The 70,859-nt window shown below is 54.2% G+C and overlaps 2 protein-coding genes across 7 annotated transcripts; both read left to right on the top strand.

Moving 5' to 3' along the window:
* The first annotated feature begins 8,093 nt into the window (after window positions 1-8,093).
* SLC16A6 (solute carrier family 16 member 6) lies at window positions 8,094-28,278 on the top strand. 5 transcript variants are annotated; one of them, XM_078599988.1, is made up of 6 exons: window positions 8,098-8,400; window positions 19,910-20,241; window positions 21,316-21,459; window positions 21,857-21,985; window positions 22,826-23,704; window positions 24,109-28,278. In XM_078599988.1, exons 2-6 carry the CDS (start codon window positions 20,007-20,009, stop codon window positions 24,381-24,383), a joined length of 1,662 nt encoding a protein of 553 aa, XP_078456114.1. In that variant the 5' UTR covers window positions 8,098-8,400; window positions 19,910-20,006; the 3' UTR covers window positions 24,384-28,278. The 5 variants fall into 5 exon arrangements, with proteins under 5 accessions (XP_078456106.1, XP_078456088.1, XP_078456078.1 ...); XM_078599980.1 differs by having other exon boundaries at window positions 8,094-8,289; window positions 22,826-24,136; XM_078599962.1 differs by having other exon boundaries at window positions 8,094-8,289; window positions 19,907-20,241; window positions 22,826-24,136.
* Window positions 28,279-35,297: 7,019 nt separating this feature from the next.
* Window positions 35,298-64,523, top strand: BRAT1 (BRCA1 associated ATM activator 1). Of its 2 annotated transcripts, none has more exons than XM_078599938.1 (15): window positions 35,298-35,831; window positions 36,679-36,796; window positions 38,712-38,882; window positions 40,924-41,084; window positions 42,025-42,172; window positions 44,183-44,362; window positions 45,382-45,694; window positions 46,752-46,868; window positions 47,852-48,086; window positions 51,385-51,574; window positions 56,992-57,065; window positions 58,537-58,621; window positions 61,196-61,297; window positions 62,398-62,591; window positions 63,357-64,523. In XM_078599938.1, exons 2-15 carry the CDS (start codon window positions 36,787-36,789, stop codon window positions 63,960-63,962), a joined length of 2,586 nt encoding a protein of 861 aa, XP_078456064.1. In that variant the 5' UTR covers window positions 35,298-35,831; window positions 36,679-36,786; the 3' UTR covers window positions 63,963-64,523. The 2 variants fall into 2 exon arrangements, with proteins under 2 accessions (XP_078456064.1, XP_078456055.1); XM_078599929.1 differs by having other exon boundaries at window positions 35,299-35,831; window positions 62,395-62,591.
* Window positions 64,524-70,859: the final 6,336 nt, after the last annotated feature.

Genomic DNA, 70,859 nt, shown 5'->3' with positions numbered 1-70,859 from the left:
TTGGAAATAAGAGGAATAGGATCGCACATTAACGGATAAATGAGAGGTGAGGGTCAAGAGAGGTGAGGATTGGGAGGAAGAGAAGGCCGGGATGGACGGCTCGAGATGAGTAGCAGGAAGAGAGGATGAGGAGTCCCGGGACAGCGAGGGGAGGATGAGGTAGAGAAGGAATGACCGGGCGACGTGGTGATGATGATGATGATGAGAGGAGAGGGAAGAGACAGAGGAGCGGCGGCGGCTGTTTTCACAGTGGGCGGTGAGGAGATGGGGAGGCGTTCAGAGTTGGGGGGGGGGCATATACAGGTCACGTGGTTTAGGGGAGGCTTGAGCTGATTTAGAGATGGACGTGAAACGACTTCTTATAAGCTTCGAGATGTCATGACGCGCGTTAAAATTGCAAATAAGGGTGCTGATAGATTATGCATTTTTTATATTATTGGTTCTTTCGGTAAAGTCATGTAAATAGAAAATAAAAAATAATAAAATTAAATAAAAAATTAAGATAATAAAAGGGGTTGATGCTTTTATTATTTTCAAATTTTTATTTTCATTTTATTCAAATTTTTTATCTACGTGACTTTACCGATAGAACCAAAATATGAATTCCTGCAGTCACGACATTTTAAAGTCAAAATTATGCATTTTGTTCACGTAAATACATACGTTACATAAATATTACACATATACCTACTAGCACGCATGCATACATAACTCAAAACACACATCGCTTCACAAAGACAAAGATCCCCAACCCCGTGGAGACTACACTGGCTGTTGGGTAAAGTGTTGACGATCCCGGCGACCCGCGTTCGATTCTCGCTCACGGTCAACACCATCGACGATTATCTGAACCGGTCCTGGGACCTGCGTCAGCTCGACGCAGCCTCAATGGAGCACTTCGGTGCGATGTGTGAACATCGCCACTGGGGATGCAAAGGCGGCCGGGCGCGGTGCTCGCCACTCCCCCCCCTCGTGTGCCGTGTCGGCCGTCATGGGTGCTACTCGCTGACAGCACTTGGCCCAGCAATCTGCGTAGGCTACATGGGGGGGTCTTTAGCATTGGATCTTAGCCAAGACGTCGAGACAGCTTGCTCGCGTTATCAATGAGCGTTGGTGTACGGTGCTTTGTCTGGAGGATTTTGCTGTTTGCGCTTAGTCACTTTGAGACGTTTTCTTGTTCATGTTTTTGTTTTTTGTTTGTTGCGGTTGCACCCGATTCAAGAGCCGAATGCCTCACAGGGCTATACTAAAAGATCAGCATCGATATAATCAGCAGCAGCATCATCCACATGGCATCCACGCGTGCTCAGTGTGACGCCTGCGTTCGGCGTGAGGCCGAGACGCATCCGATTAGCGCGGTTTGGCCATGTACGGTGCGAAAGAAGTCCAACAATCGTACGCACGCACGAGCTCTTACGCAGCCGACGCATGAGACGGGCGTGGTCGAGTCTGTGCGCAACAACGGCAATGCCTATGCAGCGCGGCGTCACGTGGAGGTCATTACCCGAAACGTCTAGCCTTCCCCCCCACCCACCCCTCCTCGTCAGGACAAGGGTGTTAATTGCGCTCGTGAAGTGGAGCCAACGCAGCACCAGCAACAGCTATTGATTTGTACGTGTAGCATGGGCAAAGGTGGACTTACACTATTAATGAGACCGGCCAACGTTGAGTTTTGGAGTGGGGAGAAAACAGTGTCACGAGTTAAAGGTGCAGCCCCTGCAGCTTCCTGCTCATACACACTGCTGGCGGCGCCCGGGTAGAAGGGCTTTGCCAAGTCACAGCGCCACAGACAATGCAGTTGTTATGACAGTAGTCATACAGCAAACCTGTCAACCCATTATCAGTGCCCTACCTTATACTGGTAGGAACCTCCTGGTTACACCAGCCCACAGGGAATTATTGTGTCCGTCCGTCCGTCGTGCAGGGAGCGGCTGGGTGGGGAGGGAGGGGCTGGGTGGGGTGGGGAGGGTGGGGAGGGGCTGGTTGGGGAGGGTGGGGAGGGGCTGGGTGGGGAGGGTGGGGCTGGGTGGGGGGTGGGAGGGGTGGGGCTGGGTGAGGATGGGCTGGTCACCCCGTGGTGCCCTTATAAAACTCAACGTTTAACCTACTCACGCTGGCTTGTGCCCGCCCTCACAGTCGGGCATATTTGCGGAATACACCACGCCGCCGTTGACCCTGGCCATTGACCGAGCAACCCAACGTTCCTATCATATCCCTCCGCAGGAATGTGTTTACTATAAACCAATTCAGACCTTATTGGTCACCCCGTGTCCTTTCTAAATCTCAACATTCAATCCCACAAAGTCCCATCACAAGGGAGAAACACAAACAGACATTTTTTTTTACCCATTTTGAAACGGCCACAATACCGGGCAAACCGTGTGCGTTGGCAGCTGTGGTACAGTAATACCCCGATTTACGTCGTTCCGCAAATACGTTGTCGTCACTTCATAATTACTGTCCAACGACCTGATTTGCGTCGCCTCGAACCCCACACTCACGTCGCTGACCAGCAGCGTCCATCCTGTCTCGTGATCCGTCGCCTCTCAGCCTTCGCCTCCACCCGCGCTGCAATTGGCTTTTGATTTACGTCGTTTCGATATTCGTCGCGCATTTCCAGGAACGCATCCCCGACGTAAATCGGGGTATGACTACACGAGTACTTTCTCTCTCGAGAACGAGAGAGAGAGAGCGCGTCTTTTGCATGCTCTCCAAGCCGGCGAGATGTTTTAAAAGAGGTGGGAATACGCACACATTTTTCCTTTTAACCTAGCAGTCTTTGTGGCATGGATACAAATAACGTGGAGCAGCCAGTCTAGATTCAGTGACATTCTCCAGCGCTAATGGATACAAATGCAGTGGTACAAGAGACGTGAGTTGTGTGTACGCCGCGTACAGCATTAATAATGTACAACCCTTTGCCAATGCATTTTGCCTGATGAAGGGAAATTAACGTTTTATAAGGTGGATGGTTGATATCACAGCGGGGGAGTCTGCTCGTGCAGCCGTGGGCAACTACCCCAAGCACTCCTCGCCTGATGATGCTGGTTGCAACCACCAGCGAAAGGTCCGTTCCCGATTGTAAACTGTCTGTGTGGATCGCTCCCCAGCACGAACACCGGTGGTGGCTGCTGAATCAGTAAATAGATGGGCCACGTTTGTTCGACACGTGACAAACTTTGTTAATTGGCTGTGTCGGGTGGAGCAGGGTGCACGACACACATTTTACTCACACGGCGATCTAACCCAACATTCAATTGTGGGGTATATTATTCTCTTACAGTGGCACGATTTTTTTTAATTCTACGCATGGTGTTGGCCATACTTCACCAGTGAAGCGAAGTACACCCAAGCTCGGTTCAAATACCACACGGTAGGGAGTCGAACTCAGGTGGCCAGATGGATAGTGGAGTGCGCGAACGGACGGGACAATGTAATGGCTACGGTATCTACCAAACATTGAATAAGTTGCGCAGAGAAGCGTGGAGAGAGAAACGTCCTTGGAGTGAGATCTGGAGACGGAAAGATGAACACGCGGATTAGAGAACACGCGCAGGGTAGCGTCACCATTCCCACACGTCGCCCTCAAAGGGAGCACGCCCCTCCGAAGAGATGGAGCGACGGAATAACCTCGCGAGTGCAGGAGCCAAGGTGGATTGTTTGTAGGAGCCATGTAGTGATAATTCCTAATTAAAACATTACTAAAATATAGGCGTGTTGTTTATTTTAAAGAAAAAAAAGATGTTGTAAAAGGAAATTATTGTTATACATGAGGTTGCTGGTGTATATGCCAGTGTAACTCCAGCGTAGCTATTCAGATATTTAGAATTGCAACTAATACCCGTTTTTACCGTAAAGAAACGTTAGATAGTTTGCTCTGAACGACAGTAACCTGAGTAAAAGTACATCGGACGTATAATTCCGTTTCTGGGACATTTACTTTATGAGATCCGCGTCAATGATATTGGAACGACGGCGGCCCCAGGAGCCGTCGTGGCTGCATTGTTTGCGAAGACGGTGGTCGCCCCCTACGGCGCTTGGGGAGGGCCTTCATCCAGCAGTGGATTGACCATGCCTGCTGCTGCTGATCACGATGGTGTGCGTGTGTGTCCACCGGTAGGTACCCTGTATATACCTACAAGAGTTAGCGCACTGCACTACGAACCTGCTACCAGAGTTAGATTCCCGCTCACGACTCAATAACAGTGACGAATATTTGAACCCGTCCTGGGCCTCCCATAGGTAGACTCAGCCGTAAACGAGCACTCGGTGCAACATTCGCGTTTGGGATACAAAGGCAGCCGGGCGTGGTGTTGGTCATCACCCCCCCCTCTCTCCCCCATTTGCCGTACCGAGGTGGTGTTCGCTAACAGCACTTGCCCTAACAGTCTGTTAAAGGCTATACGGGCGGGGGGGGGGAGGGCTTTGTCTTTGTAAATACCTGCAGAGCCTCCATTGCCAGTAGACACGCAGCGCGATCATCATCAACATAGGGGTGGAAAGATGCCTGGGCAGTAGCGGGTGAGCACGCGCGCCTGGCGAGGGGACGCATAACTCTAAGAGTCATCAGAAAATCAAGATACGTTCCTGTTTCGCACGCAACGCTAAAACATACCGTGAAAGTTTTAAGATTGTGACAAGTCGCTCAGCGACGGTATGCTGTGTGAGCTTTGGTAGAAACCAAGAACGGACTGGCACCTGTACTGATGAGTCCCAGTGAGGACGAAACAGGTCTGCAGTCACGTCCTCGTGTCGCATGCTGCCTGCTGCTGAGATGGCTGCAAGTTTTCAACTCTCTTGAGTGGTTCTAAGCCACTAAATGGCCTCACACGTTCAGTGCTGTTGAGCTGGTAGTCTAGACAAGGCTGACAGCTATTTTTGCACTTGTTGTACATGTTGGTCCAGATGTCCTCTGACCCCGATTTAATTATCTAAAACATAATATTGTTCAAAGTAAGGTTTATTTCAAACATAACTTAATATTAAAAGGGCAAAACAATGTCTGGGGTCAATTAATTGCGAGTCACAAGACATCCGAACCACCATGTACAACGCTGCACAGTACATTTTGCGTGTTGTTAATTCGAGTCAGAGGTGGGAACACGACCGAGAGGGAGGACCACCATAAATCACGGGGACACAGGAGCACGAAGGCACTCAGGTCGTGCTGAGTCTCATCGGTGCAGCAATCCACACGCAGCAACCTGCATAGCAAGCAGGCGCTGTGTGTGCATCGTTACATCGCAAGAGACGCTGAATAGCTTGAGTGGGGGGGGGGGTCCATCCAGCAGTGGATTGATCAGGATTGATGATGACCGATTACATATATACAAAATTCAACAGCACGAAGGAGCGTTTCCCGGAACGTCGCCGATTGTTGTTGACGAGTATGTTGAATTTATCTTCTTGGTTCTTTCGGTAAAGTCACGTAGAAGGGAAAAAATAAAATAATAAAAATAAAACATAATAAAATACAATTCTTACGACGTTTCGGCCACAACGCAAGCAGCCGTCCTCAGGTGAAGAACAGGGCTGTCGGAAAGACAGCGTGAAACCAATTGTAAATGTTGTGGTTTCACGCTTCAACACACTGGTGGGCTAAAGCAGTGAACTATTTGTCTTTTGTCAACGTGACACTTTTTTGCTTATTGGCCGTGTCGGGTGGTGGAGGGTTACGACACATTTATAAATAACGCGATCTAAACCCAAAAACGTTGATTATGAACCTGTTGCTGCTGCTGCTGCTGCTGCATACGGAGGGAAATAGTTGACGTCGCCAATTTTGGAGAGGTCACCTCCATGTTCGCCAACGCAAAAGACATGGGAATGGGGCTGTCACGTAATGATAGAGGAGTGGTCGTCGTCCTGCTTGTGACGAGTTAGTAATATACTGCACTGTAGTTCTGTTGATGAAACGTAACAAGCGTAGGCATGTTGTAAAGTGAAATGCTCGGGACGAGCGTTTCAGTTGAAAGCATTTGTAGGAGCCATGCGGTGATAATTCCTAATTAAAACATTCCTAAAGGATAGGCGTGTTGTTTATTTTAAAGAAAAAAAAGACGTTGTAAAAGGAAATTATTGTTATACATGAGGTTGCTGGTGTATATGCCAGTGTAACTCCAGCGTAGCTATTCAGATATTTAGTATTGGAACTAATACCCTTTTTACCGTAAAGAAACGTTAGATAGTTGGCTCTGATCGACAGTAACTTGAGTAAAAGTACATCGGACGTATAATTAAGTTTCTGGGACATTTACTTAATGAGATTCGGGTCAATGATATTGCAACGACGGCGGCCCCAGGAGCCGTCGTGGCTGCATTGTTTGCAAAGACGGTGGCTGCCCCCTACGGCGTTAAATCTTCAAGACCGTCAGCGTAGCGACGATGTCGATTAATAGTCCAGGTGCGATCGTGCGAGATAAATAAACTGTGAGCCCCACCTGTCCAATTGCAGCACCCCCTGAGCTGATGATGTCGCCACGACGCCACTGTATGTATATAGCGTTCACCGATAAGGTTAAGGTGCCGTCCATAAATGACGTCACACACCTGGGGGGGGGGGGGGGAGTCAGACATTTGTGATGATGTGTGACAATACGTTATACTTAATTAAATATACTTTTTAATAAATGTTTTCTCCGACAACATCGGAGTGCAGCGCCACATTAAATACGCACTACAATGACAATAGTTTAAAGCGATTTGAAGCATGTTTTATTTTTTTTGGGAGGGGGGAGGGCAGAGCTTTGGGACGTCATATTTGAGGGGGGGGGGGGTCAAAATCCAGTTGTACTGCTCAAATTTTCTGCATATGGCAACAACAGATGGCTCATTTGTCCTGTTCACATATTATAGGGTTTCTATGTAGGGTTCACGTGTATATATTAAAGATACGGTCCACTAGTACCGTTCATACAAAACAGTGTCAATGTTTATTGTTCATATCCTGTACGGTCCTTACTCTTCAGTTCTTTCTGTAAAGTTACGTAGGTGAAAATAAAACAAATCATGACGTTTCGGGCGCAACACAAGCGTCCATCATCAAGTGACTTTACCGAAAGAACCAAACAGTATAGATTCCTGCAGTCACGAAAGCTTCAAATCAAGATCTGTACGGTCCTGTATCGTGTTCCTTAGTCCTGCTTATGCATGAGGCCCTCTGTGTATTGCTCATATGTACGAGTATTTATGTTCATGCACACAGACAGCATAAGTCAAATATGTAGGGGGTGTTCTCGATTTGAAGTTTTCTTGACTGCACGGATCCATACTTTTTGGTTCTTTCGGTAAAGTCACGTAGGTGAAAATAAAATAAAATTAACTGTATCACGACGTTTCGGAGGCAACACAAGCCTCCGTCATCAGGTGGAACAACCCCAGCAAAAAATAATAGAAAATCGCTTGTCACATGCATCTCTCTCTGCCCACTACAGTAGACATTTTTTTGCTGGGGTTGTTCCACCTGATGACGGAAGCTTGTGTTGCCTCCGAAACGTCGTGATTTTTTTACTTGTATTTTTATTTAATTTTATTTTTATTTTATTTTCACCTACGTGACTTTACCGAAAGAACCAAACAGTATGTAAGGGTTGGTGGTGGTGTGGAGGCAGGGGCTGCGAGCAGTTTGGCCTCAGCCTGCAGTGGCCACCGAACGGCCGCTAGAGGGCGGAGGCGGCCGCGGTCATCTCCGCCGCCGCCGCCTGCGGCACCCCCCGCGCGCGTGCGCGAACGGAGCCTCGGAGAGCCGCACCGGGCGGACAGAACCGGAGAAAACCGGCGTCGGGAGCCCGGGCAATCCCCTTCACCCGCCCCCACCCCACGCCACCACACACGTACACACACACACCACGCATTGCACAACTCACGCCTGCATCTCCCTCCCTCCCTCCCTGCTCCTCCTCCCTCCACCTTCCTCTCCCGCTTTACTCATTCAGCCGCTCGCCCCGGCAAGCCGGTTGCCCCTCTCGCTTCCTCTCGCTCCACGCCACGCAATCACTAAACTTCACCCCCCCCACTACCCCCCACTACCTCCCACACTACCGCCCCCCCAACTACCCCCACCCACCCACCCCGAACCGTCGGTGCCGCGCTAACCAGCGCCGGTTTATTTAAAAGCCGGCCGCGCACCGAGACCGAACGCTGCTTCGTCTCGGTCACGGCGTGGCGCGCGGTGGACAGAGACCGGCAGCCGACCGGGCAGTCGGTCGGTCGTGGTGTGGGGTGGGGGTGGTGGTGGTGGTGTCTGGTCCGGGCCCCACCGGTCACTTAACCCGAGCTACCGGCCACCAGGTGAGACCTCCCCCCTCTCCGCCACCCACACCGGGGGGGCTACGGACTCCTCCGCACGCCGGCCCGGCTTGGCTGCGTGCGTCGGGCGGATCTGCCGGCATCGTTGCGAGCGTACGTCGCTACTACCACCACAGTCCATTTTGTCAGTCCACTGCTGGATGAGTGCTGGTGGTGGGGTTGGATGTGGGGGGGGGGGTCTTAGCCACGGTCGCCGTAGATCGAGGCGGTTATGTGACACATACTTCACCACGCACGGGCTCGGCACCACCCAGCCCTCTGTTGTTAATCCACTGCTGGATGAAGGCAATATCCGCCCGTCGACTCGTTCTTCGGGGTTTGTTCGACCATACTTCACCACGTTGGTCGGTGCCGGTTCGTGAAGATTTGTGGCGGGTGGGGGTGCTGTGCTGTCACTCGCCACTGGTGTTAGCCGTGGCTGGGAATTGAAAGCTTTGCTACTGTAGACGGCCACGCTAATCGTAGCGAAGTGCGCTAACCGCTGCGCCACCGCTCCACCCTATATATAATAGCGGCTTGTATCACGTACGGCCACAGGAATAGCCGTCTCGTGTTGACGTGATGTGTACTCGTCAGCCATGATCACTCCACTGCTGGATGAAGGCGATGTTGACGTCTCCGGATAGGTTTGGGTTACTCTCCTATGTATGTTGGCTTTGTGTGCGGGGAGGGTAGCGGTTAGCGCGCTGCGCACCGAACCCGGCGATCCGAGTTCGATTCTCGCTCATGGCCAAGTCTGAACCGGTCCTGGGCGTCCTCTAGGTCGACTCGGACTCAAATGAGGAACCTGGTGCGGTGTGTGAACATGGCCACCGGGGAGACAAAGGCGGTCGGGCGTGGCGCTGGCCACCCATCCCCCTCCGTGTGCCGTGCCGGCCATCGTAGGTGCTACTCGCTAACAGCACTTGCCCCCAAGAGTCTGTTAAGGCTGTACGGGGGATCTTTATCTTGTGTGTGTGTGTACGGCAGTGGGTACACGGCGTTTCCTCCCAACAGTCTATACAACAGTTTATATAACAGTCTATACTGGAGTGACGCAGTGTGTGTGGTTAGCGCACTGCGGAACACGGCCGCACGAGTTCGATTCCTGCCCGCGCGGTTCAACGTCGGCGATTGTGATCTGAAAACGTTAATGCGGACACGGCGTTCAGAACACGAGCGCCGGGTGCGGTGCGCATCAAACATCGGCACCGAGGAGACAAAGGCGGCCGGGCGTGGGTTGTACATTTATGCCATCTCGACAAATATCCCGCGTGAGAGAGGCGGGCGGGGGGGGGTGGTTGTCCGCTGCGTCAAGCCACGTGTCATTTGCTACATTTTAGTCCGCGCGCTCGAACGAGTTAAAAGGCGATGCCAAATATAGATTCTGGGGGTGGGGGTGGGATGTTGGGAGCGGGTGGATCTTGACAGGTGGTCCACATCACACACGGCACACGTGTGTGAGATACCGCGATGTTCTTGCGCCGTGCGGGGTTGGAGATTTGTGCTACGGATTGGCAAGGAGCGCGTGGAGTGTGCGGTGGGGAGGCTCGTGGAGGAGGCTGCCGCTTGCCGCTGCTGCTGCTGGGCAGTTGGAGGCAGTCGCCCTCCAGCAACAACGACGGAGGGCAGAGGAGCGGCGCTCACAACAACGAGCGGAGCGCCGGGTGGATAAAACGCAGCAAGTTGGCACGGTGGGGGTGGGGGGGCACAGGTGATGCATTGGGCAGTCATCTCAGCCGATCCATGGCGTACCTGGGTCTGTCTCGTGATCTAATGCCAGGTGGCGTTCGACACTTCACTTGGCCTCGGAGTGAACCTAGCCTGGCACAAGCGCTTTTGCGACCCCGCTTTGTTGAGAATGGCGGCTGTTGTGTTTTTCAATTCTCGTTCACGGGCAACACCAGTGACAAATGATAAAGCCACATTTTTGAGCTATCATTTGTGGCCAGGTCGCTTTTGAACAAATAAGTTAATACCTCGGTGGGCTTTGTCTGGTAGGATGGGGATGGTTTCGTTTTATTTGTGTTTTGGTGCTTTGTTTACCTGGTATTGACACTCTTATCGTGTTGTTGTACTGTTTGTTGTTGTAAAGTTCTTACTCGCCTCGACTGGATATCTGTGAATAAGATCTTTATAGTTCATCAGATTCCTCCAGTCTAAATACACATTCTGATTCTGAATGATCTGAACCAGTTCTGGGCCTCCCCTGGGTCGACTCGGCCTCGAATGAGGGCGGTGTGTAAACATCGCCATTGGGGAGACAAAGGCGGCCGGGCGTGGTGCTGGCCACCCACCCCCTCGTGTGCCGGTGCCGGCCTTGAGAGGTCCGCTCGCGAACAGAATTTGCCCCAACAGTCGTGTTCAGGCAATACGGGTTGGTGGTGGTGGTGTATCTTTGTTCTCTCACCATGTGAGTCGTGTGTGTGTGTGTGCGTGCTACGTCACTGTTGTCGTGCTATTGACGACTAAGTTGGGATCGTGGCGGGTCGTGCCCCCCCTCCTGGATGGGGTGACGCAATAGCTCACCAAAATAACAAGTACGAGCCATTGTGGCTGTTTGTTTTTGTAACAAATTCCGAATTCGGTACACGAAGCCCGATTTTTCCTCGAGCCTGCAATGCAACGTGGGAACATCACCGTGACATTACGTTGTTGCGTGACACCGAAGAGCCGCGGGCTTGCCAACCGACACCCCCCCCGCCCCCCCCCGCTCCCCGGCAATAGTAGTGGCACTTGTAGAGGGCAGGTGTAAGATTGTGGGGGGAGTGGGCGGAGGTATGACCCCCCCCGTGGTGGGGGGGTCGTGACCCCCCGCCCCCCGTGGTGGGGGGTGTGACCCGCCCCCCCCCTGGGGTGGGGGTGGGGTGTGACCCGCCCCCCCCTGGGGTGGGGGGGGGTAACCCCCCCCCCCCCTGGGGTGGGGGTCAAGAATAATTATTCGACGGGGGTGGAGGGGGGTGTAATTATGATTAATTATAGGATGGTGTTTTAATCATTAAAGGGGGGGAGTTTAAATTAATTTTGGGGGGGGGGATAGTAAATAGATTAGGAGGGGGGCTGTGGGGGGGGCTGCATCTAATGATTATAGGGGGCACTCTCTCGTGGGAGGCAACGGTGAGTGATGTTGTGGTTGGGGGTGGTCGTATTGGTGGGGCGGGGGAGATAATAGAATCGTCATCGCCACCATCACCATCGTTGTTCATTATTTATACCGCTTTGCTTCGCGTTGATGCACCTCGAGGTGCCAGAACACGGCGAGGGGCGATAATGGGGGGGGGGGGGGGGGATTTGAGATGATCACTCGGCGAGGAGGAAGTGATTGGAGATGAAAAAAATGTAACGGAGATGATTTGGTGACGCTGCTACTGCTGATGGTTGCGGTGCGCGAGCACGAACAACAAACAAAAGCTCTCGACTGGCTCGTCAACAACACCGTGGCCTGAAGAGGACCCAAATAATTCGAATATAATCGGCGACGTTTCGAGCAATGGCCCTTCTTCATAGCACACGACCACATCTGACCAGCTAAAACAGTCGAGTACAGTCTAGGCCAGGGGTCGGCAACCAAAATAACAAGAAGAGCCATTTTTTTCCAATTCGGTACAAAATTCAATATTTCAAGAGCCGCAATGCAATTATGTACATACTGTACATACGTACATATTGTCAAGAAGCAGCCCGTAAAGAGCCGCATGCGGCTCCGGAGCCGTAGGTTGCCGACCCCACTCTAGGCAAGACTGCACCGCGCAGCGGTTAGCGGCAGCTGGTGGTGGTGAGTTGGCAATTGTGAGTGTTGGTGTTTGAGTGGCGATTATGTCGGGCGTTGATGGTGGCGGGGGGAGGGGATGGGGGGGGTATAGGGTGGGATGGGGGGGGGGTAGTGTGGGATGGGGGGGGATGGGGAGGTATAGGGGGGGAATGGGGGGGTATAGTGTGGGATGGGGGGGGGTGTGGGATGGGGGGGGGGGATGGGGGGGTATAGGGTGGGATGGGGGGGGGTAGTGTGGGATGGGGGGTTAGTGTAGAATGGGGGGGGGGGTAGTGTGGGATGGGGGGGGTGTGGGATGGGGGGGTGGGATGGGGGGGGTATAGGGTGGGATGGGGGGGGGTGTGGGATGGGGGGGGGGTGTGGGATGGGGGGGGGGGTGTGGGATGGGGGGGGTGTGGGATGGGGGTGGTGTGGGATGGGGGGGGGTGTAGGATGGGGGGGTATAGGGTGGGATGGGGGGGTGTGGGATGGGGGGGTATAGTCTGGAATGGGGGGGGGGGGGTAGTGTGGGATGGGGGGGGGTAGTCTGGAATGGGGGGGGTAGTCTGGAATGGGGGGGGGTATAGTGTGGGATGGGGGGGTATAGTGTGGGATGGGGGGGGGTATAGTGTGGGATGGGGGGGTGTGGGATGGGGGGGGTGGGATGGGGGGGGGTATAGTGTGGGATGGGGGGGGGGTATAGTGTGGGATGGGGGGGGGGTATAGTGTGGGATGGGGGGGGTATAGTGTGGGATGGGGGGGGGGTGCTGACTCATGGTTCCCATTCATCGCCGTTCGCGATGCCGGGAACTCCTCGCACGCACCATCGGCGCCGCGGTTGATGCGACAAATTCGCCGGTGCCTCTTCTGAGTGACATCACCGGGGTCCGGATAGTCGGGGGGGCGGGGGGGCTTTGTGGGGGGGGTGGGGGTAGGGGTGTTCCCTCGTTACCCGCAGTCACCATTGTTCTCCAATACCCCCCCCACCCACCGCGGTGCGACGCCTCCGCGTGACGTAACTCTGGGCTCAGCTGCAGGGGCAGATGACGCAAGAGCTGGTGACGTCACCGTGTCGTTGATGTCGGCAGGCGGTGGAGTGACACGCCGAGGTCGGTAACCAAAGGGAACAACCCGAAACCAGATGGTGGCGGAGGCGGCGATGGTGGTGAATGGTGGCGATGAGGCCGATCGTTTCGTGCATTAGCAAGTGCCGACTGTAAGGCAATGGTGAGATCCACACCCAGGGTGATGGTGATGATTCTGCAGGTGACACGGCGGTCGTGCTTTTTTTTCGGATTCGGAAACCCAGCGGCCGCCCTGGTTAATGCTGCAGGTGTGTTCATCGTAAATCAGAGTCGTCAGCTTTACGGTGGTGGCCACCTTTTCCCAGTGGAGACCGAACCCAGACGTCTTTCTCAGTCGGGGACTAGGTCTGTCCTCAAAACTGTGGTGCGCCGTAATAAAGCCCGGCACAATACCGGTAACCAGCAGATTGGTAACACAAGATGCCGTTCCCTCTGGCTGCCCAGGTCACGTGGGGACGCACGGTGACCCCGACAGCGGCCGTGACCTTTTCTGAGAGAGCGGGCTGCTCGTGCCGGCGTCGCGGTCCGAATTTTCGCAAATTTGAAAAATTGCTCAAATGGACGCTTCAAACTGGCACGGCAACATCATCTCCCTGCCCGCTGTGAAACTAACCACAGACTATACCCGTCTGTGAAGCACAGGGCCTTCGTGATGATCGCCTTGGCCAATCGGGATCGCACGATTACCGCACGCTCTCATCACTTAATTTGTCAGCGTAAGAGCGGGCCCCCCTTGAAAGGCGCGTCAACCCCATAATCGGTAAGGGGTCGAATCCCACATGTTGGGAGGTCGGGGGCATCGACCGCGCAGCTACTGCGAAGTCTGGCAGTGGGGGAGGGCAGCGGTGTTGACGGGTTGACCTCTTGACCTTGACCTTTTGCGGCGCCCGCTGACTCGGCGTGCGTTGCGGTGCCGTGTGGGTTCAGCGCTGGCAGGCACAGAGATGGGGCAACCGCATCAGGAAAAAACTGGTCACTTATTACCCCATTAGGGCCGGGCATACCACGCATTACAAGCCATTAGCACGGTGGGGGGGGGGGGGTTGGCGGGGGAGGGGGGGGCCTGGTTGGACGGTGTCGCTATTTGGATTTCACTTTGTGAGAGGTTTGAAAGAGAAACACCGCGGAGATTAAGTAACAAGACGCGGGCCGATGACATCATGCGCGGGTACTGCAGGTGGATCGTGACGTCGTAAGATCGTGAGAGGTTGGGGAGGCCTTCATCCAGCAGTGGAATGACCACTGCCGATGATGATAATGATTACTATGTCTGTCTAACGGTGTCCCATAGTTTATACGGAGTGCTCTTGCCCAGAAGATCTGGTAACCCGGCAACATCTAATAGTAGGTTTTTACCCTTTAAACCAGGGGTCGGCAACCTGCGGCTCCGGAGCCGCATGCGGCTCTTTTGAACCTTGACCGCGGCTCCGGGGCGGATGCTAGCGAGGGGAGGAGGCGCACTGTGACACCTGCTCTGGCGTTGCCGCTGCTGACAGGTTGCCGCTCCGCTCCACACTGCCCGCCCGGTGACAGGCAATAACGTTGCCGTTGCTTTGTCACATGTTTGGAAGAAGTAAAAACCTTCCTGGGCAGCAAAGAGCTCACCTTTGCTGAGCTGGAACAGCCAGAGTGGCTGGAAAAATTACATTTTATGGTAGACATGACAGCACATCTAAACACGCTAAATACAACCCTTCAGGGGAAAGGAGGCACAGCCCTGCACATGCTGGAGGAGGTTTTGGCATTCGAGCGCAAGTTGACAGTGTTTGTCAAAGATTTACAGAGAGGTACACTGTCTCACTTTCCCTCTTTGAGAGAGTTCAAACAAAGTCATGATACGATAAATTTGGAATATTTCAAGTCTGCAATCACCACAATGCAAAGTTCGTTTGGGAAACGATTCTGTGAGTTCAGAGAGGAAAAAACGACATTATCCTTCCCTGTCACTCCCCTGGCGATCGATCCATCCCTATTGAATATGACTGCATTTGCAGGTGTAAGTCAACCTGATCTTGAGATGGAACTGGCCGATATAGCCGACAAAGATATATGGGTGTCCAAGTTCAAATGCTTGACCGCTACTCTTGAGGATGTTGCCCGTCAGAAGGCCATTCTGGCTCAGAATCATAAATGGAGTGATATTGAAAACCTTCCCAAACAGGACAAACTTGTATTCGAAACATGGAATGCCATCCCCAACACTTATATAAACATGAAAAAGTATGCATTTGGAGTCCTGTCGATCTTCGGCTCCACATATGTATGTGAGCAGGTCTTCTCCAACATGAACTATATTAAAAACAAACATCGATCACGCCTCACAGATGACAGCTTGCAAGCCTGTGTGAAAATGAAGGTGACGTCTTACAGCCCTGATGTGCAGACACTGTGCACTGAGGTTCAGGAGCAAAAATCCCATTAACCAGGTAATTTAGCTATTAATTTGCAAAAATATATTTTACATTGTTAAGTGAAAAAGTCCTTTTTTTATTCAGATTGACAGCTGACTGCACGATCCTGTATATAGCAATAAGGTAAGAAACAATATATGCAGTGTTATATTTGTTTTAAATGTTGCAATGGTTTTGCGGCTCCCAGTTTATTTTTTCCTTCGGAAACGGGTCCAAGTGGCTCTTTATGTCTTAAAGGTTGCAGACCCCTGCTTTAAACTGATACAAAACTGACACCTTTATATAAGGCATCATGTTTGCAATAACCACAACACAACTAGTCAAAATGCAAACAAAAATAAACAACTCTGATGATGATAATGATATGCACTGTCTTTGAAGTTGATTGGTCCACACCCGAGACAGCTTTCCTTAGAGCCTAGTCTCCATTGGTAAAAACCTACTATTATATTTTGCCACTGGTAAAGGGGGTCTCATAGTGTAAATCCGGCAGCATCTGTTGAACAAGCCTAACGCTTTGCTCTCGAGACACGCAAGGTTGGTAACCCAGCAGCATTTGTTTAACAAGCCGAACGCTTTGCTCTTGAGACACGTAAGGTTGAAACTGTTACCGAGTTTGCTTGCTTAAAATGCTTCATTCTTGGCGATGAGAGTAATGCGCATCATGGACTGCCAATAGGTAGGATGACGGAGTAAAAATACATTTTGTTTATTTATGAAGGGCTGCAGCAGAGAGCGGAGTTTCCATGGATATAAGTAAACAATTGTGCCGGCAATCACCGCACGTCCGCCGTCCAATGTCCCAGCCGGAGTCGCTGAGCCCTACAGATTCTGTGTGGGGGGGGAGGGTGGGCCACGTGGCCCAAACTCATGGCGCGACGGATGATCAACGGAGGCCGTAAAACCCAAGTCTGCTTTTTACGTTCGTAAAGACGAGATAAAAGACAAAAGTTGCGTCGTCTGCAATTGCAAGCTCCACGTCACCGCTAGAGAGCAATCGGGAATTCTGGGCCTGCTCTCTCACGCTGGGCAAGACGTGTCCGTCGGTGGAATTTGAAAAAACAACCTTTTCTTACAGACAGCTCCAACTCGTTATTTATTTATTCGAGGTTATTTTTCGACACAAAGTGCCCTTTGGATTTGCGGGACACTATTCCTGTGCTTACCACGTGCCGAGTCAGCTTCCCGCCCCCGCAGCCCCCACCCCCCACCCCTCCCCCGTGGTGCACACGACACCACCGTGTCCATCGCGTGATGTCCGCGCCCGTGCCCTGTCCCAGGGGGTAACTTTCTCGCTGTGTGTGCTGGGGTAGTTGGCACGTGGCAAGGAGAGGCCACAGCCGATCTGGATACAACCTGGCTGAAATTAAGCCTTGAGTTAGGATTAGTATAAGGTTTTGAGGTTTATATTTGGCTTTAGGGTTTGGGGTTGTGCTCATAGTTGGTGTTCATGTTCGTATTGCGGTTAAAGCTTGGGGTTGGGGGTAGGGGTAGAATTATGGATTTAAGGTTTGGAGTTCAGATTTGGGGTTAGGGCTATGGCTGGCGTTCAAGTTCGTATTGGTGCTAGTTTAACTGTTGGGGTTGGTCGCTGAACTGGTGCGATCGTTCAAAGCTGTGGGACAGAGTCCACTGCGCTCGTGGTTTCTTGGCGAGCCCTTCTCCGTTGGTTCACTCAACCGCAGGGCAAACATTTGACAGCAGGGCAGTGACCGGCGACCGGGTTCTGAACACCCGGCAATCGATCGTTTATTTTCACCGCCGCGACGGTTCCTCCTGTGGCCGTGCCGCGAGGCCGTCCATCTTGGGGCCGCCGCGTGGTGTCCGACGTTTCGCTCCGCGCGCTGGAAGCTCCTTCAGGAAACTCAAAGAGTCTAGCACCTCAATTCCGTTCCTAACCATTGGCATTCCGATTCAAAAAGTGGTCATCAAAAAATATGTTTGAAATGTGATTCCCATCTGACCTTTCCCCCACCCCTCCCTCCCCATGGTGTCAAGTTCAGTCTACAATTCCTATTATCCAGTCCATCTCTCTGGCCTTTCTATTTGTGCGATATGAGAAGGGCATTTGCCTAACTTGTCGCCTAATATATATATTTTTATTTTGAAGCCCGCACACGGGTTTTTTTTTTTTTAAACCAACGTGTCGAGTTTACTTTCGTTGTTTGTGCCTGTGCACCTCTGCCAAATAATTATGGGCGAACAATAACATTTTTTTCTTACACAAACGTTTCTATAGGGTGAGGCACAACCCAGAATGAGGAAGTCCTCCTCTCCTTCTGGTGCCGGAAGGGTAGCGCATGACGGTGTCGGCACGTCCACCGACGTCAGACTTTTTGGCGCGGGTGGAACAACGTAACGTCGCACCATCCCGATGGTGGTGCTATAGGGATGGGGCATGGGTGGTAGAGCGGTAGTGCAGGGCGCTATGAGGGCGGCACGAACGATCGCACGAAGCCGTTATGTTGGCCGCACGTACGGATATCCACGCGCGTTCAGCGGCAGACAATAACGCTGTCCAGACCCCCCCCCCACCCCCTCCTCGATGGGAGGAGTGCGATAGAACGATGACCCTAGTGGGAGGGGAGCTGAGGTGCCAAGCCCTGTGAAAGCTGTCCTCACCGCCTCCCTAGAGAGGGGGTGGCTCTGTTTCTCTCCGGTTTCACTCCGGGTTGAGTCTGGTTTCACTCTCGCGCGATTAGTCGCGTTCCGCAATAGGAGATGAACTCGGTGCCGGTGCTAGCCAGCGGCCTGCGGGCGGCACCGTGGAGCGAAACGTTGTACTTCGTATCGAACGACACAAGCGGCACAAGCGGCACAACCGCGAAGCGCGTCGGGAGAGAGCCACGCCACGCAGCGCGACCGCCGAATCCCGCGGCGGCAGCAACAGCGGCCAGAGTAGCGACACACTGGCGTTGGCACGCTCGTGTTTCTCCCGTCTCACGCCGCTGTTCTTGGCCGGGGCGCGGATCGCGAGGTCACGGCAGACGTGGAGGGCAGTCCGTGGTTAGACCCGGCCTTGCTGTTGGGAGTTGCAAGGCGGGCCAAGAGCCCCCACTCCTCATCGTTCTGATGGCACGCTCGGCCAGTGCGGTACAATGAAATGGGGCTTTGATTACCCGCTCGCTCGGTATTTTCCGAAAGGCCGTTCGGCCGTTTTTGAGCCAAGGTTCTATCTATAACAATCATAATAATCGGTGTTATTGTACACCACCCCGTATTGCTATATTCATATAACTGTGCTTAATTTACTGCGACAATAATAAAAAGAATAACGCCAAATTCATTCCCCAATTGTTCTAAATTGATCCCAGTGAAATTATTTGGGTTTTAGATATGCATGTGCTGCACAGTCCCGCAGCCACCACCACCACTACCACCACATTGGGGGCCCAGGAATGCATTGCGAAGTGACTTTATCAAATCTCCCCACAATGGAATGTGCCAGCGGCATTCAATGATTTCACTTTTAATATCACATTGGTTTACTTAGTAGCAATACCTTGTGATTATTGAATGGGGCTTGTCTGCTACCCCGGCAGCTACTGCGAGCGTAACTATTCGCATAAAATCATCGTGGTGTAAACAGGTGCAGACTTCAGTGCCTGACTATCCACTCTACCATCTCGGCCTCTATTTGCGTGCGCCTGAAGAAGCGCCATTGCTCGTAACGTCGCTGATTTCATTTTTATATTTTCTTCGAGGCCAACCCTCCAGTGTTGGCGACGATTGCATTTTCTGCGGGCGGTGCGCGTGCGCCGGTGCCAACGCAGCGGCGGCAGCAGCATCGTCAGCGTCGTCGTCGTCCTCGCGGCGTGGCGGAGGCCGTCATCCGGCAGCGGATTGGCGGCGGGGCTGCGCATGGTGGCGCGTTGTGACGGGCACGCCGTGCCGGGAGAGGGGGGAGGGGTTTGATGAATGGGAGATGTGCGCAGCGGGGTGAATGGACGAACATTGTTCGGAGGGGGGCGGATGGAGGGAATGGGGGGGGGTGGGTGGGAAGGAAGTAGGGAGGGAAGGGATCCATTTAGGAGTCGGGGGGTGGGATGTTTAGTACAGGAGGTTCTGTCCCAAGGTGAACGGAGACAATTGTATTGATGTGCGGAGCACGTGCGGGGAGGGGTGGACAGTCGTGCGTGGGTGGCACTATTGCAGTGGTGCTATAGGGGGATGGTGCATGGGTGGCAGACCGGTAGTGTAAAACATCGCCGCTGGGGAGAGACAGACGGCGGCCGGGCATGGTGCTGGCCACCCATCCCCACCGCGTGCCCGTGCCGGTCTCCGTAGGTGCTGCTGCTCGCTTAACAGCACTTGTCCCCCGACATCCTGTTCGAGGCTATACAGGGAACCTGCGCCTCTTGTCGTTTGCTCAGCAGTGTGGGCAGCTGCGGGGTGACCAGGAGGGGAGGACCCAGGGAGGAGCAGGAGGAAGAGGAGAACAAGGAGGCGGCGGAGGAGGCAGAGGAGGAAGCGATGGGCGTGAGGGCGACCGACGGCGGTTGTGGCCGGGCGGTGGGTGCGGCCCGCCCCCCCGACGGCGGTTGGGGCTGGGCGGTGGCGGCTGCCTTCTTCGTGGTGGAGGCGCTGTCGTACGGCACCATCAAGGCGTTCGCCGTCTTCTTCAACGACCTGCTCGCCGAGTTCAGCGCGACGCCGAGCGCCGTCTCCTGGGTCATGTCCATCTGCGTCTTCACCATGACCTTCACCGGTGAGGGCCGGGGTTGAGCCTCTCGGATGGGTTCCATCAGCAGCAGCAGCAGCAGCAGCAGCGTTATCGATCAGCGTTATCGATCATCATCACGATCATCATCATCATCATCATCACGATCATCATCATCATCACGATCATCATCATCATCATCATCACGATCATCATCATCATCACGATCATCATCATCATCATCACGATCATCATCACGATCATCATCATCATCATCACGATCATCATCATCACGATCATCATCACGATCATCATCAACAGCAGTGGCGTTATCATCATCATCATCTGCAGCAGAAACGGCTGTGTCGTCTTTTGGCAGCATCAGCTGAATCGGCATCGGTGTAATACGCAGCAGCAGTATCAACATCATCATCATCATCTTTAGAAATGCTTTTTTGTGTTAAGTTTGCTGTCCTTCGCCGGCACCTCTGACGAGCACGATTGGCTACGTGCGAAAGCAGTTCAACATAAAGCAGCATCCAGAACTGACCAGTCAAACAGCCCCCATGTCTGGCGCGGGGGGGGGGGCGGGGGGGGGGGCCTTCAACTGGCAACAGGAGATTGACCACGGGCGCTGTACATTGTATTTTTTGAGTTGTCAAAAGTGATTTGCTCATCAAATGAGCATTGAGGCAGTGCTCGGTTCCTAATTACAGCCCTGAACCAGTGGTGGAAATTCCACATTCCTATGGCGGGGGGGGGGGGTGTGGTGGCATGCTGGCGGCACGGCGTTGACCACGCGGTGTGCGTGTATGTGCGTGCGCGTATGCGTGTTTGTCGAGCGGTAGTGTAGCGGTTAGCATGCTGTGTTACGAAGCCGGCGGCCCGAGTTCAATTCCAACACAAGTGACGATGATCTGAATCGGTCCTGGGCCTCTCTTAGGTCGACTCGGCCTCAAATGATTACCTGGCACAATGTTTAGACGTCGCTACTAGGGAGACAAAGGTGGCCAGGCGTGGTGCTGGCCAACCCACCCCCCTCGTGTGCCGTGCCGGGCCTTCATAGGCGCTCGCTAACAGCACTTGCCCCAAAAGTTCATCTTTGTCTGTGTGTGCCGCCAGGCCCCGTGTCGACGGTGCTGAGCAACCGCTTCGGCAGCCGCCCCGTGGTGATGCTGGGCGGGCTGCTGTCGTGCGCGGGCTTCGTGGGCGCCTCGTTTGCCCGCTCCATCACGGACATGTACATCTCCATCGGCCTCGTGAGCGGTGAGGACGACGTGCCCCCCCACACCGCCCCCACACACCCCAAATGAGTGAGTATTTACGTGCGGGAGGAAAGCGGGGAGCGCCCATTGAAGATGCGCACGTGCGAAGGGAGGCAACCGCTATCCCGCACAGACAGAGAGGCCGCTATAATTCACGGCAAGAATTGCGAAAACAAAAACATTGATTCTTGAAAATCAACTCGCGAACATTCGATCGTGACGACCCAGAACACGCCGTTGACTCGCCGTTGCCGTGACCCTCGCCCCTCTCTCCCTTGCCCCCCCCATTAATCGAGTGTCTATGTGTTGCCCCCCCTCCCCCCCGCGGCGGGGCGCACGCCTGTCTCCCGCGTGTCCCGGCTGCCCCTTTTAGCCTAACCGTGCGTTGCTCCGCCCAGGGCTGGGCTTCTGCCTCAGCTTCGTGCCGACCGTCACCGCCCTGTCGCTCTACTTTGAGCGCCGGCGCGCCCTCGTCATGGCCGTCGCCTCCACGGGCGAGTGCTTCGCCATGTTCGCCTTCGCGCCAGGTGTGTGGTTATTTGAACCGGTCTCGGGCCTCCCCTAGGTGGACCCGGCCTCGAATGAGTACCTGGTGTGCCCGTGCCGGCCTTCGTAGGTGCTTCGCTAAAAGCACTTGCGCCTACAGTCTTTACAGTAATTTTGTTTCTTGCTGTGGTTGTCCCACCTGATGACGGAAGCTTGTGTTGCTTCCGAAACGTCGTGATTTAATTTAGTTATTTCTATTTTTTTATTTTCACATACGTGACTTTACCGAGTATGGAGCCTTGCAGTCACGAAAACTTCAAATCTAGAATGGCCACAGTCTTGTTCAGTCTATACGGGGGATCTTTGTCTTTGATCTTTGGTGCCTTCTAACGCCTGCGACGGGGCCCGGTCCACCACCAACGCCGCTAGTGCCCCCCACCCTCCCCCCCCCCCCTCCCGACCCGTGTCTGGCTAGAGGTACGCGTGTACACGTACAGCCACTTTTTGTCAATGCACTGCTGGATGATGAGGGCCGTAGATTCATCCCACCCGGTGTTTTTGTATTGTTTGCTGTTGTAACTTACTGACCCGCCCATAATGGACACGTGTGATAAAGAGCTTCGCAGCTCATCGGATTCATCCGGTCTAAATAACAGATTCCGATTAAAATAAAAGATTTTGTGAGCTGTGCCAATTCGCACCGTCGGCCATGGCTGTCAAGGCCCCAGCGCTACCTCTCACGTGGCACTGATTCGTCCGCAACCTGCACGCCCCGCCGACGGCGCACTCCCACCGCCGTAGGTCGCCCGCTTCCCCGACCGCGGCGGCGGCGTCGTCGCTCTCGCTCACGTGCGCTGGCACCGTCTCGCCTCGTCTTCTAGGCTTCCACCTGCTCAAGGAGAGCATGGGCTGGCGCAACGCCATCCTCGTCATCGGCGCCATGCAGCTCAACATCACCGTGTGCGGCGCCCTGCTGCGCCCGCTCCCCGAGCGCTCCCAGCCGGAGCGGCGGCGGGAGGCTACCGATGACGGCGGCGTCGACGGAACCGACCTCTCGGCCGACGACGGCGAGAAGTCGTCGCTGGAGGCTCGCTACAAACTCGAGAACGAGCAGACCGTCAGGTCGGTCGACTCGGGCGACTCGGGCGACTCCGGCATCAATGTCGGTGGCGCCGTCCCGTCGACGGCGCGGGGGAAAAGTGACGATGGCCGGCCCGAGTCACGGCAGAGTCGGAGCGGTTTGGAACTGGCGAAGCCTCTGGGCGGCACGGGCGAGCGAGCGAAGCTGCTGGACTTTGCTCTGCTGCGCGAGCCGCAGTTCGTGTGCTACGCGCTCTTCGGGCTCTTCGCGACGCTCGGCTTCTTCGCGCCGCAGATGTTCCTCGTGCCGCTGTGCGTCAGCCTGGGCCTGGCCGAGCAGCAGGCCGCCTACCTGCTCTCCACCATGGCCGTGGCGGAGGTCGGGGGCCGCGTGACGGCCGGCGCGCTGTTCGGCCGCCGCCCCCTGCCGGCGCTGCACCTGGAGCTGTGCTGCGTGTGCGGCCTGGCGCTGGTGCTGCTGGGCTTCCCGCTGGTGAGCGACTTCTGGGGGCTGGCGGCGTGCAGCGCGCTGTTCGGCCTGGCGTTCGGCATGGTGGCGAGCACGCACATCCCACTCCTGGCCGAGGACGACGTCGTCGGGGTCGCCCGCATGTCCTCCGGCGTGGGGATTTACTTCTTCACGCAGAGCTTCGCCGGGCTCACGGGCCCGCCCATCGCCGGTGAGTGCCGCCAAACCTCGCTTGCCCCCCTCCCGCCCTCTCTCGCGACGCTTGTGCGGGCGTACGGGGCGACCTGCCCGCGCGCGCCGTGCCCATCCATCCACAGCCACCCGTCACCTTCCTCGCCAGCCTCATCCGCTCGCACCTCCTCGACACGATGTCGATTTGTATCGTCTATAGACGCGGGACAGGAAGAGTGGACGTTCGGATTGTGTAGAGGCAGTCGTAGTGACCGCTGTGATTCCGTCGCCACAGTCGAGCCCTCACCCCAGGTAGCTCCGCCCTCTATTCTGGTAGCCCCACCCACTGCCCGTATAAGGAGTTGAGCACAAGGCCAGAAAATGTTCAACCGGGAACAAAATCTGGGGCACTGACCTCCTGACCCTGTGCCCCCGTGTCCCCAGGCTGGCTGGTGGAGGCCACGCAGCGCAACTACGCGATGGCCTTCTACACCTCGGCGGGCGGCGTGGCGCTGGGTGCCGCTTTCCTGGCGCTGGTGCGGCCCTGCCGCTGGAGGAGGAGAAGGTGCCAGGCGCGGGCCGGCCCTGGCGAGGAGGAGCCTGGCGCGTCCCCGGTCGTCGACATCCCGCTCTCCCGCAAGGCCTCCGAAGACGACGATGACGACGCGTTCTGGGAGATGGACTTGCCGGAGAGCGGCGCTCGTTCCGGCGCCGTGTGAGACGCGCGGTGGTCGCCGTCTCTCCGTCCCTGGTTTTTGTTCCGATAATTTGAAATTCACTCTTGTTCTCACGTCGCCGCATGCCTGACGGACTCAACTAAATCACGAGTGCCGGTCTGCCTCGTTATCGACGTAGTCGTGGTCATCGCGGTCCGTCCCGACGGCGATGCCTGCCTCGCGCCGCTACCAAACCGCTCGGAATTCGCACTCGCTTGAAAACCGAGAATCCCCCGCGTCACTTGGGCCGTCGCGGCGCTGCTCTGGACGTCATCGCGTGGTCCGGCCTCGAGGCGCCGGCGTCCGCAAGCGTGTCTGGGCGTCGGCCGGGCCCCTGCGCTTGCACCCTCCTGTGGCTGGGGGCGGCGGCCTTCGTAACCCGCATTCTAGCGGAGGTCGCTGCTGTGCCAGACGTCAGCGCCGGCAGCCGGAGTGAGTTTCCCAGAAACTCGTTGATCCGAAGTCAACTGGGCCCCCCCTGGTCCCCCAACCGCTCTTACTTTCCCGTGGGCTCCCCAATCATTTAAATCCATTTAATAGTTTGGGTCACGTGATTGTTTATGGTCATCTGATCCCAGCTGTTCGTTGGGAGCGACTGCTCCTGATTTCACGGTTCCTTTGATATATCGCGGTAGTTTCATGAGTAATCAGATCCGATGGGTCCTTCGGCTCATTTTAGATCCATATCGCAATGGAGGGTCATCTTATCCCATTGTGTCTCTTGATCCCATGGCTTCCCTGATACTACCCCAGAAAGTCTGATGATATGGGTCTTCCCATCGTCGTTATGCTCATCTGCTCTGTACGGGGGCCCCTGATCTCAAAGGGTCCCTGCGATCCCACAGTACACGGGGTCACGGGTATGCGGGGTCACCCGTACGTGGGGGTTGCCCGTATGCGGGGGTCGCGGGTATGGGGGGTCGTGGGGTCGCCCGCACTTGGTCGCACGGTGGAATGTATCGTTTGGTATCACTTGAAATCTGCACTAAGACTGTGAGCGCCGTGGCATTAGCGTGCAGGCTCCGGTGGCACCGCCCCCGCGGAGTTCGCATAAACCGATCAAACCCCCGTTACCGTGGAGATGGAGCCGTGTGGCCGATGGAGTTGTTTTTGTTCTCTCCAAACAAAGCGTTTGTCTCGTTTCTTTTTGAAGGTGGCGAGAGTGCGAGCGCCGCCTGAGTGTGTCGTTTTTTTTCTTTCTGTTTGGTTCTGCGAGATATGACGACGTGCATGTACACCTAGCCTGCCACGAGCACTGGTGATGTCGCCGATACTTGGCGGCTATTGGCACCTGCTGCTGTTGTGGGGAAGGTGAGGGGCTGGGGGGGTATGAAGTAAATTTGCACAGAGCAAATGTCGTGGCATTAAACCCCCCCCCACCTCCACCACATATCCCCGAAACATAAATTAGCGTTTTCATCGCACTTCTAATTACCGGGGCGATGGTATTCGCCCATTTTTTTTGGTTTGTTCGGAGCAACTTTATACAACGTTTCAGTTGAGTGCACTGTTGTTACCACACGCCGTCGGAAACGACGTGTCATCATTTACATTGTCACGGCCGCGCGGGTTTGCTAGCTCGTTCGCTCGCTCTCGCATGCAGTGTCCGTCCGTTATAGCGCTCCTCTCTGAAAGTCCTGGTCATCGCGTGTCTTGAACAGGCGGAGTTCGCCTCCGTTTAAGGTACTTGTGTTGTATTTTGTTGAGTTTGTTTGGGCTCGGAGCTACGAGCGTCTCTTAATAATGTAGCATGGAGCAACTAATTATCGCAGCGAGTGTCGGACTTAACGTCTTTGTGCAATCTCCCCGCGGCGTTTCGCCGCCGCCGCTGCTGCTGCGGCCGCGTACGGGAATGGTTTTGCCTGTAGCTGTCACGCGCCTCTGCCGCCGCTGTCTCCGTTACGTTTACGCAGCGCTGCCTGACCTCATTCAACCGACCACTTGTGACCCACTCGGCCTCCGGCCACGCTGCGCCTGTACCACAGCTCAACGCGCACAACGCCGAGATCCGGATGATCCGGCTCGGGGGCCCAGGGCTTCCACTGCAGCCGATTTTGTGTCTGGGTCGGCAAATATTTTCCGCACAAGGCACGCTGCATCCTGCATACTTGCTCTCCGACTACTCGTCACGCGCCCACCTACACCCGCGACCCGGACAATACTGAGAGAGGGAGAAGTTGCGCCCTGGAGCACTGGACATCATCTACCTCCTCACTGCAGGAGCCTCTCCGGAAGGGGATTTATTTGTGCCCATTTGTCTCTTGATGTAATGGGCGAGTGACTGCGTTTTGCTGTTTTCGTTTAAGGCGCATTCGGAAGGTGTAACGAAGAGCGTCAATTAGATATTTGTGTTTAAATCCCTGCATTCAAACTCGCGTCTGACCCCCCCCGACCTAACAGATTTTCCAGGACGGCCACAACAAGGCAGATTCTAGGACACCCAGGATCGGTGCAACCCCCATAATCGCATCACGCGTTTCAGGAATGCTCTCTTTTTGAACGGAATTTAAATTTTTTTTGTAGCCACCAAATTCCTGGCAGGCAACGGTGATCGATTCGCTGATTTGAAATCGATTCGTATGCTCTTGACGCCATCAATTCCTGTGTGTAAGAACCTGTTTTTAAGATTTATAGAAAAAATAAAGATTTTTTTTTTACCGCTACGTATTCCGGCAATTCGCAACGCAATCGAGTCGCAAAATTAACGCCGGAATTTCCGCTTGTACTACAAGGGGCGGGAGAGAATCTCAAGCGGTTGAATCGAAACTGCGACTTGATCGAATCGTGCAGTAAGGGGGAGGCGGTGGGGGGCGGTCAATTGTAGCATCCCCATCTGCCCCCTGAACCCCCCTCCTCCCCTTTCAGGGGAACATTACACCAAATGAAGGCCCCAGTCCTGTCTCCCGAGTGAGGTCGACGTGGCTGAAGCGATTTCAATTCTGGGAGGCTCCCGAGCTCTGATATCCTCCCCCCCACCGCTCTTTCCCACTGGCACATCCGAGCCGTCCCAGGGCGGCGGGCCCCTCACGGTACTGGTCTGTGCTCCCCCCTCCCCGCCCCCCACTAGATGTTTATTGAAGTTGAGCCAACAACGAACTGCGTTGCTCCCATTGGCCTCAAAAGATACGACGCCGGAATGTGGCCCCCGGGGACCGAGAGGGGAAGTCGTACGGTGACTCGTTCACTGCGTGTGACGTCAGCGGCATAGCACGGCTCGGCTTCTACAGTGGAAAAAAAAACCCTGGCGCCTCCTTTGTAAGCGGCGCTGGGGCTGGTGCTGGTACGGCCCTGGCGTGGCTCGGTTGTGCAGTGGGGGTGTGAACGCTATATGTGCACTGCCTGATTTAATGTTTTGTGGTTGCACTATCGCGTCCACTGCTTACGTCTCGAGATCGCGCCAGGAGAAGGAGGGGGCGGACTGCTCTTTAAAGAGTGGGAAGCGGAGAGGGGCGGCGATGACCTCGTGACCTTCGTCTCGTGAGCTGCCCTCGCGAGTTGGCGTGAAGAGCCACCACCTTTTGACTAATTGGGGATACAACGTTTGTGGGGCTGGAGTTGAGTGGGGGGGGTGAAACAAAGTTTGTGGGGCTGGAGTTAAGGGGGGGGGGTGTCTATAGGAGCCAGTGGCTCCACGTGTATGTATGTCTGTTTAAAACTAAACATCAACATCTTGCATGTGCGGAGATGTTCATCGATTGTAAATCTGCCGTGCCGTATTTATTCTCGATGACAGTCGATAGTGGCATTTGATCGTCATTATTATTGGCATCGTCAGCGGCGGCAATAATAATTGGGCAAAATTCATCGTGCAGTGCCACGCGTGCGCCCATGTTGAAATGCACGGTCTACTTTTAAATTATGCAATAAAATTCTCATCGATGAGGAGTCTTGATAATTGTTTTGCCGAGTTGTCTCGTTTGCTTCCCGCGCGGTTTCTCTTTAGTCGCAGGCTTTCTCAAACTCCCAGCGCGCCTTTTGGCGTCATCTGGTCCAACCCATGTGAGACTAGGCTCTAAGGAAAGCTGTCTCGGGTGTGGACCAATCAACTTCAAGGACAGTGCATACATTATCAGAGTTATGTTTTTTGTTTGCATTATGGCTGCAGGTATTGTGGTCTATGCAAACATGACTCCTCGTAAAAAAGGTGTCAGTTTTGTTTCCAGATTAAAGGGTAAAAAAACAATTATCATATTTTTTTTACTGGCAAATGAGGTACCAATGGTGTAAATGTTTACCCCGAGCTCTCATACTCTGATGGTGCATTGTCTTTGAGTTGTGCGCCTTTTGGCGTCATCTGGTCCAACCCATGTGAGACTAGGCTCTAAGGAAAGCTGTCTCGGGTGCGGACCAATCAACTTCAAGGACAGTGCATGCATTATCAGAGTTATGGTTTTTGTTTGCATTATGACCGCAGGTATTGTGGTCTATGCAAACATGACTCGTAAAAAAGGTGTCAGTTTTGTTACCAGATAAAAGGGTAAAAAAAATTAACCCGTAAAAACAAAGTTTTTCACTATAAATCCTTTATATGCGTGGCGGCTAGAGTCCTCTCGTCATCTGGCTTGAGATGGCTGCCACCTATGGGTCAGATGATTGCATGGCAGCATTAAGCAATTGGTCATTAAATATAATATTTTTGTCCTAAAAAGTGTAAAATTTTGTAAAAAAAAATTTCACGAACATTAATTGTCACGCACAACGAGTCTGTGTGGAAAATGTCAGCTCGATTGGATCACGGGAAGTGGGTTAAAAAACGACCGAAAGATTTGCACGGTCGTAAGCAAGCACGCAAGCAAGCAAGCGAACTTAATATAAAGGATTTAAAAACCAATGATAAAACTCCCAGTCATCGCGGCCCACCACCACCATCACCTCTGCTCCGCATTTCCCCTTTGACCAATTTACCTCCCCGTTCAAACCAACGCGCTTCACGCTGCGCGCGCCCGATGATAGTTAAACACGCCCGACGCGGTCTGCGTTACTGGAGCCAATTAAAGTTAAGATTGAGATGCGTGTGCGTGCGCGTGCACACGTGTTGCACGTGACTCACGGCGTTAATTGCTGGGCGCGTCACCTGGGCGCGTTTAACAATCATCGGGCGCGTGCAGCGTGGAACGCGTTGATTGTATTATGAATGGGGAGTAAATTGGTCCACGCGGAATGATGGAGCGTCGCGGTCGCGATGACTGGACGCTGGCAGGGGGGGGGTCAGACCCCTCCATCGCATCATCCCAACAGCCATGCAGGTGAAACCGGTCTGTAAACACATTCCTGCGGAGGGAGCTGGTAGGAACGTTGGGTTGCTCGGTCAATGGCCAGGGTCAACGGCGACGTGGTGTATTCCGCAAATATGCCCGACTGTGAGGGCGGGCACAAGCCGGCGTGAGTAGGTTAAACGTTGAGTTTTATAAGGGCACCACGGGGTGACCAGTCCCTCCCCACCCAGCCCCACCCAGCCCCACCCTCCCCACCCTCCCCACCCAGCCCCTCCCCACCCAGCCCCACCCAACCCTCCCCACCCAGCCCCTCCCTCCCCACTCAGCCCCTGCCTGCACGACGGACGGACGGACACAATAATCCCCTGTGGGCTGGTATAACCAGGAGGTTCCTACCAGTATAATTAAGAGTTGATTGCTGGTCGATTGGTTGTGATTGGCAGGCAATATTAGTGTGAAAGGTAAATCCGTTTAGCCGTTGGTGGGGAACAATGTTCCTTAGGTATTCGCAGGGGGTAAATGTGTGAGTACGAAAGCTGTGGTGTCATGGGGTCCCTGAGGGGCTACGATGTGGGCATCAGACCCCAGTGGGGCAAAGTTCATTGCACTACCGAACTACCGAACATTTTTGCAACTACACCCCCCCCCGTCTTCTCCAAGCCGCACTGACCAGCGTGAGGAAGTATGGTCACATTAACCCACGTGACCCCCCCCGTCTTCTCCAAGCCGCACTGACCAACGTGGGGAAGTATGGTCACATTAACCCACGTGACCCCGCCCCTTCCGCGTTCCTGTTCACGCAATTGTCTTCAGTATGGCTAATACCCTTGAACCAAACGAGGCTCCCTAAACTAATAGAATGGCTTGCCCGGCTCGTGGGAGAGACACTTATGCAAGTTGCTCTGACCTACTTATATGTGGCCAAGGGATGATGCATCCATCGCCACATCCTCTAAACTTGCGATGTATGCGTCACTCCCCTAAGTCTCAACACGTGCGCCTTTATCCCGAGTGAACTGGAAAAATGTGCCCAACGGAACATGGTCTGAAAGCACAGGATATGAGCGTGTGTGGGAGTGGAGCAGAGTGTAAGTGGGGAGCGGTCGTGTCGTGGGAAGCGCGCTGCGCTACAAACCCTACCACGGCCAACGATTATTATCTGAATCAGTTCGGGGCCTGCCCTGGGTCGATTCAGCCTCGCCACTAGGGAGACAAAGGCGGCCGGGCGTGGTGCTGGCCTCCTACCCCCCCTCGTGTGCCGTGCCCGCCTTCATAGGAGTTCGCAAACATCACTTTCCCCAACAGTCTTTTAAGGCTATACGGTGGATCACGGTTTTTGTATCACAGTGAGGGTTTATGCGATCTTCACAGGAGCTCGCAAACAGCACTTGCCCAAACAGTCTGTAACACCCTATACGGGGGATATTTGTTTTGGTATATCACAGCTGATAAGAATAAAAACAAAATTGTATGTGGAGGGAGAGATATCGTGGCGGGAGAGGGCAGTATAACTGCTTGTTCAATCTGTCAGACAGGGCGAGTGAGTGAGTGTGTTACAGCTGTCACACACGAGACACCCAATACATTCGTCAATAACACAGTGTGGCCTTGAAAGAAAACATTATCGACGTTTCGGCCAATGCCCCTTTATTATTGCACATAACGGGGTGGTGGGTTTGCATGACTATACCAGCCAGCCGGCCCCATGTGTGTCGCACACCGAGTAATCTGACATCGCATAAGTCTGAAATCTACGTAAAATGTTCAACTTAATATATTTATACATATGCGGAAAATAATACGCATCTCAATATATGCATAGATGCACATGAATATACAGTATATGTAACGGATGGGTACATGTGACGTTTGATAATGAATGTGGAACAAGCTTAAACATGCGCACAGATGACGCGTGTACCGTAATTGCACCGAGGAACAAAGCACGTGTGGCCCAGACATGACGTGCAGAAGAGGGACAATGATATTCGCCTTTTAAAACGCGTGGGCCCGCTTACATTGAAGAGTTAAATAACCATCTGCGTCTGCCGAGCGATTTGATAATCCCTGATATACCGTATGCTCTGGATTATAATAAGACCTACTTTACATCACGCCCTGTATTTTATAAATCAAAAGTTTGATGGTGCGTCGTGTAATTCGGTGTGCGTATGTGCACGCGTGATTAGAATGCGTCTTAACTCGACTGGCACCGGGCGCATGCTTTTATTTTATTTTCCCTCAGCGTCTTATAATCGGGAGAATACGGTAAGAGAAGACGCACTACATTTAAGCCCCGGTCCACAGGTAAGCGACCTCTGCTGTGAGAAATCGGTTGCGCAATTGCTGGCAACCGGATTCGGAGACGTGTACGCATGGAAGCGATTCACCGTTGCGTGCAATTCATCATTGCGTGCAACTCGGATGTGGGCCCGGGTGTAAATCCAGCGCAGCGTAGGCAAAGGGCTTGGTGAATCGCCGCACAGATGTTGTGAAACAGGTTGACTTCTCACACAAATCTGGCTGTCGCCTCATGAAGCTCATTGTTATTCCTGGCGAAACGTCGTACTCAGATTGTAAATGTTGTGGCTTGACTCCCCAACACACCGGTGTGCTGTACTAGTGACGAATTGGCCACGTTCTGTTTACGTGACAACCCTTACTAGTTGTTCTGTGTCGGGTGGTGGCGGGTTTAACGACGCATTTATATATTTATGCGATCTAACCCAAAGAAACCTGTATTATGGAGCTTATACTCTGGCTCGCCAGTAGAGGGCGATACACCCAAAATGTGGAGCACAACGGATTCCATCTGTCGGGATCGACTCGAGCAGTTTCGATTTAAAGCTTTCGCGACTGCAGGGATTCATCTTCTTGGTTCTTTCGGTAAAGTCACGTAGAATGGAAATAATAAAATAATAGAAATGGAACATAATAAAACAATTCTCACGTTTCGGCCACAACGCAAGCAGCCGTCCTCAGGTGGAGAGCAGGTCTGTCGAGTAGACAGAGTCTGAATGTTTATTATTTTATTATTTCCATTCTACGTGACTTTACCGAAAGAACCAAGAAGATTCGAGCAGTGTTCCTCATTCCTAGGCCTTCGTGTCTCTGACGGGTCCTGGTAGCCTTGAGTGCGGCCCTCGACAAAACACACCGAGTGAAAACACCCCCATCATCACCGTTCTCCTGGCAAGCCCCAATGGTGTCAGATGTGTGGCGGCCCCCACACTGATGACTTATCGGAAAAAGTGCTCCCCAACCCCACCCACCCACCTCTGAAAAGTAGCAAAGAAATGCGGCCGTAGAGGAATGGGGGATCGAGAGATGGAGCGGTGAGGTAGAAGATGAGACGGAGAGAGAGAGAGAGCGAGAGAGTGAGTGATTTGAGGGGCAAGCCGTTGAGGGAGAGTTGGCTCCGAGTGAGAGACGAGGTCAGAATCAGAATCTTTATTCATACTGGAGGAATCCGATGAGCTGTAAAGCTCTTTTCCACCAATGTCCAGTAGGGGCGGGTCAGCACGTTAGCACAACAAACAATGCACACGACACGAGGGCAAAAGTTTTGTCAAGTTAAGCAAATCACTAACAATTTTTTTTACAAATATCACGATTTTTTTTTATCTTACTAGGTAAAGCCCACTGAGCTATTAGGATTATTTTTCAGAAGCGATCCCAGGGAAGTCTCGCAACATTAGTGTCATGAATACCAACTCTCGTTGCTTGATAAAAAAAAAATTAGATTGTGCTTGTGCACCACTGCCAAAGGTAACAGCATCACAGCATACTGCACTGTAGTTACAGTACTGTAGTTAGAGTACAGTATGAGTGGCACCACAGTATTCTCAGAATCTTTATTTAGACTGCAGGAGGAATCCGATAAGCTATGCAGCTTCTCTTTCACAAAAAGCGCAGACTCCACAGCGGTTCACGGGACAGTACGTACTTTGTTGACTAAATAGTGGCAGTATCACTAAAGGTATGGGCAGACAATAACAGCTATTTGCGATGTCTTGCATCAAAAAAGGGCAGGATGTACATGCATGGTTGTGCATGCATCATGTATATTGAGTATCCTATGACTAACCCAACCAGTATTGAGAATCCATTGTAATGTATACTCACACATTACCCCCCCCCCTCTCTGACCTTCGCACCTGATTGTATCACAAGTGACGACATCACATTCATCCCCCGACTATTTAAGACCGAAGCAGGAGGATTTATCCACAAGTCTGTGGCTGCAGATGTAGATGCCACTGGTTCTTCACGTTCTGCAGATGTAGATGCCACTGGTTCTTCACGTTCTGCAGATGTAGATGCCACTGGTTCTTCACGTTCTGCAGATGTAGATGCCACTGGTTCTTCACGTTCTACAGATGTAGATGCCACTGGTTCTTCACGTTCTGCAGATGTAGATGCCACTGCTTCTTCACGTTCTGCAGATGTAGATGTCACTGGTTCTTCACGTTCTGCAGATGTAGATGCCACTGGATCTTCACATTCTGCAGATGTAGATTCCACTGGTTCTTCACGTTCTGCAGATGTAGGTGCCACTGGTTCTTCACGTTCTGCAGATGTAGATGCCACTGGTTCTTCACGTTCTGCAGATGTAGATGCCACTGGTTCTTCACGTTCTGCAGATGTAGATGCCACTGGTTCTTCACGTTCTGCAGATGTAGATGCCACTGGTTCTTCACGTTCTGCAGATGTAGATGCCACTGGTTCTTCACGTTCTACAGATGTAGATGCCACTGGTTCTTCACGTTCTGCAGATGTAGATGCCACTGCTTCTTCACGTTCTGCAGATGTAGATGTCACTGGTTCTTCACGTTCTGCAGATGTAGATGCCACTGGATCTTCACATTCTGCAGATGTAGATTCCACTGGTTCTTCACGTTCTGCAGATGTAGGTGCCACTGGTTCTTCACGTTCTGCAGATGTAGATGTCATTGGTTCTTCACGTTCTGCAGATGTAGATGTCACTGCTTCTTCACGTTCTGCAGATGTAGGTGCCACTGGTTCTTCACGTTGTGCAGATGTAGATGCCACTGGTTCTTCACGTTCTGCAGATGTAGATGCCACTGGTTCTTCACGTTCTGCAGATGTAGATGCCACTGCTTCTTCACGTTCTGCAGATGTAGATGTCACTGGTTCTTCACGTTCTGTAGATGTAGATGCCACTGGTTCTGCACGTTCTGCAGGTGTAGAATGCCACTGGTTCTTCATGTTCTGTAGATGTAGATGCCACTGGTTCTTCATGTTCTGTAGTTGTTGATGCCACTGGTTCTTCACGTTCTGTAGACGTAGATGCCACTGGTTCTTCACGTTCTGCAGAAGTAGATGCCACTGGTTCTTCACGTTCTGCAGATGTAGATGTCACTGCTTCTTCACGTTCTGCAGATGTAGATGTCACTGGTTCTTCACGTTCTGTAGATGTAGATGCCACTGGTTCTTCACGTTCTGCAGATGTAGATGCCACTGGTTCTGCACGTTCTGCAGATGCCACTGGTTCTTCACGTTCTGCAGATGTAGATGCCACTGGTTCTTCACGTTCTGCAGATGTAGGTGCCACTGGTTCTTCACGTTCTGCAGATGTAGGTGCCACTGCTTCTTCACGTTCTGCAGATGTAGATTCCACTGCTTCTTCACGTTCTGCAGATGTAGATGCCACTGCTTCTTCACGTTCTGCAGATGTAGATTCCACTGCTTCTTCACGTTCTGCAGATGTCACTGCTTCTTCACGTTCTGCAGACGCAAATGCCACCACCGCCATATATATTGCGCGGCGGTTGAACTTTACGAACAGCTGCAAACCCGACCACACGGTATACCGGGAGCTGTGTTCGTATCTCTGAAAGTTCGTAAGTCGAATGTTCGTAAGTCAAATGTTCGTAAGTCGGGGAGCGAATGTTGTTGTTACGCCATCGCCGGAAGTGACGCCACGCGGGATGTGACGACGACGACCGTCGCAGTTTGAAAAAAAAACTCGCAAACGAGAGAGAGGCAGGGAGAGACGCGTGAGCAGCGACTGCCCGCGTGTTTTTTCTTCCCCCTTCAAATTAATTCCCGGCCAATGGACCTTTGGCAGGGAGAAGACGAAGCCGCCGCGGCCTAGACGAGACGCGGGCCCCCCACCAACCCTCCCCAGGCAGCCCCCCTCGATTCTACCCCGAACTCACGGCGAGGACGTTTGCGTTGCAGACCCCGGCGGGTGTTGAGTCTCGGGCAGGGGGTAAGAATCACAATCTATCGGCTGCCCGTGGCAGAGATGGCTGTGTGTGTGTGGACGGACGTCTGTGGCGGGGCGGGGGTAGGATGAAAAGAGCTTTACGGCTTATCGGATTTCCTCCAGCATCAAGTAACGATTCTCGATTCCGCTTGGCGGCGGGCGAGCAAATGGTGTTCGATTTGTTTTTGGGGTCCACCAAGCTCCCCTCCTCGCGTAACCCCCCACGCGAGGCGAGCTTTGGTGAAGTATGGCCAAGCGTGGCACCCCCCCCCACAACAAGCCCGAAGGTGGACGCGGCGTGGCAGAGGCCTGCTGCATCGCAACAGTGGCGTTGGGCAAAAGGGGGTTTGTTAATTAGTGTTAATATGGTAGTAGGTATAGTACACACACACACACCGTGCCTCCCATCTCTACGTACCCCCCCCCCCCATCATCCCGTACACCCCCCCCCCCATCATCCCGTACACCCCCATCTCTCACTCCGTACCCCCCCCCCATCACCCTGTACCCCCCATCTCTCACCCCCCATCATCCCGTACCCCCCCTCATCTCTCACCCCCCATCACCCTGTACCCCCTACTCATCTCTCCCCCCCCATCACCCCGTACCCCCCCCCCCACTCATCTCTCACCCCCCATCACCCTGTACCCCCCTACTCATCTCTCCCCCCCCATCACCCGGCACCCCCCCCCCCCATCTATCACCCCCCCATCACCCTGTACCCCCCCCCCCATCTCTCACCCCCCCCCCCCCATCACTCCGTACCCCCCACTCATCTCTCACCCCCTTCATCACCCTGTACCCCCCACTCATCTCTCGCCCCATCACCCTGTACCCCCCTATTTCTCAGTGAAGGGCCGGGCTGGTCACTGGACACGTGGGGCCCAGGACATTGACAAGTTGCAGCTGTGGTGGAAGGAGCGAGCGACAGAGCGAGCGACCTCTCGTCCTTGTCGCCATGAGGAGCGGTGAGGCTTTGATGGCCGCGTTCACACTCCCCTTGCTGGGGAGAGATGAACACCCGACGCTTGTTTGCCACTAAAAACTTACAACAGGCGACGTTTCGGGCAATGGCCCTTTTTCGTAGGACGTTGCCATTGCTGTAAGAAAGATGTTCGAGAAGTTAGTCTCGTGGCAAAAAAAAAATGGGATGGTTGCGAGTTCAAATCCTGGTTCCCGGATATTTATTCAACCCATAATCCATGCCTGCGGGGTCGATAAAATAAGGTATTACTTTGGTCGGAAGCTAACAGACTGGTTGTCCTGCGTATAGACTCACCCCCAGCATAGAAACGTGGAATTTCCACCAGTGGTGCAGGGCTGTAAACAAGAGCTCAGCACCAATCATTTGTATTCTTAGGTTTTTTCGGTAAAGTCACGTAGGTAAAAACATTTAAATTAATAAAAGTAAAATAAAATAAAAATCACGACGTTTCGGAGGCAACACAAGCTTCCGTCTTCAGGTGGGACCGTCACAGCCACGACAGCTGTATCAAGTAAATGCCTCTCATTTACCTCTCATTTACTTGATACAGCTGTCGTGGCTGTGACGGTCCCACCTGAAGACGGAAGCTTGTGTTGCCTCAGAAACGTCGTGATTTTTATTTTATTTTACTTTTATTAATTTTAATGTTTTTACCTACGTGACTTTACCGAAAAAAACCTAAGAATATGAATCCTTGCAGTCACGAAAGCTTCAAATCTAGAACCAATCATTTCAGCAGGCAATCACTTCGTGGAGGTGAATCATTACCTCACGATGCAGTCGAAGCAGCATGTGAGGGAGCAGGTGAGTGAGCAGGTGAGGGACCATGTGAGGGGGTAGGTCAGACATCAGGTGAGACCGCTGATATACCAGATGAGATCACTTGATGAAAGACCAGGTAAAACACCAGGTGAGGGACCAGGTGAGACCAGCATACATTTCGACTCCAAGAGGTTCAAATCAATGAGAACCCTACTGAAAAACTTTGTGAAATCCGAAGAAACTGAGAGGGAAGCCCAATAATCTGAGGCACAGAAACATTTTAACTCGTGCAGGCAAGGGCAAGTCTGCATGAGTTTGTGTAACAGCAATGGACTATATATTCTTGGTTCTTTCGGTAAAGTCACGTAGAAGGGAAACAAAATAATACAAATATAAAACAATAACATTCTCACGACGTTTCGATTGCAACACAAGCAATCATCATCAGGTGTGAAAACCACAGCCACTTTTTTTTTCAAATTCTCTTGCTGTGGTTTTCACACCTGATGATGATTGCTTGTGTTGCAATCGAAACGTCGTAAGAATTTTATTGTTTTATATGTTTATTATTTTATTGTTTCCCTTCTACGCGACTTTACCGAAAGAACCACGAATATGAATCCCTGCAGTCACGAAAGCTTTAAATCAGCAATAGACTACTATAATACCCCACTTCGTGAACACCTCTCTATAGTAAATTAAATAATAGCCTGGCATTGTTATTAGTTTCCTGCTTTTTCCTCATAGAAAGGCTGTGAGTGAAGACGAAACTCTTGGATCGGACGCTTACATAATGAGACCTGAACCATCAGTAGCAGCTGCCGGTGCACTGCAGTAAATAGGTCCGAGTGTGTGATTATTTACAATCAGTTAAATAACAACAAACAACATGGCAATACGTTGCATGGATTGATTGAGACTCTCATCATTCAGACTCTGTCTACTCGACAGACCTGCTCTCCACCTGAGGACGGCTGCTTGCGTTGTGGCCGAAACGTCGTGAGAATTATTTTATTATGTTTTATTTGTATTATTTTATTATTTCCATTCTACGTGACTTTACCGAAAGAACCAAGAAGATGACTCTCAACATTGTGAGAAACCGTTCAGAAGCCTCAAGGATAATGTGTTACCAGGTGAGGGCCCAGGTGAGGGCCTAGGTGAGGTGGCCGGGCAGCCGAGCGTGGAGGGGCTGGCTCTGCTGCCACCCGTGCTGCAGCTACTGACTGACCCTGGGCGGGATGTCACGGATGACACGTGCCTGGAGAAGCTGCTGGACTGGCTGGGCCGAGAGATGTCTCGTCCAGGTGCGATGATTTCATTGTTGTTATTATTATTGTTGTGCTTGTTTACCGAGGAAAGCCTCAGGACTTTTTTTTGAGTGCCCTGATAAGTTTTACGCAGTAGGGAGCACTGCAGCTACGTGTTACAATCATCATCAAAATTGGGTCGTTTGACCAATACCATTTGCGTTGTAACATTGCTTTTTAAAAGAATCCTGACAACGTTTTCACAGTAGGGGGTGATGTTGCTGCATTGTCGAAAGCCAAAAATTCACGTGGATTCCTCCTGCAGCAGTAGTAAATGGCACGTTTGTTCACGTGACAACTTTTTTTTACTTGGCTTTATCAGGTGGTGGAAGGGTGTATGCCCACACATCGATTGGCATTTTATTCACGCGACGGTCTGGCTCAAAAATCAATCAACGAAATCCTGCGCGGGTATTACGTTTACCAATCGAGCGATTTGCATTTAATTCTTCGCCATCGGGATGTGTAATCTAGAGAGAGTGCCAGCTCAACCGTGTGTGAGATGCAGATTAAGTAATGTGAATAATGCTACAAGAATTAACATTGCGCACATAACGTAGCACAACGTTTTCACGCAGTTTATTTTAGCCGAGGGCAGGGGTGGAAAAACCCGTAACAGACCAAGAGCCAAAAGGTATAGTAATAGGTTTTTACCCTTTCAACTGGTACAAAAACTGACACCTTTATACAAGGCATCATGTTTGCAATAACCACAACACAAGCAGTCAAAATGCAAACAAAAAGGAACAACTCTGATAATGATAATGATATGCACTGTCCTTGAAGTTGATTGGTCCACACCCGAGACAGCTTTTCTTAGAGCCTAGTCTCCATTGGTGTTGGACCAGATGACGCCAAAAGGCGTACAACTCAAAAACTGCACTATCAGGGTATTGAGAGCTCGGGGTAAGCATTTACACTATGAGACCTCCTTGACCAGTGGCAAAATATAGTAATAGGTTTTTACCATTTCAACTGGTACAAAAACTGACACCTTTATATAAGGCCAAAAGGTACCCATGAGTTCGGCAAAGAGCCAAGTTTATATATAAGCGTGCATATATTGACAGTTTTCGGCACAGCACAGGAGATATTCACTACTGTTTGCAACTGTTATCGTACATTCTACGTTATGCCCTTTTCGATGGAGCCGCATGCGGTGGATTAAAGAGCCGCATGCGGCTCGCAAAGACACCATTTGACCACCGTTGGCCTAGGGGGACCCCATAATGGCAGCTGGCCTTACGCAGAACACGGTGACTCGGCACACCGGCCAGTAAGTGGGGATTAGACCTGCCAGTAGGGGAGCGATGTTGTATTTGCTCATTCCGATGAAGTAATTTTCGAGTCATTTCTGAAATTTGGACCGTGGTTCCGACACGCATGGCATCCGACTCTTGATGAACGCTGCGGAATCTTGAACGTCGACTGTGAAGCGGAGGATTTAAGTTTAATACACCCGCAGAATTAACTAGGACAGCCGGGGGGCTTGAACCGCAAAACCTCTGCAACAGGCGGCAAATCCGTGATGCTGCTCGGCCACATCGCTGCCATGGTGCTGTGTATGACTGAGATACAAAGACAAATATCCCTTGTGTAGCCTTTAACAGACTGTTGGGGCAAGTTCTGTAAAGCGAGCACCTATTGAGGCCAGCGCATCACACAGTAGGGTGATACGGCTACACCAACATGACCACCTTCGTCTCTCCCCAGTGCTGACGTTAACACACCGCACCATGTGGCCATTTATTTCCGAGTCAACCGGAGCTCCAGAACCGGTTCAGATATTCATCGCAGATGTTGGCCTTGAGCGGGAATCGAACGCTGGTTTGCCCGTTGGGGAGCACTAACCACTGCGCCACCACCGCCTCTCCCACCGCGAGATATACACGCTCGCTCACGCGCGTGTAGCGCCTTGATGATGCCCGTGTCTCGCCTGCCTTGTGGCGCCGGTGGGGTCCTGCATGCTTGCCCCCCCCGTGTCAAGGCGGCAGTGAAACACCCTATTTTTTCCCGCCGCCCGTTTTACGGGGAACAGACACCGGCGGGGAGGTTCTGCGGCACGTACGTCCGTGCGTGTTGGACTTCCTGGGCCGCGTGAGCGCCGCACGGATGGACGTCGCTCCCTGCGTCCTCTCCCTCGCCCTGCGTCTCGCCGGGCTACTGGGCACAACCGACTGTGGCTTCCAGCGCCTGCAGGTAACGCCCGGCGGAGAATTGGCGCCGCGCACAATCCAACAACGCGAATGGATCACTAGATAATGATGATGTTGGAGAGCCAAGCCACAGCATTTATAATCTTGGCTCTCCAACAAACCTGTGTGCTGTACTCGTAACGAATTGGCATGTGTTGTTTACGTGACAACCCTTACTCGTTGGCTGTGTCGTGTTTTGGCGGGTTTAACGACACATATATTTACGCGATCTAACCCAATAAACCTGTATTATGGATGATATTGGTTGCGAAAGCCTACGTGTTAAAATGCAAATAATCATTAATTGGCCGAGAACCCTTTCGTATATAGAGGACCGCAGAGCTTGGATAATTGTTGGCGCCAGTTCTTCCTGCTCGTCTGTGGTTCCTCCTCGCGCCTCGTGAGTCATCCTCTCTCTACGAGAGTGAACGAACGCCGTGCAGCAGCGGAACATAATGGGTTGACATTATTATTATTATCCAGCAATTGTTAACAAAAGGGGGGCTGTACTTGTGTGTACATGAATGTCTGAGTGACCGAATAGCTGAATGCGTTTTAGATTTGACGCTTTCGTGACTGCAAGGATTCATTTTCTTTTTAGGTAAAGTCACGTAGGTGTTATGTAGACTAGCCGTAGCTTGAGCCGCACCGACCTTACTATAATAATAATAAACTCCTATCCAGGGGCCTGCCCTGGCTCCTCCCCCCCTCAACCAGTATATACACGGGGTCGGATCTCTTGGAATTTCTCATTTTCTTGATACAGCGAGTGTGCCGTGATGATTCCACCTGAAGACGGAGGCTTGTGTTCCCTCCGAAACGTCGTGATTTTTATTTTATTTTAATTTTACTTTTATTAATTAAAATTTTAAATGTTTTTACCTACGTGACTTTACCGAAAAAACCCAATAATATGAATAAGCTGAATGCGTGTTGCTCCGCAGGCTCTGGGGCTGGTGGACGGGCTGTTTGGCGCACTGCCCGGCGCGGAGAGCTCCCCGTGGCGCGAGGCGGCGGTGCGCTGCGGCTGGCTCGTTGGGCTCGGCTCGGCGCTGCGGCACGAGCCCGCGTTCCGGTGGCTGTGCCAGCCCGGTGAGCCGCGCCGTGACGCAACCACCGCGCCCGGTCACCCCACACGCAGTCGCACCACTCCCGGCCGCACGACTGCCGGCCAACATTGTTGGTCACGCCACGTCCCGGCCACTTGGTGGTCTGCCACACCACGGCAATGTGCGGCCACATACATCCACACCGCATGCAGTCGCACCATGGCTAGCCATCCTGGACCAGCCACACCATGGCCATGAAACAGCCATCCGCCCCTACTATCTGGCTTGCTACATAGTCAACACATCCTTCAAGCACCACTCTTCACCGTCTCACGAGCACTATTTGTCTTTTAAGTCTTTCCCTGGGTCGCCCACCTCTGGGTACCACTCCAGTGTCCTCCTTCTCCCCAACCCCCTCCCCCATCCTCTCTTCTCTCCTTCCTCTGCCATGGGCGACACACAAACTCCTCCACGATGATCTGGAGCGGCCTGCATTGAGCATCACGCAGTGCGGGCGGACGCTGCCGCGAGTGCACGCCTCGTTACGGCTGCAGCCGCCGATCGTCGCCTCGTTACGGCGGAGCCGCGGATCGACGCGCGGGGGTGGCGGTGGTGGGGGTGAGGGGTGGCGTTCGATGGGTGGGGGGGGGGGACTCGTCTCGTAAAAATGCGGAGTGAGCAGGGGAAGCCGAGAGCCACTGCCCTCGAGTACCGCGCCACTCTCGTGCGCCGTAAAATTAAAAGTGATTTGATGTCCCAATATCGATCGTTTTTTTTAATTTGCGACAGACTCCGCGCGTGGCGCTGCATCGTGGCGGGAGGGCACCATGCCGCGCCAGGCAGCAGAGGGCGCAATCTGACCAACAAGTTCCTGCAACCGTCAGTGTTGGCCAGAGGTCGCAAACGGGTTTTGATTCCTTACACGTACCCGTACCCGGCCGCACCAGGGTCGCAAACGGGTACCCGTACCCGGCCGTACCCGTACCCTACCCGTACCCGGCAGGGTACCTGATTGCGACTTCTGGGGTGAAGCTATGTTGCAGGCGCGGGTGGGTTGATTCTAGGAACTTGAATTGTGAGAAGAGACAAGACGTTGGGAAATGAGTGACAAACAGTTACTCACCAGTGACTCACGGTCTACCCGTACCCGGCCGCACCAGGGTCGCAAACGGGTACCCGTACCCGTACCCGGCCGGGTACGGGTAGCCGGGTATCGGGTAGGGTACGGGTATCGGGTACCCGGTTGCGACCTCTGGTGTTGGCTGGGCATGCCGTTAATTCTAGGAAAGGAGACGAGACAAATTGTTCTGCTCGGCGAGCGAATGACGCTGTTATTTTCAGGCTAACAGCGACCACATGGCAGGGGTTTTTGTTGTTGTTTTCAGCTTCAAATATTTAACGTCGCTTATGTTGTCGGTGCCGCCGCGTCATAGAGACGAAGAGTTCATTCGGAACTCTCGCTGAGCAGAGCCACCCGTTGGTGTCAGAAGTGGATATCACAGAGCTCCCTCCGAGGTCCCTTCAAGTGACCTCTGGCCCACACACACAGTAGAGGGGGCAGCACTTTCCAATCATAATCATCTTCCTGGTATTATTCCCACTCATGTGGGGTCAGCCTCTGGTCCACGTGGTAGATGGGGGAAAAAACACATTTAAAACGCAGAACCAAATGTAACGCGGTTTTTATTTGTGCGGTCATTGGTGACTGGGCTGGCATCACCAACTCACTGCTGCACTTGAGACACCGGTGGAACTGCTGCTGCTGTGGCTTTGCGGCTCAAACCCGGATTCGAACCCAGGATCTTTCCGCATCGCCGCCTTCACGTCTTTGACCTCTGACCTACCCGGCCTCCTGACATAGATCGACAGCCATGGGGGCCTGTGTGGAGTCGCCAAGGGGGTCACTGTTGGTGTCTCCAAGGGCACCCATAAATGACATCTGGGGGTCATGTGGCTTGTGCTGCCTGTACAAGGTTGACCATATTGGGTTTGTCCGTTGGGATGTTGTTGAGCTGCCTGTTGTGTTTTTGTTGTTGTTTATTTCTTGTCGAAGGCAACGTCGAGGTTGTCCTCTCTCTCTGGAAGGACCCCAGCATGTTTGTGGCCAACGCGGCCAATCAGCTGCTGGCGCGGCTGCTCGTGTGGGGCGAGCGCCTGGGCCCCGCGGTCGCGCCCCCCTCCTCGCCGCCTCCCTCGTCCCCCGCCGGCACCCCACGTCACAACCCCGTGCTGGGTATGATCACCGCTCCCCTCCTGCGCGATGCGCACAACAACAAGAGCAGCCGCCGCCATTCGCGGTGATGTCATTCGCGGTGATGTCACCTGGCGGCGGCGACGTCACCATGGCGTCTCTGCCAGGCTAGGTGCACTTTGAGGCCAGGCGAAGTGTCGAAGGCTGCGAATTGGCGGCCGTGTTTAACCGCGCAGCGTTCTCGTGCCAGCCCTCGGCGACCTCGCTCGTAAATCCGGTGGTGGTAGGGCGGGGAGTGCCGGGGGGGGGGCACATGGCAAAGATTGCAGTCCCCCCCCCCCCCACTCCATGCCACCTCCCATCCGGACCCGGCCGCGAGCGCCGCCCGGCGCAGAAACCGACTTGGCAGCTCGTGCCGTGGGCGCCACAACCGTCGTCGCCACCGCTCCCGGCGACGTTCGTAATTCACGGCACGGCGACGCGGAGGGGCGGCGGCGGTGGGGCCACCCCCCCCCCCCCACCTCCTCTCACCGCTCGCCAATTACGGCCAATTAGCGCAAGAGGCAATCCGAACTCCAAGCAGCCCTTGGCTCAGAGTAGCGATGTGGAGCACGAGCGGCAGGAGGGAGGAGAGGAGAAGAAACCGCCGCGGGCATTCAAGTTTTGCGGCGAGATTCCACTGCCGGATTACGGCCCCCCCGTGCGCTGTTAAGATGTGCCGACGGTCAATGTGTGGTTGTTGTGTTGTTGCAGTTTTTGTGTTGAACGGGTTTGTTGTTTTTGTGTTGAATGTGTTTGTTGTTATTATGTCGAATGTGGTTTGCCGCATAATGTTCGTTGCTGTATGTAACCCGTTTGTCGCTGTGGTCTCAGTACGATGCGTCCGTGATGTGGTCGCATAACGCGATTGCAGCACAGCGTATTTGCAGTCATTGCCGTGGCGTTGTGGCTGTGCTTGCCGTGACCGCTTAACGGTATTTACGGCTGTGGTTGCTGTGCAATGGCTTCCTTCGTCGCCACGTTCATTGTCGTCGTCACGCTCGTGTCATTCCCCCGCGCAGACCTCGTCGACTGTTCCGTCCGTTCGTCTCTCCGCGGCGACGACAGCGGCGAAGACGGCGTCCGCCGGGCCCTGCGTCTCCTGGCGGCGTGGGGGGCGAGCGGCGGCAGCGTGGCCGGCGCCGCGGGCCTCGCGACGGACGCCGAGGCGGAGAATGGCCGATCGGATTGCACGGGGGAGGTTGGAGGCCGCTGGGAGGCCATGGCGGCGTTGTGGCCGGACGTGCGGGCCTGCTGGGAGGGCGGACGCGTGGGCGAGCGCGAGACGCGCACGGTGCAGGCGCTGCTGGACCTTCACTTGGCGCTGCTGCTGCGGTGCGGAGCGACGGCCGACGGCCGGCATCGCCAAAACACCATCGCCGCTGCTAAAACGCCGCCACCGTCGCTGCTAACGCACCACCACTATCGTCAGAACACCGCTACCACCGCCGCTAAAACACCACTACCATCACGGCCACAAAACCACCACCGCTTGAACACCGGCACCACCACTGTTGCCAAAACACCTCCACTAACACACCCTCACTACCGCTAAATCACCACCGCCACTAACACACCATCACCACCACCGCCAAAACGACACAAGCGTGGTTTTTCTTCTAAGCGCTGTAATTAATTGAAAATCGATTCTTCCATTCCCAATACGCACATTAAATACGTCATTGATTACTTCCGCAAGCCGTACGTCGTACCTACATGACGTGCTGCAATGAGTCCATGTGCAGACGCTAACAGGCGGGGATCGTTACGTGGCCGGATGGTGAGGTGGAGGCAGCCCTCATCCAGCAGTGGATTGATCACGGCTGACGGAATGATGACGATAACGATGATGATGCTATATGGACATATATGTTCATACCGATGGCGCTAATGGGACAGATCATAGCTGGCAGCACAAGCGAGACAGAATTGACGAGAGACGGAACAGATGGGACGGGGTGAGATGGCGCCAACAGGACAGACGGCGGTTGGACTGAGACGGGCTATTCCTGAGTGACCCAGAATCGTGCTAAGCCAGCTGTGAACACTCGGGGGGGAATGAATCATTGCAAACCTGTTGCTGGCTCCCGCACGGCGCTAACATGGCTGGGTTCGGGTTTTACCGCGTGGTGCTCGACATGTTCCGTGGTGAAACGGCGAATAATCGGGAGTCTTGCGATCCGGATCCCAAGTTCAGGTCTCCGAGCTCGTGTTCCGGTGACGTGGCGGACGGCAGCCGGTCCGAAAACACGCCGGAGCGCGGTACATCTTCACGTTCAGAAGTGAACGCTTTGGTGCCCGTATGATCGTTGGGGTCATGACGCAAGTTCACGGTGTAAACCCTGCTCCCATTCGCCCCTCTGCCCCCCGCATCGCACCCGCCACCTCCCAGGAGCCGCGAGTCTCCCCCAGGCTTCCTGCACCTGCCGGCGCTGCTGCAGGCGCTGCTGGAATCGCGGCACGCGGGGCACGGGCTGTCGCTCGCCGCCGCTCTGTCGAGGCTGCCCGGGTACGCGGGCCTCTAGCGGCACACACCGCACCACGCCGGGTCCGCCCCGCGGCACCGTCAACGACGACGACGACGACGACGAGAAGCGACGTCAACTTTTCAGTGTTGTTTAGCGCCCATTACAGCCGCCGCTGTCGGCGTTATGTTTCCAGCATCAACCTCGCCACTAATCGCCGTGAAGTGCCGTTGAATAACACCGCGTCTTCCACCACCCTAAAAGACCCGCTCGGCATTCAGAGGTGATGTCTCTGTCTCGTGGCATGAGAAGGAGAATCCATTCCGAACTCTCGCAGGCAACAGCGCAACTCTGCTGGCCCGCAGAAGTGGATATTACAGAGCTACCCCCCAATGAGATCCCTTCAAGCGACCTCTGGTCCACGCACATCTCACACACTCTGCCATACGAGAGTGAGTTAAACTGATGTTCCGTGAGAATTTAAGCCCTGATAATGATTGTCTTCAGATGTATCATCATCATCATCATCCTCGTCTTCCTGTCCTAGGCCATCATTCCTGTCCTGGTCCATCTCCGTGTGCACTTCATCAGAGTTACAAATATATTGTCAGCGTTGGTGATTATACTGTTACTGATGAGACCAATCACGGACGAAACCGGTCCACAGTTATCTATGTCCGTCTCACTGTTGCTGGTAAAGCCGGTCAACTTTCTGTCCAAATTTATTTTGATGATAACTTAAGGAAAGATGGCCACAGTGCAATGTTTCAGGAACTGCCAATGTTCTTTTTTGCGTCACGCTCTTGACACGTTTCTGCCTGCATCGTTGCTCTGAAAGACATTGTCAAAGACAATAACGAGAGACTTGTTTTCAAATTATCTACGCACAGTGAACTCCTTTGGAGTGGAATTCATCAGAAAATCGAATGCGATGCGATTGATGATTCATTTGATGACGTGATGCCTCCTCTCCCCCCCCCCTTGCTTCCCCCGCCCCCACTGGTCCCCCGCCCCCCTCCCCGCGCAGCTCCGAGCGGGACGCAGCCGCGGCGCACGTTCACACGGTGCTGCTGCCTCTGCTCGCCGCCGCTGCGGAGGCCGGCTCGACGGCGACCGAGGGGGCCACCGCCCTCCCCTCCGCCCCCCCCACCGCCGGCGCCGACGGCGTGGCCACCTGGGCGCTGCGGCACATGGGCACGCGGGCCGGCGCCGTGGGGCTGCTGTGCCACGCGACGCACCTCCTCAGTCAGCTGGCCGGAGAGGTTTTTTTACTTTCACTTTCAGCGCACCGCAGCCAGTTCACATCCCTGACACGTGGCTACTGCAAGGCTACGTGCCGCCCGCCCGCACCACCGCCACACCACATCCAGCGTGCCGTATTGTCTTGGCCGTGCTTCTTTGTCATGCCGCGGGTTGGGGAAAGGTCCTGCCATAAGATCCTTGCCATAGGGCATCGAAGGATGGGTTCTACAGGGGAGTTTTGCTGCACTGCCCCCTACTGCGCGCCATGCAACAGTGCTGCCCTCGCGGAAACGCCTGCGCCCATCGCAGTCGGCGTTGCGACTCCGTCCAAATCTACGTTTCTGTGGGTCCGCCGGGGGAGACGCACCGGCGAGACTGCCTCGTGAGCGCAGGAGCTAGGTGAATCGCTGCGTCACGTGTCAGGCCTCGGCTTGTGGAGGCAGTCTTCATCCAGCAGTGGAATCATTGCAGCTGATGATGTTGAGGAAATGAATGGGCCTTCCTCTCCCATGATTTCCAATGGCTATTGTTTCATCTGCCAACTCCTGGTTGACTGGATTCATATTACCCGAGTATCGTCACCATCTCCGCGGCATTCCTTGCTTTGGCTTGCCCCTCCGCCGTTAGTCTTGGCCCCACTGGACATCAACCCTCCTAGCCATGACTTGTCCTGCGCAAGTCCAACTTGTGTCGACCGTCAATACGACGACGACGACGACGATGATGATGATGTCTCTCACCTTGAATTTTTCTCTCTGATCTATGCGCTTCTCCCTTCCCCGTCTCGCGGCGTAATTCCCACCGGCTTCACCGATGTAAAATGTTAATTCGCCTTGTCGTTCCTTTGGCCACGAAACGCATTCTTTGCCTGCTTATTTATTAATTATTTGATCGGGGTGTAATTGCGCGCGTGTCGCACGCTGTTCTCTGGGTGGTGCTGTTTCGCGCGTCGCACGTCGTCACGAAACAAAAGATGTCACGGTCGTGGCAGTCGATGCGGTGATGCATAATTGAAAGAGCGATGGGGAACAGCCACTTACAAACACACGTGGCATGCATGTATGCATGAGCCGCATTAAAACATGCGAACATAAAACGCGCGCGCTGGCGCGGGTGCCGCGAACGGAGGCTCGACAAAAAAATCTTGCGAAGTGGGGACGCGTCTTTAGTCTATATTTATGATTTATTTCTATGTACGTGCGACATTACTCTCGCTACAGGAGCCTCAGAAATTAAAGGAGCCGTGTTTCCTTAAATCCTACCCAAACGTCTCCGGTTTGAGCCCGGACAGTCCCCGTGGATTAAAAAAAGTCTCTCTCTTCCGGTGTCACCCTGCGGTTGAAAATGTTCCGATCGCTGCTGATGATCTGGACAAAGGGGGCGGAGCTTCTGAATAGTGGGTGGGGCTACCTGAGCAGCGGGTGGATCTACCAAGTCGTGGCTTGGAAGGCAGCTTGTTGTTTTTCCACTGCACATGAAATGAACGAGTCGGGTGGCATGCAGATGGTGCATTTGACGAAAACGATAACTCCCGCCCCATGGCCTTGCTTGACTCCAAGCCAGATGTAGTGGCTCTAGATTTGAAGCTTTCGTGACTGCAAGGATTCTTACTCTTAGGTTTTTTGGGTAAAGCCACGTAGGTAAAAATTAAAATTAATAAAAGTAATAATAGAAATAAAATAATAAATCACGACTTTTCGGAGGCAACACAAGTCTCCGTCATCAGGTGGGACCGTCACAGCCAAATTTACTGTATCAGTCATCAGGTGGACGGTCCCACCTGATGACGGAGACTTGTGTTGCCTCCGAAACGTCGTGATTTATTATTTTATTTCTACTATTACTTTTATTAAATTTTATTTTTAACCTACGTGACTTTACCGAAAAATACCTAAGAGTATAGATGCAGTGGTCTTGTGAGGCCAGCGTGTATCACGGCTCGGCAAACAGCCAGTGGAAAACCACCTGCACCATGTGGGCCCCATGCCGGCTCCGCTTGGATGTTCCATTTGGAGAAGGTGCAAACCAAAACCTTGACCATAGCGGATTTGACCATTCGCGCCAAATTTATTGAGATACAGTTCGCCGATTGCACCCTTGACGCCCGTCGCAGGTGCCAGTTAACGTGTTCGCCAGCGAGGCGGCGAGGTTCAACCGCACGATTGCGTACAATATTGTACATGCATACATTTGGGGCGCCACTGTGGGAAGATGTTAACTACCTCGCCTGGTATACAGGAGGTCGTGGGTTCAGTCCCGACTCTGACGCCCGCTGTATATTTGGAGTTTGCATGTACTCCCAAGTCCGCCGGTGTTTCCCTCCACGTTTAGAGGCAAGCACTTATATTATGTGGCTGCTATACATTTCCACATAAGTCACTTCGGTGAGCTATCATTTGTGACCAGCCATATCGCTCGGCGTGCCTTACCTGGTCAAACAAAAAACTGTTTATAGTTGATTTACTTTACAGGTTATATTTAACACTGTAGAAAACATTTTACGTTGAAATATACTTCCTGTTTCACGTTTGGGTTCATGTAGGGGAGCATGAAACAAAAGGGAAGTGGTGTTTTATTGCAAACCGAGAACCCGGTCCTATTTTTTCCCACGCGCCTTTGATTTTGCGGATCACGGGTTTGTCGATTGCGGTCAGTTTTCAAGAACCTTGCCCTGCGCTGGGCAAGGTTTCGCCGTACTTGTATTCCGGTTGAGTCTCTCAGGAATATTGTATCTTTAATCTTCTTCCTCCGTACGGCTGCTGATGTAGATGCAGAGCAACAATTTCACATCGAGGTGGTCAAGCCAGATAGCCGCGTTGGGAGCCGCGGAGTTTATCGCCGTGATGTCTCCTTCGTATTTGTGGATCTGACATTATTGCATTGTTTTGCATTGTTATACGTTGTACGGTCTGTTCTGGATGACCACAGTAGCACATTGCTGGAGAGTTTAAAATTTTCCATTTGTGCATCAGGCACTCACATCTGCCACGGTTTGTGCAGTGGATGCGATTAAGGTTGGACCACGAGCTTCACGGAAGATCAAAACCAGGGATCTTCTGCATTGGGTCTTTCGCAGGGCGTTTGTTTGCGAGCTCTTTTGAACTCCATTCAGCTCTCCCAAGATTAATCGGGGTTGAATTCGCATTGTTTAACGTTAAGAGCATGGGTCCAAAGGGGCTTGGCGTGACTTCAAATGATCACGGGGGACGATATTGAGTTCCTGATGAAAGGGAAGGGAACCTTAATGAGCCTGGCCTAATTGCGCTGTTGTTTTGCGACCCCACGCACCCCCTCGCCGCCTCCCCTTCCCCCGTGCAGGAGCGGACACTCGGACGTGCGGAGGCCACGGCGGCCACCGAGGGCGTGTGCCGCGTGGTCGCCCTCAGCCTCGGCCTAGACCTCCCACAATCTCCCACAGGAGGGCGGCTGGCGCTGTTTCTGATTGGCTGCTCGCGAGTGCAGAGGGTGGGGCTTGACTGCTTGGCTGCCCTGGCCGCACCAACGGAAGGTAATGAACACGATGCTTGTATACACAACGACATTCGGATATACGATAACGCTGGTATACACAATGGCACTGATACATACGACACTTTAACACGTAGGCTTTCGCGACCAATATTATTCATAATCAAAGTTTTTGGCTTAGATCGCGTTACTTATAAATGTGTCATAACCCTCCAACCACCCGACACGGCCAATCAGCAAAAAAGTGTCACGTTGACAAAAGACAAATTGTTCACTGCTTTAGCCCACCGGTGTGTTGAAGCGTGAAACCACCACATTTACAATTTTTGGGTACGACGTTTCACTGGCAATTGCATCCAGCAGCATTGGGCAATTCTGGCGAATTTCCCGATTGTTTCACGCTTCAACACACCGGTGGGCTAAAGCAGTGAACTATTTGTCTTTTGTCAACGTGACACTTTTTTGCTGATTGGCCGTGTCGGGTGGTGGAGGGTTACGACACATTTATAAGTAACGGGATCAAACCCAAAAACGTTGATTATGCATACGACACTTGTATACACAACAACACTCGCATACAACAAACATACACAACGATAATTCGTATACACATTGACGCGTGTATACATAATGACAATTGTATAAACACTGCACTGATGCACAACTATACTAATACACACCATTACTCGTAAACACGACATATATACACAGCACTCGTATACACAATGATATTTGCATGCACAACACACGTAAACACAACACTCATGCACAACTTCACTCACGTATGCAACAGTACTTGCATACACAGTAAAAATCTTATGGAAATATGTGGATTAATCTCAATAATATTCCGCCATGTCACCGAGACAAAACAGGATTCGTGCTATGATAATATGAGGATGAAGGCCTTCCCACACTCCCTTGGTCACGGGAGTTGTTTGACCATACTTCACCACGCTGGTCAGAGCTCGGGTGCACAGTCTCGGAGTGGCCGCGCTAACTACTGCACCACCGCTCCCCGCGCGCGCACACCCACTTAGCCATCTTAGGAAGCCACTGGAGCCATGCACTTTTAAATCTAGATTGAAAACGAATTTCTTGAGAGCTGGTTATTGTGCTTTAGTTTGTCCTTTTCCCCGCACCTCCGATTGGCACGATTGGCCACGCACAGTGTGAAATAAGATCGATGTACGTGTGGATAGGTTCTGTAATCATCACGATAACTTGCACACACTTGCACAAAAATATGAAAGCAAAGATCTCCCGTATAGCCTCAGCAGACTGTAGGGGCAAGTGCTGTTAGCGAGCACCTATGAAGGCCGGCATGGCACACAAGGGGGTGGGTGGCCAGCAACCACGCCCGACCGCCTTTGTCTCCCCAGTGGCGATGTTTACACACCGCACCAGGTACTCATTTTGAGGCCGAGTCGACCTAGGGGATAATCGTCACTTGTGTTGGCCGTGAGCGGGAATCGAACTTGAGTCGCCAGCTTGGTAGCTCGGCGTGCTAACTCGCACAACACACGCACACACACGTGCAACTTGTGTCGTGAATCGCAGCGGTAATGAATAATTATAGAGCCTTCGTGCCCCTTAATTTTTTAGCGCCTCGGAGAACTAACGCGGCGCAACGAGACGATTACGGAGCGCCTTGCACTGCGCAAATAACAAAATAATAATAGTAATAATTAGCAAACAAAAAAACATGCAATCATTACGAAATCCCGTCTGGCGCTATGTCTTGAGGAATCGACCGACCTCGTTTTGTGCCGACGCGGCGCTGCGGCGTCGGTGTCGGCGGCGCCCGCAACTGCCGCAGCTCGTCGCTGCCACCCCACCACCACTTTCAAACGCGGCCAAGTTTGAGGACAGCAGATGACCTCATAAATAATAAAATAGTTGCCGTTAATATTTAAACAAAGTTTTTTTGGACCCGACAATCGTCTTTGAAGTTTTAATAAAAAAAAAAGTCTTAATGGGATCCCGAATTATTCCCGCGCGGGGTTGCCACTGGAAATGATCGTCCTTCACGCGCCCACTCGCCCGCCCCGCTCGCTCCCGCTCTTCCAAGTTTGATTATTCGCATTTCATGCAACTCCTTCTGTTGTCTTGCAAGACGCACGACGCTCGCCTCTGTGAAGTGTGCGAGGAGGGGAGAGCCGCCCGTGCCGTCGCGTTCATTGGCCGGTTTCTCGGCCCGTTAGCTGGTCACGGCCTCACAACTCGGGACGACTAGTCGAGAAGCCCAACTCTCGCCACGAATGGAAATCGTGGCCCAACGTCCCAATGTAGCAGCGCCCTCTTGTAAAAAGAGAGTTGAGACTCGGCGAGGGTTTACTCGGGAATAGTGAAATTGTCATCATGAGCGTGTGCACAGCCCTCTTGTCAATACATGCCGTGCGGGCCGTTGGGGGTTGTTTACCATACTTCACCACGCTGGTCAGTGCTGGTTAGTGAAGAAGGTAGGGAGCAAAGACATGCGAGCGTGGAACAGTACAACAGTTGATTTTGCAGCACCGCCTTCTATTTCCCACAAAGTATTCCCGAAGTAGCTTCTAACTCTAGATTTGAGGCTTTCGTGACTGCAAGGATTCATACTCTTAGGTTTTTTCGTTTAAGTCACGTATTTTTACCTACGTTACTTTACCGAAAAAACCTTAGAGTATAGCTTCTAACTCCTGATTATGCACGATGGTGGCTTATGCGAGTACTCAGAATCTGACGACATTGGGCTGAATTCTGAGAAGCTGTGACCTATAATTCCGAGAAGCTCTGATTGAGAATCTTGAAAAACGTTGATCTAAAATTCTGAGACGTTCTGATCTAGAATTGCGTGAAGCTCTCATCTAGAAAGCTCTGATCGAGACGTTAACGGTTGGGCAGCATCACGCGCACGATGAGCGGCGTTGGCACAGGGGCGCCGGGTGACCGTTTAGCCGGGCTCCTGGGCCCGCGTGCCAAGTGACGCCATCAACCACGGGCCGCGTGCCGCCTTCGCTGAGAAAGCCCGAAATCTTTAGTGGCAACCGGTGTCGTTATGTGGCCAGTAAAAGTGAATGCGGGGATGATCCAATCATTTGGGAATGGCTCTCGCGTAATTCACTTTTATTTGGCCGTATAAAGGAATCGCTGCCTCTACTCTTCCGCCGCCTCGGGTGGTGACCGCGGGCGGGTGGTGCCGGCCGAGTAGCCGCGGTCCAAGTAGGAGGTGGGAACGCGGGCGGTGGACGTAAAACATGTAAACTGCGGTCCGCGACTTTTGTTTGAAAAGGGTGAGCGACGGAGGGGGATTTGAGGTTAATGTTGCCATCCTCCAACCCCCTGCCACCCCCAACCCCCACCGCCTCTTGATTAATACCCGCTGCGCCATCGTTTATTAATTTAATCCTCTGAAGAAATCCGTTCCGCCCCTCATTTTGGCCGATTGCGCTATCGACGTCGCGTCAAGAAGCGTTAGAATCCGTTCGCATCTCTCGCTGAGCGGTGCGACCCATCGCTCACGAGAAGCGGCTGCGACATAACAACTGCCGAGATCCCTTCAAGCGATCCGACGTGGCCTTAGAAGCGGTCCAGTGACGTCACCTTCCGAGGCCGTTGTCCGATGCAGGGTGATGCACTGCTTCTTACGAGAGCGGTGGCCTGGCTGTCATAATAATTGAGCCAAACGAGCGGTGATGAATATTCATTTCCCCCCCCCACCCCCCTCTGCCAACTGACGCTGACATGAATCCAGCGATTCATTTCAGCCAGGTCTGTCCACGTCGGCTACGCAGCAAATATTTCCACAAGCGGGACACCACATCTCCAGTAAACCTCTCGCCAGAGGTGTGGACTCGAGTCATGTGACTTGGACTCGAGTCAGACTCGAGTCATGAATTTGATGACTTGCGACTCGACTTGGACTTGCATAACAATGACTTTGTCCCACCTCTGAGATGTGGACTCGAGTCATGTGACTTGGACTCGAGTCAGACTCGAGTCATGAATTTGATGACTTGCGACTCGACTTGGACTTGCATAACAATGACTTTGTCCCACCTCTGAGATGTGGACTCGAGTCATGTGACTTGGACTCGAGTCAGACTCGAGTCATGAATTTGATGACTTGCGACTCGACTTGGACTTGCATAACAATGACTTTGTCCCACCTATGAGATGTGGACTCGAGTCATGTGACTTGGACTCGAGTCAGACTCGAGTCATGAATTTGATGACTTGCGACTCGACTTGGACTTGCATAACAATGACTTTGTCCCACCTATGAGATGTGGACTCGAGTCATGTGACTTGGACTCGAGTCAGACTCGAGTCATGAATTTGATGACTTGCGACTCGACTTGGACTTGCATAACAATGACTTTGTCCCACCTCTGCCTCTCGCTAATGGATGTGGCGACTACTCGTCACATGCCACCTCCCGACCTGCCACATATACTCCAGTCTACATGTATGTTCCGCACACAGTGAAGCCCTGTGTAAGTCTACGGGGTCCTCTATGAGTCTAGGTGACGCTCTTCTATGTAAGTGTATGGGTCTCCGCGAGTCTGCAATGCAGCCTGTGGGCCTCTGCAAAGGTCGATGCGTCTCTGCCTAAGTACTGGGCTTAATTGCAGCCAGGTCTGCTTTGGTGGGGCGGGGGTGGGGGAGGCAGCTTGGAACACATTTCTGCACCCGGTGCACCACCTCAAGTATATCTCTCACCGTGACGGCAAGTACTACTATCCGCGTGCCACCTACACTCCGACCCGCCCCCCGGCTCCTTTGTCGTCGTGCCGCCCACGCCGTTCGTTACTGCCGATTAGGCGACACGAATTCATTACGAGCGAGGGTGTCTCCAATTAGTGCTTGATTGCCTTGGTTATTTGACAATTTACCCCCAGGCAGAGGAATTTCCCCACCCCCCACCCCTGTTTGTGGTGAAAGTTTTTGTTGAAAAATCTGTCGCACTTTTGTCTTGGAGAAGACTCCAGAGAGAGAGAGAGCGAGAGAGAGCGAAGTGAGAAAGAAGCGTGTGAGGAGAGACGGGGAGAGATCAAATAAAAATTAAAAACGCGAAATAAGCCATCGTGTAGCATGTGTTCGCTAACCTGCAGGGTGCTAGGAGAACCTCGGCGTTGTGCAAGAGATGCGTTTTTTTTCTCTCTCCCACACATCACATCAGCCACACGGCCTTCTGGGTGTGAATGCATCATTTCAGCGGCCGTTGGTTAAACACGAGAAAGAACCGGACCGGTTTCGACATTCCAGCGTCTCGCCAGCAGCAGAGGCAGGCTTGCTTGAACTGCCACGTGTTTGTCGGGAAGGAAACGTGCCTCTCCTGTCAGATATGGCTCCAAGTTCGACGCAACACTACAGTGGCAGGCTGTCGTTGTTGTGCACGATTGTCCGTACAGTATTCGCGTCTGTGCGTTCACGTGTCTACGCGGGCGTGTCTGTGCGTGCGTGCGTCACGGGCAGGCGAAGATGCCCTCGGACGTGCGGTGGTGAAGGTTCTGCTCGGGTGCCTGGGCAGTCCGGATGCCGACCCCAGCGTAAGCGCCGCTCTGACCTCGCTCCTCGCATTTTCCCGGCCGCGTTCGCCCGGCGATGGCGCCAGCCGCCCACGATCGGCCGTGCGCCGGCGGCACCGATGTGCGCTCACACAACAACAGCAAAGACAAACGTCCTCTGTGTAGCCTTTAACAGACTGTTGAGGTAAGTGCTGTTCACGAGCACCTATGAAGGCCAGAGCAGTACACGAGGGGGTGAGTGGCCAGCAGCACGCCTTCGTCTCCCCAGTGGCGATGGTTACACACCGCACCAGGTACTCATTTAAGGATTGGGTTGAGGAACAGTGTAGATAATCGTCACTGGTGTTGGCCGTGAGCGGGAATCAAACCCGGGTCGCTGGGTTCGTAGCGCAGTACGCAAACAGCTACACTACCGCTCACACACACTTCCACACACATAGCCTGAACAGACCGTTCCGGGCAAGTTCCGTGAGTGAGCACATGCCCGTTTTGGCCTTCATAGGACGTGGTGTGGCCAGCACAGCACACGAGGGGGTGGGTGGCCAGCACCTTGCCCGGCCACTTTTGTCTCCCCAGTGATACTCGAACTCGGATCGACGGGTTCGTAGCCTTGCTCGCCAACCGTTACACTTCACAAACGTACATGCGTGTCCTACACACACACACAGATACCACCTTTGAACGGCGCCTGCGCGAGTTGTATTTTGACCCCAGTAGAATTCTAACCCCGGGGTGAGAATGCAATATATTATTTTAAGCCCCTGCCTGTGGTAGTTTAAACGTCCTTCGCTCACCCTCGGCAGTTGGCGTAATGCTTCTATTCCTATAGCCGCGGTGCTGCTGGGACTTAGCCTACTGGGCTGATTGGCTCGTGTCTTCATGTTAACGGAAGCCAGTCTGAACGAGGTTGTTGCACCCTTTCCTATCACGTGGACATCTGTGAAAAAAAGTACGTTGTAGCTCATCGGATTTCTCCAGGATAGAACATTATGATTCTGATTCATGTCCTGCTCCGCACCGTTATGGGGCAGTTCGGAATGCGGCCTAGGCGTGCATCTGCAAAGGAACCACTGCGCAGGCGGGCAACGCTGACCCCTAACCCTGCTCGTATTCTGACCCCAGAATACAAATTCGATGGAGTCACAAGCATGACCCATTTGTGGCACCAGGACGATCACGGCTGTGTGCGTGCGTGTGTCTCTTCCTGCGCTGGGAACCGCTCACGACCAATTACGGTGGTGGATATATGAACCTGTCCTGGGCCTCCCCTAGGTTGACTCGGCCTCAAATGAGTACCTGGTGTGGTGTGTAAACTTAAACACTGGGGAGATGAATGCGGCCGCTGGGTGTGGTGCTGGCCACCCACCCCCTTGTGTGTCATGCCGGCCTTCATAGGTGCTACTCGCTAACAGCACTTGCCCCAACAGTCTGTTACAGCTATACAGGGGATCTTTACCTCTGTCTTTTGTCTATTTGCTGCCCGTGTGAGTAGGTCATCGCCAAGGCTTTCCGGGCCCTTCAGCGCTGGCTGGAGCCTGAGCGGGGCCCGGCCTGGCTGACAAGTGACACGGAGGATGGTGAGTCCGTGTCTGTGTGTGTCTCTGTGCGCTTTCAGGGGGGCTGCCTTCACTGGCCCGTGCTGGCCAGCGTGGTGCAGTTTCACGTACGGTCAATTAACCTGCATGGTGTGGGAAGGCTGTCATCCAGCAGCGGATTGCACCACAACCACCAACACCGTCCTCGCGACCACCACCATTACAACCACCACCATATCACAACCATCACCATCACCACCACCATCACCCTTGCGTTAGCGCTGCTTTACCAAGGCAGCCGAGACGGTTTCCGAGTCTCGCCAAACGGCTCCATCACCCTCCCCCTGGCCCCCCCTCCCAACTTACCCCCCTCCCCCCGCCCTCCGCCGCACATCACACACACACACACATCGCATACACACACATCGCGCACACACACATCGCACACACACATCGCACACACACACACACATCGTGCTCACACACACACACACATCATGCTCACACACACACACACATCGCACACACACAGATCGCACACACACACACACATCGCACACACACACACACATCGCACACACACACACATCGCACACATACATCGCACACACACACACATCGTGCTTACACACACACACATCATGCTCACACACACACACACATCATGCTCACACACACACACACACATCGCACACACACACATCGCATACACACATCGCATGCACACATCGCACACACACAGATCGCACACACACACATCGCACACACGCACACATTGCACACACACAGATCGCACACACACACATCGCACACACACACACATCGCACACACACATCGCACACACACACACACATCGCACACACACACACACATCGCACACACATATCGCACACACACACACATCGCACACACACACACATCGCACACACACACACGCACATTGCACGCACACACACACACATCGCACACACACACACATCGCACACACACATCGCACGCACACACACATCGCGCACGTAGTAAAGCGTGCAATTAAATATCGCGACGCAAAGTTTTCAATCAGGCCCTCCCCGCGCGGGTCAATAGCCATAAGAGAGAGGCCTCCACCGAGCAAAGAAAATCAATGGTGCTATGACAGCTTTACTGCGGCGGCGAGCGCGCGGGCGGGCGGGCGGGCGGGCGAGCGTCTCCCTCCATTCCTCCTCCCGTTTTATTGAGGCCACCGAGCCGAGCGAAATGGCAGCAAGGGGCGGCTCCCGGCTCGCCGGCCGCGCCGCCACCGCCGATGGGATGTTTATTACTTGACTTTTTTTAGTCGTGGCGCACGCGCGCGGAGCGAGGTGTTTCCGCAACGCTCACACGACGGGACGAGCGAGGCGTGCGGTGGGGTGCGGGAGGGAGGGGCTGGGGGGGGAGGCGGTGAGGGGGGTAGGAGTTGGGGGGGGGGGAGGTGGATCCGCGTCTCGCTGGGGGAGCGACGTCCCGCTTTAAAATTCCGCGTGTTTAGATCGAGCGGCGGAAAAAGCCTCGCTCGCCGCGGCACAGCGACGCGGCCGCTCCTCGCTCGAGTCTCGCTCGCTCACTCGTCGTTGCTGGTCAGGCGCAGGTGCAGCCCCTGCAATTTCCTACTCGCGCCCATGCAGGCGGAAGGGGCCTCCTGCTGGTGGGAGCTCGAGGACGGTACTCGGTTGATTTTTTAATCACGCTGGCCGGGCTTGTTGGAATCGGTGGGAGAACTTTGCCACGCTTTGCCTCACCGTGCGTGACCTGCCGATTATAGAATAACTGTGGACAGGCTGGTGGGGGGCCGGTTGTGGGGGGGAGTGGTGTAAGACGGTGGTTTTTGGATTGCAAGTCCAGCGTGCGGATCCTTTCACCACTGGTAGCTCCCCTATTCATGGAACCGGGGATGTAAATCCCACTGAAACTGCGAGGCAGGCGTGGCTCAAACGCACACCCAAGGAGAAATGCCCGCCGCGGGAGATGGAGCGACTGACGTTTAGGTCGCGTGCGGGTTGCGGGTGCTGGGTGGATCTTTGCATCGCGGGACCGTGAGGGAGGCCCTCATCCGGCAGTCGATTGAGCATGGCTGATGACGAGCTGGGTCGATCCGTGAGCTAATTACCGTTTGTTTGGACACGAAAGAGGATTTTGTGGTTGGGCGGTTGAGATCAGGCAACCGCACCCCAACTCCAACCGCATCGACCTTTCCGACAAACACCAATGGCCATCGCCGAGAAACGGTAAAAAGAACACGTGGAGTAGTGAACGTACACAGGTGAGACAATGTATCTCAACTGGTCCAAGGTCTCCCCTAGGTCGACTCAGCCTTAAGAAAATACCAGGTGCGGTGCGTCAAACTGGGCAGACAGATGCGACCGTCCAGGCACCGAGCCGTCATTCGCAGGCGTTCGCTAACGGCACTTTGCCTCGACAGCCTGTTCAGGCTGCACAGGGGATCTTTATCTTTGTGTGCGTGTGGATAACCATCGCCGCCCCCCACTCATCACCCCCCCTCTTCCGACAACCGCACCGCCGCAAGACCTTTAACCCCCCCCCCTCCCCCACCGCGTTGCTCCCAACCCCCGTGTACCCACGCCGTGCCTCACCGCCAGCTCTGGTCCGCGTGCTGGCGCTGCGACTGGAGGACACCCGCTGGGAGGTACGCGACTCGTCGCTGGAGTTTTTGGCGGCTGGGGTCTCGGCGAGTCCCCGCGGTGAGGCCCCCCTCCCCTCCGGCGCGCATCTGCCACCGTCCGCTCAACGCGCGGGTCAGCGAGTGCGTGCGTGCGAGCAAGCGAGCGAATGAGCAAGCGAGTGGGGTAGTGTACGAGTAGGCGGATAGGTGTGTGAGTGAGGGGTGTAGTAAGTGGGTGGGTGAGTGAGGGAGTGAATGAGTTGTAGGGTGAGTGAGGGAGGAAGTGAATGAGTGGGTTGGTAGGTGGGTGAGTGAGGGGTGTAGTGAATGAGTTGGTGAGTGGATGCTTGAGTGGGTGAGTGAGGGAGGTAGTGCATTGGTGGGTGGGTAAGCAAGGGGATGAGTGAGTACATGAATGAGGGATGCAATTAGTGTGTGAGTGGATGAGTGACTGAGCGAGTGTGTGAGTGCATGAGTGACTGAGCAAGTGGGGGGTATCTGTTTATGGGATGAACCTAGTCTGGCACAAGCACTGTCGTGACATCGCTGGCCCTTAGCGGTGAACCCGGCGACACTTCAGTTCGATTCCTGGCCACGGGCAAACATCGGTGGCGAGCGATATCCGCACCGGTCGGGGGCCTCCACCTAGGTTAATCGAGCCTTGAACGAGCACCCGGCGCAGCTTGCAAACAGCAGCACCGGGGAGACAAAGGCGGCCGGGAGTGGCTCTGGCCACGCACAACCCCATCGTACTGCACGTCGGCCTGAAGAGGTGCTCGCTAACTGCACTTGCCCCATCTGTCTGTACAGCTATAGGGGTAGGGAGGGAATTGTTGTCTCCGTGTGTGTGTGCAAACGCCCACGCGTGTGTGTGCGTGTGCACGTGTGGGGTGAGTGCATGCGGCGTCCGCCCGTGCTCATTGGCCGATCTCTCGCATTGTCCGCACAGGAGCGGTTCAATAAATCACGCTGTTTATCACCGCGGGGCGCTAGCTGCTGCTGCTGCTGACGCCGCAACTCTCGCCAACGCCCACCAGGGTCCAGCGGTCACCAACTCACACCCCCGCCCCCCCCCCCCCCAATCCCCCCCCCCGCCCCACAACACATCTCCTCCACCCTCCCCCCAAATCCCATCCCCGTCCTTCCCCACGCCGCCGTCTCGCCTCTCCCCCGCAGCAGCAGCAGCAGCACCGGGGTCGGCGTTGGCGCCGTGGCTGGCGCGGCACGGGCTGCACGCCGGCGCCGCGTGGCACCGGCTGTCGGACGCGCAGGCCTACGTGCGCGCGAGCGCCGTCGTGGCGCTGGGGGCGATGGCGCTGGGCGGAGACGGCGCCGCTTGGGCCCGCGCTCTGGCCGCCCTTCACCTGACGGAGGTGAACGACGCTCGCACGGCACCCCCTCCCCCCTCCCGACCGCTCCCCACCCCCCGCCCGCACACCCCCACTCTCCTTCGACGGTCGCCACGGCGACACGCCGCATTCATCACCGCGCTGTTTTTCGCTTGTTTATTTATTTAGTTGTTGTTGGATTTGACCCCGGCTCCCGCGGCAGGGCGAGCGGCCAGCAAATCGGTAGGTCGAGGGTTCAATTCTGGTTGGGCTGGGTTGACTCGGGTGTGTGCAGTCATTGGGTGACTGGCCTATGGTTGGCAATTCTGCAGCACTTGAGAGGCAGGGTTCCCACAGACAGGGCCCGTCCATAGGGGGGGTGGGGGGGGGGCGGTATTGCGGATACCGGGGCAAATCCCACCGTGTGGGCCCCCCCCCCCCCCCACCGCCTTCAAACGTAACTGGCAGTATTACATCTGACACCGTGATCCCGAAGTGCGGGCCCCCCCCCCGCCCCCAGAACGCGGGGCCCGGGGCGGTCGCCCCGATTCGCCATCTACCCCTGGCCCACAGAGGGAGGAGCGTGGCTCGTGGTGGTGGCGATGGTGGCGCGCTGAGACATGAGTGGAAGGCGCCTTACAAATAAATGTCAATTATTATTATTATTATCGCTATAAATTGAGCCTGGATAGCGGTGCTTGGATGCGTGTGCCTTCCACGGGGCCTACCACTCGGCCGCCGTTGGCCGCTTCGGCGCTACATTGTTGGCTTGCGAGTGGTGACGTTCGCTCCTGGCGACCGTCTCCGCAGGACGACGTCCTCGGCCGCTTGTGCGACGTCCTCTCCGGCGACGCCGAGTGCTTCCCGCGCCGCGCCGCCTGCCGGGTCCTCACCGCGTGCCTGCGCGCCGGCGGCTCGCTGCGGGCGCCGCTGCTGGCGCTGGCCTCGGCCCCGCCGGCGCGGACGGGCCCCGCCGGCGCCGCCCTGCGCGCCGCCGCCCGCGACCCCGACTGGGAGGTCAAGGTGAACGCGCTGGAGTTCTGGGAGGCGGCGGCCACGCTGCTGGCGCGCGAGCCGGCCGGTCCGGCGGCGGGCGGACCTGCGCCGGCGCTGGCGGTGCTGGTGGCGGCCTTGCGCGATTGCGACCGGCCGGCCGCCAGCAAGGCCTGCGCGGCGCTCATGGCGCTGGCCGACGCCGGCGTCGCGCCGCGTCGGGGGGGAGCCGGCGGGGACGCGGACGACGGAGGGGATGCGTCAGCGGACGCGACTGACGACCTGCGCCGGCTGGACCTGCCGGCGCTGCGCGACGAGCTGGAGAGGCGCAGCGACTACGTGCAGAGCGGCCCGGCCTCGCTGCTGCGAGACATCCTCGCCTCGAGCGACGGCGCCCTGCTCGACGGCGCCGACTGCTACTGAGCGAGGCGGCGGCGACGTCGTCGGTTCGTCGCTTCTCAAATCGGTCCCCGCGCTTGCGCCCTGCGCGCATCGGATCGGATCTTGCGGCGTGTTGAGAATCGTTCTTTAGCGATTTGCGTGTCGGTTTGCGTATTTGCGACTGTTATTCGGTGGTTCTGGTTTAGCGGCGATAGCGCTGGGGAGAAGCGTGTGTACTTGCGTATGGCGCAGCGGTTCGTGGGTTGGGCTACGAACCCGGCGACCCGGGTTCGATTCCCGCTCACGGCCAACACCGGTGACGATTATCTGAATCGGTTCTGGTCCTCCCATAGGTTGACTCAGCCTCAAATGAGTACCTGGTGCGGTGTGTAAACATCGCCGCTGGGGAGACAAAGGCTGAGGGGCTTGGTGCTGGCCACCCACCCCCGCGTGTGCAGTGTCAGCCTCCATAGGTGCTCGCTAACAGCACTTTCCTCAACGGTCTGTTAAGGCTATACGGGGGTCTTTGTCTTTGTGCGTGCGTTTGTGTGCGTGTACGTGTTGCCGTCTCCCAGTTTTTCACGAATAAATTATTTTTGTCAACTGCACTGTTGAGTGTGTGGTGCAACGGCTGCCATTCGCCGCTAAGTGGCGGCTACATCACAGCGCTTGTGCCAGGCTAGGTGCACTGAGTCCACACGAAGTGTCGATGGCTCGCTGGCAGGAGGTCACGGGACAGACCCAGGTGTCATGGGTTGACTGACTACGATAACTGGCAGATGCATCACCTGTGCTCCCCACTGCACTTTTGCTGCCTGGCGCTCCGCTTGTTTTTGTAAACGTTGCTTGTCTGTCGTCCGTTGTTGGAGGGCGACTGCCTCCAACTGGCCACTAGCGTCCTTCACGAGCCTCCTCCATCGAGGCCGATCTTAACACCGCTGAGACCAGCCTTTGGCAAGTCCACTCAGCTCCACATCATCCTGTACCGCATCAGCCCATCTGTTTTCCAGCCCGTGTCGTGCCCGTTTAGCCTCATCCAGCCAAACAGAAACTGCTTGGGCATGCGGGGGCTGGGCATGCGGGCTGCATGACCCAGCGAACGCAGCCACTGACACACGCACAGGCTGCACACAACATTCACGTTCCATGGTGCAGCATGTTGCCAAGCGAGACATGTTTAGCAATCATCAGGTATGAGCAGCAAGATCGCTCAGCGTGGAGCATGATGTGTGCTAGAGCGAGGGAAGGGGGGCGATTGGCTGTGGCTCATTGCCTGTTTACAGGCCTGAGCCAGTGGTGGAAATTCTCCATTCCTCTGGCCGGAGAAAACCCCCACCACACAATATTTCCGCGATCCAGCAACCCTCGCATGCTGGATCACAGCCGCACCGCGTTGCGCTCCTTTTAGCTGAACCGCCCGCGCGAGGCTACGTTGCGAGGAATCGCGGGCCGGAGTGGATCCAATTCAGTGCCACAGTGAGATGTTAACTACCTCGCCTGGTATGCAGGAGGTCGTTGGTTCAATCCCGACCCTGACGCCTGCTGTGTATTTGGAGTTTACATGCTCTCCTCGCGAGAGCATGAGATTTTTCTCCGGGTTCTCCGGTTTTTCCTTCCACATTTAGAATCGACATCACGCGTTTAGAGTTATTGGTTGCTATCATTTTCCTGTTGATGAGCCACTTTGCTGAGTTATCATTTGTGGCCAGGTCGCTTCTGAAAAGAAGCTGTAATCGCTCAGTGGGCCTTACCTGGTAAAATAAACAATTGTTTATAGTTGTATGTCGTACATGGATGAAGAGATAAACTAGCAACCTCGGTTCGATTCTCCGGCTCTCCTATAGTAACATCAGCACCAGTGGCGAGTAATATCTGAACTGGTACCCCCCCCCCCCCCCCCCCGTTCCACCGTTTGAACCAACCCGCACTTGACCAGACTGGTGAAGTATGGTGAAAACAACGCGAATTATCGACACAGCCTGGACAACAACAAAAACATTTCCCTCCCACCCCTTGACTCCCCCTGCCACCAATGTTCCATTTTCTTGCATCTATTGCGGACAGCACTGCCTGCCGCCCCCCCCCCCCCCCCCCCGTTTTTTGGGGGGGGGTCTTTGTGGTTAATTAAGGACATCATAGCCCTTCCTAATTGTGTGGAAGAGAGAAGCCAGCTGAAGGAAAGATGTGGGTGGGTGGGGGGCGATGGGGTGGTGGTGGGGGGGGGGGTGAGTGGGGGGTGGGGGGTGGGGGTGGGGGTGGTTGTGGGGGGCTGTGTTGTGGCCAGGGGCAGCGGTGGGGGGTGGGGGTGGTGGTTGCCGAGTCAGCGATCCCATGCAGAGCCCCGACAGCGGCTGTAATTGCTTGCGTTCGTTGTTGATGTTCGCGTTGTTGGTGGTGTGGTTGGTGGTGGTGGTGTGGCTGGTGGTGGTGTGGTTGTTGGTGGTGTGGTTATTGGTGTGGCTGGTGGTGGTGTTGCTGTTGGTGGTGTGGTGGCTGATGGTGGTGTTGTTGTTGGTGGTGTGGTGGCTGATGATGGTGGTGTTGGTGGTGTGGTGGCTGATGATGGTGGTGTGGTGGCTGATGGTGGTGTTGTTGGTGGTGGGGTGGTTGATGGTGGTGTGGTTGTTGCTGTGTCAGATGGCGGTGTGCTTGTTGATGGTGGGGTGGTTGTTGGTGTGGCTGGCGGTGGCGTGGTTGTTGGTGGTAGCAAGGTTGTCGTTCCCGCTAACAGCCAACCGACATCCATGATGAATATCTGAACCGGTTCTGTACCTACCTCTAGTTCGACTCAGCCTTAAACAAAATTAATACCCGGCGCTCCGTGTAAACATCAGCACTGGGAAGACAAAGGCGGTCAGAGGCGTGGTGCTTTTTGCCCATCCATCACCGTCGCGCGCCGTGCCATCTTCAATAGGCGCTCGCTGATGGCACTTGCCCCACCATCCCTGCGTGGGCTACACGGGTCAACTTTGCCTTTCGTGTAAAAAACTCGACAGCGTTCAAGTTGCGCGCGCGTCCAGGCGGGCCCGCATTAGGAAACTGCTTCACGTTCCGGGCACTCGGCTATCGATCCACGTCTGATCAGAAATCGGTGAGTAATTAAAGGAGCCAATCCCATTAATGGGTCCCGAGCTCTGGCAATAGCACAATTAATCAAGGCGATGGAGGAAGGGGATGCACGCGTGTTGTTGTTTGCATGCGCGCGGGGTCCACACTGGGCCTGGGACACGTGACTCACGTGACATATTCAGCAGCGACAATTATGCGTGTACATTGAACTTCTTTCGCACCGTACGTAGCGACCCGTGCTAATCGGAGGTGCAGTGTTGAGTCCATGGGCAGTGTTGAGTCTGTGAGTGGTGTTAGTCTATGGGCAGTGTTGAGTCTGTGAGTGGTGTTAGTCTATGGGCAGTGTTGAGTCTGTGAGTGGTGTTAGTCTATGGGCAGTACGTATGCGCGTTGAACTTCGTTCGCACCGTACGTAGCCAACCGTGCGAAGATCCCCCGTGCATTCCTTTCACCGGTTGTCGGGGCCAAGGGCTGTTCGCGAGCATCGATTATTGAAGGCCGGAACCGCGCACCTATAAGGAGTGGGGGGGGGGGTGTGGCCAGCACCACACCGGGCCGCCTTTGTCTCCCCAGGACCAACGGTTTGTAACACACCGTACCTAGTGGGGTGGGGGTGGGATGCCCAGGACTGGTTCGGATATTCGTCATCGTCCGTGAGCGGGAATCGAACTCTGCTGGTTGCTTGGGGTGCGTAGCGCATTGCGCTAACCACTGCCCCACCGCTCCACCCGCACAAAAAAAGATCCCCCGTATAGCCTTAACAGACTTGGGGCAGGTGCTATTAGCGAGCATCTATGAAGGCTGACATGGCATACGAGGAGGTGGGTGGCCAGCCCCACGCTCGGCCGCCTTTGTCTCCCCAGTGGCGATGTTTACACACCGCACCAGGTATTCCTGAGTCAACCTAGGGGAGGTCCAGGACCGGTTTAGATAACCGTCACTGGGGTTGGCCGTGAGCGGGAATCGAACTCGGGTGGCCGGGTTCGTAGCGCAAACGCTTTAGCACACACGCACAGGCTGACGTACACATACACAGGCTGACACACGCAGACACAGGCTGACACACACACCCGCACAGGGTGTATGCTTTGCGTGTTGAGAAGTAAACACTGAACGTGGCGATCAAGTGAACTCGTGCACGGTTCCAAGAGCTCTAACGCGAAATCGATTTTCAATCACAGGATTTCACTCTGTAATAAAAGGCAACTATTATTATTTTTAGTATATCCGTCAGTCAAGCTGCCCCGCAGTCCATTCATCCTCCTGTCTGCCTATCTGTCTATTGCCTTGCCTGTGTGACCGTTCGTTTTCCCTGCCCGTCTGTCTCTCCATCCATGTGCATGTCCGTCTGTGCCTATCTATCTTTCCGTCTGCATATTTGTCCGTCCGTCTGTCCATCGATCGATCTGTCCGTCCGCCTGTATGTACGTCTGCCTGTCTGTCTCTCCGTCCTGTCTGTCTGTCTGCCCGTATGAGCGTGTCTCTGTCCCTCTGTCTTTCTATTGTGTTCGCCCCTCTAATCCGTCTGCATGTTTGCCCATCTGCCGGTGTTGTTCACCTCTGTCCGTCGCGCTCTCTAAATCGCCTTGCCGTGACCACACGCGCATCGCGCACTGGGTGCAGCAACAACAATAAAACAACAACAAAATAAAACAACAACAAAATAAAACACATTCCTGCGGAGGGAGCTGGTAGGAACGTTGGATTGCTCGGTCAATGGCCAGGGTCAACGGCGGCGTGGTGTATTCCGCAAATATGCCCGACTGTGAGGGCGGGCACAAGCCGGCGTGAGTAGGTTAAACGTTGAGTTTTATAAGGGCACCACGGGGTGACCAGCCCCTCCCCACCCAGCCCCACCCCTCCCACCCCCCACTCAGCCCCTCCCCACCCCACCCAGCCCCTCCCCACCCTCCTCTCCCCACCCAGCCCCACCCTCCCCACCCAGCCCCTCCCCACCCTCCCCTCCACACCCAGCCCCTCCCTCTCCACCCAGCCCCTCCCTGCACGACGGACGGACACAATAATCCCCTGTCAGCTGGTGTAACCAGGAAGTTCCTACCAGTAACAACAACCCTCACCGCCTAAATTTACTGGATACAGTAAATTTAGCTGTGACGGTCCCACCTGATGACGGAGACTTGTGTTGCCTCCGAAACGTCGTGATTTATTATTTTATTTCTATCATTATTTCTATTATTTTTATTTTTTATTTTTACCAACGTGACTTTACCGAAAAAACCTAAGAGTATAACAGAGAGTGGTTCTTCATCTGATCAAAATAATGAAGGGGGCGTGATAGTAAGGTGTGGGAAGCTGTAAGTCCCAGGCTACTCTGGGCTCGCCTCCCCATCAACGGGAGGCGAGGAGTGGTGGTGGTTGTTTACGCTCCACCGAAGATGAACATCAGTGGAGGGATGCAGGCAATGCCAAAGGAGTCGGACGCTTTCTATGACCTCCTTTCACATGTGCTAGTACGTATGTTGAAACTCCCCATAGACCCTCGCTGACGGAGGAGGTGTTCCGGCTGGCTGAGAAAAAGCGACAGGCCCACTCTCACAGTCTGCAGTATCCCACGTCGGAGAATGAGGAGGCTTACCGCAGCCTTCGCTTGGAGGTTCGGAGACCCGTGTGGCGCTGCAAGGATGAGTGGTGGTTACGGGTTGCTGAGGAGATGGAATCTACTTCGGTAACCTGTGACCACAAGTCACTCTTTAATTCAATCAACATAGTACCTTGCTGCTCCATACCTATCACCATCCTTCGCGGGGAAAGAACGGTGATCCGATCTCCCAACTCCGAGGAACAGGTTTTCTGGTTTGCTGAGCATTACTGTGAGGTCTTGGGGGAGGGGAAATCCTTCAGCCGAGATACCATCACGAGGCACGGTGAGGATGACGCTGCTGGGGCTGCCGTTGAAGAAGTACGGAAGGCGATCCAGAGCGAACTGCTGAAAGAGGATGGCGTTTATGTGCAGACTGCCCCAATCTGGACCACTGGACGGGTTCCGCAAGGATTGGAAGGATGTCCTGGTTGGTCCCTCTCTTTACGAAGGGGGACCACACAGATTGTAACGCCTTCCGGGGTATCTCCCTCCTCGGTGTGCCTGGAAAGGTCCTGGCAAGGATTATGCCAACATCGCCTTGCCAGCACGCTGAAGAGAGGCTTGCCAGTCATGTCAGCCAGTCAACCCATGGCACCTGGGTCTGTCCCGTGACCTGCTGCCAGTAGCGATCCTTCGACACGTGGACTTCACGTGATGGCCTCAAAGTGCACACAGCCTGACACAAACGCCGTGGTGACGTCACAGGCACCGTGGTGACGTCAAATGGCGAATGGCGGTTGTTGTACCAGCATGAGCATCGGCATTATGTTCATCAGCAGCAGCAGTGTTAGCAGCTTCAGCAGTAGCAGCATCAGTCGCATCAGCCTGTATTTATGTTGAACTTCTTTCGCACCGTACCTAGCCAGCAGCAGCAGCAGGAGAAGGGCGTGCGTGGTGATTGGTGGTTGGAGGTGGGGCCCGGGTTCCCCGTGACTCCGAGAGCGGGGGCGGCTGGCGGTGAGGGGATCACGTGCCCGGGGCGATTCCCGTCGGACCCCACGGGACGCGACCGCTATTACTGGGCGCGGGACCCCCTCTCCACCCCCCAGGATGTGCATCGATCCGAGAGAAAGCCTGGGGAGAGCCTGGGGAGAGCAGGGGAACGAATTGGTGGGAGAGCGTTGGGAGAGCGGGGCCGAGTTTGGAGAGCGAGACGGGGATGCGAGAAGAGAGAATGTGGGGATGGAGTTTGGGGGGTAGCGTTGGTGAGGAGTGGGGGAGAGGGAGGACCGAGGGGGAAAGCCTGCGGAGAGCGAGGGGGAGAGATG

This window comes from Lampetra planeri, chromosome 1 (genome assembly GCF_965212315.1).
Source record: "Lampetra planeri chromosome 1, kcLamPlan1.2.h2, whole genome shotgun sequence".
NCBI lineage: Eukaryota > Metazoa > Chordata > Hyperoartia > Petromyzontiformes > Petromyzontidae > Lampetra > Lampetra planeri.
Note: the sequence above shows the minus strand (reverse complement) of the source record. Positions and strands in the feature narration are given on the sequence as shown.

Excerpts from the sequence above, each read along its gene's own strand:
- SLC16A6 (XM_078599980.1), top strand. The coding sequence starts at position 20,007 with ATGGGCGTGAGGGCGACCGACGGCGGTTGTGGCCGGGCGGTGGGTGCG. Across the intron at positions 20,242-21,315 it reads CTTCACCATGACCTTCACCG|GCCCCGTGTCGACGGTGCTG; the intron begins GTGAGGGCCGGG and ends GTGTGCCGCCAG. Across the intron at positions 21,986-22,825 it reads CATGTTCGCCTTCGCGCCAG|GCTTCCACCTGCTCAAGGAG; the intron begins GTGTGTGGTTAT and ends CTCGTCTTCTAG.
- BRAT1 (XM_078599929.1), top strand. Across the intron at positions 38,883-40,923 it reads CCGAGAGATGTCTCGTCCAG|ACACCGGCGGGGAGGTTCTG; the intron begins GTGCGATGATTT and ends TACGGGGAACAG. Across the intron at positions 42,173-44,182 it reads CCGGTGGCTGTGCCAGCCCG|GCAACGTCGAGGTTGTCCTC; the intron begins GTGAGCCGCGCC and ends TTCTTGTCGAAG.